Genomic DNA, 72,089 nt, shown 5'->3' with positions numbered 1-72,089 from the left:
CTTAAGTGAAGCCTGAGGGGTGAGGAGGTGTGAGGAGGTGTGGACCAGACCAAAGACCAGCATCCCAGCTCCTGGAGGAAGGCCCATGTGCCTGAGAGAGGGAAGTGGAAAAGCAGAGTGGTCAGTGGGCCAGGTGAGCTCCAGGGAATGGGGAGCCCTGTGTTCTGGGTGGGGAAAGGGAAGCCATCAGGAGGTGAGCAGCTGCTTGTGTCCAGAACATTCTACCCCTGTCCACCCCAGCTGCCAGAGGGGAGTCTCCATGCTCCCTATTCATTACCTGACATAACTAATTGCCTGGTGACATTTCCCATATTATAGACAAATGTGAATTATGGGCCCAGCTGTTTCCCTGCTCGTCACCAAGAATCGGTTGATAAATATGTTTATTCGAGGTCAGCCCGGCCTCATCCATTAGAAATATTGTTTTTCTAAACATTACATTGATTTAATTTAACTCTAATCAATTTAAAATGGTTCTGACAATTAACAAAAGCTTCAGATATGACCTTAAAGTAATAGGATTCATTAGCTATGTTTAGGATTAAACTTGCCCTAATAGGGCAATTTTTCTTCCGAGGGTATTTGGTAAGCGACTAGTGGTCAGTCAAAATGAAATCAATTATTATAAATTATACAGTTAAAGTTGATTATGTATCCCCTGCTAATTTGTATAAATAAGGGTCTCTGACAATGGGAGTAATTTATTAATAACTATCTCTACCCCAGCCCGGTATCACACTTCATGTAACAGCTGCCAGGGCATCTGTAACCCATGAAGTATTATTTTCCATGGCTGCTCTCGATGTATGCTAATTAAACCCATAATTAATTGGAACAGTTATAGTTAAGACACAATGCTGGCGCCCTTTGCCCTATTATTCATTACAGTCAACTCATTCAAAAGGCAATCTGATCAAAAATTCATATGCTAGCTCGGGCGCCCCTAAAGTAAGGCGATCTTCCTACAAAGAGTGCCTGTGATGTGACAGCTGGCGTGCTGGGGGTGGAGGAGACGAAGTCAGAATCCCAGCCCCGAGAGCTTCTGTGCTTCTACCCCGCCACGGCCAGCCAAAGCCCGGTGCAGAAGGAATGCCTAGGCCAGAGCTCATGAACTGCTGGTCCATACAGCGTTTAAAAACAAACTAACTAAAGAAACTCATGTTTTGGTCAGAAGTTTACAAATTTGGGAAATCTCACATCTCCTGGAAATTCCTGACTTTGAAAAATCAGAATCCTCTGGGCCTGCTTCTCCCATTCCCTGTAACACCCCCATGCCTTTCCTTCCCTTCTTCCATTAACTGCCTGGTCCCTATAGGCGGTGAGCTTGAGAGCCAAGGTCTAGGACACCTCCCCATTTTATAGGTGAAGAAACTGAGGCCCAGAGAGACAGTCTCATGAAGGAGCATGTGGTGACCAGGCTCCAAGCAGTCTGGGTATGGCTGGTTTCACACGTATCCAGGTGGAGCTGGGGGCCCGAGGGGAGGTGGGCCTGTCCATGAGTGGATGGACCCTCTCCCTGCTGTAGACTAAATGGACCAACACCACCATGTTGGATGTTTGCAATTGGAAACCACAGACCGAGTCCCTCTAATCGCAGATTCTTTGAGTTGGGCTGGCGAAGGATGGGGGAAATTCTTCCCTACCCCCGTGTGGGCTCTCTGAGACATGTGGCTGAAGGAGGGGACCGGAAGAGAAAAGTCCTGACCACTAAAATGGCCTGGGCCAAAAAGAATATTCAGCTTGGAAATGCCCATGAAAATGACCTTCATGCGAACCGTCCAGTCCTCCAGTGGACATGCGTGCTTCCCATTGGGTCATCATGGGATGGGTGCTGAGGCCAGGGACCAGGCAGCTCTCGCCCTCTGGTCGCCCTCCTACCAGAGCCAACAGATGAATATAAAGCTTTATGGAAGTCCCAGGAGTCTTGGGAGTGCCTGGGGAGGGGTCCCCTTGAGGATAAGGGAGGCAGAAGCTCTAGAGGTGAGGCTGAGCCTTTCTCTGCACTCAGGCAAGTGAGAGTAGCATTTCTCTAGGGAAAGTCTTGAATTCTTCCTGCAGGAAGTGGCAGGTTGGTGAGGAGCGAGAGGTAAGGATGATGGAGCAGGAAACTGGGAAGCTTCAGACGACTGTGAGAGCCTTACAGAGCCGTGAACTAGAACCACGGATATACACAAATGAGTGCAAATCACAGACACCGCACTGAGTGTACGGGAGCCTGTCCCCCTTTACATGGAGTCACAAACCTGGCAAAATGAATCATGGGGACAGGAGTCAGAATAGTGGTTATTGCTGGGGGGAGCAAAGGGAGAAGGACCAGGTGCTGGAAAAGCCCCGGAGGTTGACCTGAAGGCTGTACGGACACGTGAAATTCATGGAACCCTGCACAGAAAACAAGCGTGCTTAAACAAGGTACATCTCAATAAGAAAGGCCACAGCCCCACACGGGCACGCCCACGGTGGGCGGGGCATCCCCCAGGCTCCGGGCACCTTGTGGGCCTAGGCTCCTTCCCAAGGATCCCTGAATAGATCCCAGTTCGGCGCCCCTAAGCTCCTCCCTGGCCGGGGTGATGGCTTGCTCTCTGCAGGCGGGCCAGAGCACGACTCCAAACGCAGGGCCACACCACAGAGCATCAGATTGAGCCCTTACCTAGTTGGCACGGAAACCCTGCCAAGGGCCCTCCATCAGAGGGGGAAACTGGCTCGGACAGGGTCCTGCAGACGTGTCCAGAAAGATAGCAGAAACAAGTGGCACCAGAGGGAACCGTCTCGAGCAGAACTCCCCCAACCCTACCTCCTTTTAGAGTCCATGCTAGGCCTCTGGAGCCAGGCAGCCCTGAACTTAAGTCCCACTGGCTCTGCCTGGGCCTCAGTTTCCTCATCTGGGAATTGGGGTGAGGTTCTTGTAAGAATGGGAGAGTACATATTCGAAGCACCTAACCCAGGGCCAGATGTTCAACAGATGGGGAAACTGAGACCCAGGGAACAGACAGACATGCTTCCCTCGATGCGTCAGGACCCTGTGGCTGCAGAGCTCCATACTGGCTCCTCCTGCAGCCCCAATTCCCCCCAGGTTGTTCTGCCACCAGCAGGAACACGTTCAATCCTGCGGTTCCTCCCTGGTCCCCTCCTCTGGGTGTCAGGACACCCAGTCCTGCCCACCACTGCCCTTTGCGTTGGCCCCAACTACCCCATCTCTTGGCTTCCTCCATCCTCGCGTGTCCCTGATGCCCAGCACATCTCCCCAGCCCTGCTTGTCCAGACCCCTGGCATGCAAGGCCGGAGGGGAGTGACATTTGGAGGCAGCGGGGCTCCCCCTGGCCTCCCCTCCCGCTTTTCCGCAGTGAGCTCTGTGCCCATGGCCTCTGGGGGGGGCACTCAGCCTGCTGGCCCTGGCCCTGCCCGCCCGGGAGAGGCCAGCTCATATGTTCGGGAGCACCACAGTAGAAGTCTGCTTAACCCGTAACCCCTGCCAAATCCCCAGCTCCTTCGGCCTCAGTTTCTCCAAAGTGCACCTCTCCATTCTGTGAGGTCAGAGGGTGAGGGTGAAGTCTGTGAGCTCTGGCAGTCCCACGAAGGCTTGAACAGTGAGCAGAGAATGGAACGGAAAGGGCCGGGTGCAGCCGAGTCTGTTTCCACCAAACCACCCAGAACACAGTTCTCTCCCTTGGCCACCTCATGCCTGATGGGCTGCCTCAGTCTCCCCAATGTGATCCTGGCGGTTCCTGCTGTCCCTTCAAGACCCCCTCACCCAGAACGGTCGTCGTGGCCTGGGAATAGCTTCTGTCTTGATCGGGTCGTTGGCAGCACCCCCGAGCCCTCGCTGACTCACCCTTCATGCCAGCTGCAATCCCCTCCCTCCTTGGGGTCCTAAATGCCCTCTGACCTCCGAGGCCCCTCCAAGCTCCCTTCCCTTTCCCCAGGAGCCGTCTTGTCTCCCCAGGACTGCCAGGAGAGAACTTGAAACCTGGTGGACGTGCACCTGTTTTCATCGTGCCAAATGACCTCCAAGATCACTGCCCAAACTCCCAAACATCCTAGCAGTATTTGATTTACAGCTCACAGACTTTCCCACATCCATGATCTCCTTCTGATACATGGCCCCTGCCCAGCCACCTCCCTGCATATCCTGTCATTCAGTCAAACACGGGTTTTGATTTGGATAATACTGACAAAGGGAAAAAACGAGGACATCAAAATCATTTGCTGTCACTGTAATCTATGCAGTCGGTGTATTCACTGCAAACTTTTCAGTACACTCATACGAAACTTTGTATAAACAAAATTAGACAGACCTATTATGAAACGTGTTTTATAATCTGCTTTTTTTCACCTAATATATTGTGGAACCTGGCCCGTGTCATTAAAAAAAAAAAAAAAGATGTTCTAGAAGCATCTTCAACGGCTGCTGAGTACACCGTAGTCTAGCAACACCAGAAATTGATCAAGGTCCTGCACCCTTAAGCTTCTCAAGTGTAGCCACATTGTGAACAATGTTGCCTGTGGTCTTACAGCTAATCTTGTGATCATGTCCTTAGAAAAATGTCCCAGCAATAGAATTGCCAGGTAGAAGAAAAACATCAAGGCTTTTGAAAAATAAGCACATGTGGCTTGAACCCCACATGTGGATTGACTCACAACCTATGTGTGATTGTTTAGGGTCAGGGGGCTGAGGAAGAACCAAAGCAAGAGAAGTCAGCGGTCTGAGGAGGAGTCTGAACACATACCAGACCAAAGCACCCTCAGATGTGAACATGGGGAAGGGGGCTTAGAAAGCAGTGGGGCCCCTGAGTGTCAGAGGATAGCGGAGAGGCTAGCCCAATCCCCCTACATTAAGGGGTGGAGAAACAGGCCAGAGAGACACCACCCAGAAAGGTGGCGACCTCCAGTTCTGGAGTCTTTCCAACAGAGCCCTGTGCTTTCTGTAAAGCGAGCCCTGCTGGGGAAGAGCAGGCTGCACCTCGGTGTGGGAGTGTGGACTGGTCGTATCCAACCTGCCAAGCAGAGCCAGCGAGAGATGGTGGGTATGAGCCGGGGTCACGGACGTACAGTGGTTATAATCAGCAAGAGCACCGGTGATGTGCCAGGCGCTGGTCCAGGCATTTGGGTCTGTGATGACAAAGTGAGTCAAGGTATAGGAGCTATGACCATGCAAGAGATTCCAGCTCTCGCTCACACAAAAAGCAGTTTATGTGAGCCTTCATCCACATGCAAATCCTTCCTGGATTTTGCTGGAAAAAAAAGTCTTTGCCACCGTGGCAGAGTCTAGGGTAGTGGTTCTCAAACACACAACAGAGTGTACAAGACTCACTGGGTGGGCGGAGGGGGAGGTGTTCAAAGTGCAGATTCCAGGGCCCCATGCTGAGAGTATGATTCTGTAGTTTTAGGTGGGGCACTTGAGCCGGCATTCTTTCTTTCTTTTTTTTTTTTTTAAGTGACTGATGTGTCAGCCCCATCACGTTTTTTTAAAGTCTTTATTGAATTTGTTATAATATTGCTTCTGTTTATGTTTTGGATTCTTGGCCGCGAGGCACGTGAGATCTTAGCTTCCCGACCAGGAATCGAACCTGCACGCCCACCTGCATTGGAAGGCGAAGTTTTGACTGCTGGACTGCCAGGAAAGTCCCTGAGCCTGCATTCTTAAGGCTCCCAGATGACACCGATGCAAGTGGGCCACAGACCACTCTTTAGGAAACACTGATGAGAGTGTGATTGATTTTCATACTGAGACCATGACAACTTTAGCTGTAGTAAAGTTAGTAGATATTAGGCTTACCCTGACAGTCTTTTCCCACACCCTGTCCCCCACCCAGAAAAAAAGCATGTTTCTAATGAAGGGAGAAATGCATACCAATTTAGGGGCTTGACATCAGCATCCCATGATTTACCTACTTTCTTCTCATAAAGCTAGGGATTAGTACTCTATTCTTCAGCAGATCCCTGAGAGAAGCGCTCACACCCGACCTTACGGCATTCACCCAGCAGATGGCACTAACTCATTTTAAATACCATTTGTAAAAGGAGACAACGCTCAAGATAGATGGAGAGCCAGAGAAAGGGCAAGACAGACAGACAGTGAGAGGACAGTCACAAGCAGAAACGTCCTGAAGTGACACAGAGGGAGCTTAAACCCTCCTGGATGTAATTTTTAATCTGGTGTGTAGCCTTGACTAATTGCCACACTTGTTTTCAAAAATCACCTGCTGCTTCCCAAACCTGGGATCTGGCTGCATAGCTCGCTGGGAGTTAAGATCTAGGACACTGACATAACCTATTATCACCACAAGATGGCGATGCTGTGCCAGGAGGACCAGAAGCACAGGAAAATCTAAATCTTAAAAGGCGATATGAAGGCTTGAGAATGTCTTGAAAATAAGATCATGGAGGGAGAAGAGAGGGGGAAAGAGACATGTTGATTAGATTTGCAGCCTGTCTCTCAGAGTTCACGATCATGCTATTACCACGACAGCTGCTGCTACCACCGGCTGCCATTACTGAGGGGTTACCACGTACCAGGCTGTGATTAGCACTCTACATACATACAGAGTTTCATTTCAAGTTCATCAAGCCTTATGAGGGAAGTTCCACGATGTCTCCACTTCTGAGAGGAAGCATTATGTGGGGCACCAGAGGCTGGGACCTCTTGTATTTTCTCAAAAGAAATGGGGACAGTGATCTAATTCTGGCCACATCAACAATAGTGAATGGGGTGACTTATATGCATAAAAGGCTTAGGGTTCCTTCTTTCACTGAGCAGATATTTGAGTGCCTACTCATGCCTGGCCCTGTTCAAAGGTGCTAAGGAAAGAGAACTGAAGGAACTAGAGAAAAATCCCTGCTTCTAGTGCAAAGAGAGTGCAGTAAACCACCAGGTCCCAGGAGGGGTGCCATGGAGAAATTGAAGAACCCCAGGGCCAGAAAGTGCCTGCAGGGGCATTTTAGAGGATGTTGGTGGTGAGCTGGAGCTGGTCCCCACCGACCCTCAGAACCAGTTGTTTAATTTTCAGGAATTTTGTGAGCCAGGTCTTAAACACATCCATTATTAATGTTAAATTATATGCACTTACAATTGTTATATTTAAAAGTTATCATTAAATAAGTCATATTTAAAATTTATTCCTTCCTAATTATTTTACATTTTACAATTATCTAATGAGAAACACACTTCTTCCGTAAAGGACCAGATAGTAAATATTTTAGGCTGTGCAGGGCATACAGTTTCTGTCGTTAACTACTCAACTCTGCCCTTGTATCTTGAAAGCAGCCATAGATATGTAATATGAATGGGCGTGACTGTCTTTCAATAAAATGTTACCTACAAAAACAGGCAAACGGGCGGTGCATAGTCAGTCAGCAGCCCCCGGTCTGTGCTCAGCTATTTCTGTCTGTCATATCTGGTTGGTGGATATGCTATATATTGAAAGTTGTGTGCTAATCCTAGCTGCATCTCTTCCCGGTGCCACCTTCAGGGATGTCACACTGGCAGCTTGCAATCAGCGCTGTGAAAGTATTTACACCTCAAAACTGGCAAACGCTACAGATCAAGGCTTTTTTTTACTCCCTGGAGAGCTGGCTGTTAAACATTTACCAGCACACCAGCTGCTAATGTGGTCTGAGAAGGCCTCTCTGGGGACGTGAACTCTGCACAGGAACCTGAAACTGCACTTAAGTCTTTCTACCCTGCAGCTGCCCATCCCACCCACCAGAGGTAACATACAGGACATAGCTTGGAAACAGATCTGAACAAAACAGTCTAAAGTTCGCAGAGATGACTAGAAAGAGTAAAACACACACTTGTTTAAAACGTAGAGATTCCAGTATCATTAACCCCACCACGACACACTCCACGGAGCAGCCTTGCTCGTCTGTCTTCAGCCACGTAGGACGCACAGCCAAGAAGCCATGCATCATGCCCCAAGGCCTGGCCTCATTTATTCCACAGGCTGGTGAGACTCTGCCTTCTGTCAAATGGGATTCAATAGGTACAACCTCAGAGGTCACATTCAACGTCTCGCAAAGTAGGGAGGGATGGCAGAGAGGGACTCAGGAGGCCTCCCTGGGGAAGTCAATTTCAATCCAACTCTTCAAACCTGAGTTGAACCTCAAACTGCTTTGGAAAAGGCAGTATTTGAAACAGACCGAGGTGTTATTTGTAAGGGTATGGTCTGACGTATAAAATTTAAGAGTTTTCATAAACTCCTAGGAAAGGGGTAAGGTCAAAGCAGAGGATGCAACTTGCAAATTTCTGTGACGCTTTTGTAATGGAGGTCACTGCTGGGTAAATTACTCTACCTTTATGATGTCCAGTTCAGTCTTCACTCACATAATTACTTCAATTAGACCTCAAACTACTCCCCCTTCCAATAAAATTCAGCATTGCCGCAACAGCCCTCCAAAAGTGGCAACTTGCACAAACCTGACCGTCCACAGTTCAGTGTAAAGGCTGCCCCGCAAAACACTGAGTCCCTTCCTAAGAGTTTTCCCACCTTACCTAATCAACCTGGTGGCTTTTCTTTTTTGTTTATGACATCTAAGTTTCTACACACCTCGGAATATTTCCTGAACAGGATAGTATCTTCATTATGCCTCTTGAAGGATATCTTCATTCAAGCCCTCTTCAGAAGTAGTGACGTTCACCATTTCCAAATCCTTTCTCTGGCCTCTGGAATACATCCCACATAGATTTCCAAGGCTATTTCTCAATAGCCTGGGCCATGAACTTTACAACAGATTTTCTACTTCCCCTTTGGAGCCTGTCCAAGTCCACAGTCCTCTTTATCAGAGCAGAAGTTCCACCAGGGAATGACAGGTGGATTATGTTTCCCTCAGAAAACTCCATTCCTCCTGACAAGTGGCCCCCGATCCCAGCTGCATGTTGGACTAATGTAAGGAGCTGTGAAAAATGCCACGTGCCTGGCCCCATTGTCACCGAGCAGGACCCTGTGGGACCTTGCTGGGACAGATGCCTACCCCATATCCTCTGCTTTCGCTCCTCTCTGAAGCACCTACATAATAGTATCTGATGCTCATTTCCTGAGTTTTTCAGATGCTAAAACCACCACCAAATGAAAGAAATGTACTACTTGATGATCATGAGCATGTAGCCCCCAGACGTTCTGGCACCTAAGGACTGATGATGTGAACCCCTGCGAGACTGCCCTGTTACCTCACCATCAACCAATCAGAGAACTGTGCACCAGCTGATCACATACCCTGTGACCCTTCCCCGTCACCTGGCCTTTAAAAGTGCTCTGCCGAAAACTCTTTGAGGAGTTGGGGGCTTTTTGGGCACAAGCCTCCAGTTCTCCTTGCATGGCCCTGCAATAAACCTTTCTCTGCTCTCAACTCTGTTTCGGTTTGTTTGGCCTCACTGTGCATCAGGCACAGGAACTTGCGTTTGGTAGCACCATCTGCAGATTCCAGTGGGCTCGGACGGACACAGGCATGAGTTCTCTCAAAAGCCTCCATCCGTGAATTCAGTGTGCGGCCAGGATTGAGAACCGCTGCTGTAGGCAGCACAGCCCTTCTCAGGAAAGTGAGGGACAAGAGGCCTCAGCAAGTCAGTAAAGGAGCAGGGGAGCCAGGACCCAGGAGAGGAGGCCTAGAGAGGCCATGGTCCTCTGCCAGCCAGGTAGCCTGCCTCCAACAAGGTCTGGTTTTGACTGTCCACATCCACAGGTGGACACAAGCATATAAACTATCACTGTCTCACTGACACACCCACAAAGAGAAAGAATGGATCTATGAAAAAGCATGAAAACCCTTGAGTCTGAACAAAGGAAAATCTGAGTGATGTTAAAATGGCAAAGTTTCATTATCACCAATGTGTCATTCAGCTATGCATTTCTGAAACAGGAAAGCTCTTGAATGTTCTATAGTCATACGAAGATTGCCAACTCAGACCATTCTGGCTTTCTTACCTTGGCATAACAAGTGACTTAAAGTCCAAGTAGTAATTCCCGTAGAAGGCTTGTTATATCAGTTACCTAAAAGAAGGTAAAAGTTTTGGTCCTTACAGCATCCTGTAATCATGCCTCTGGATTATACGGAAAAGTAAAGTGTTTAATTGCCTCCTTGGCAGCTGTGAGGGACCAGGACACGCTATTCTATAGTCAACAGCTTTGTGCCCATGTTTAGAGATGAACAACTTCTGGCTGGATTAGAGACTGGTGGATCAGAGCTTGGAGGTACCGAGTTATTTCAAGAAACTACAAGGAGTCATGATGTCAGGAGGCGACCCAGAGGCCACTGGCATATCTCCCAGAACAGGAAAAGTCTGTAAGGTTTTCTAAAACAATCGTGATGACGGCAGAGACTTGATGAAGACACAGGTGTGCCCGGTACAGCATTTTCCTAAAGCAATCTTCTTTCCCGGCACCACTGCAAAAACTTATGAAGTTGTACTCAATTCTAGTCTTCCCATAACTCAAAACCCTTCCCCAAAGAAATCAAGGAAAAGGAACCATACAAATTTAATTTTAATGATACAGAAATAGTATATAGTACATTTCTTTCCACAGCTGCACTTCAATCATCTCTAAAAAATTTAACAAAATTAAGGCTAAATCAGAGCAATCTGATAGTAAAGGGATATTTTATGTGGTTTTATTTTTAAAGAATGTCTTCATAAATATAGAATGTTCATCAGGCCAAAAAAAAAAAATGTTGAATGAGATACCAAATATGGGAAATGCAATACAAAATGTGCTCCTTTATACCAATTTCCTAATAACCACAACTTCCCTGGGAGGTTCCAAATGGGATTTTTTTTTTTTTTTTAATGAATGTTTGTGACAGGATACTATGACTTTCTGAAGTACTATAGGCCATTTTAGAAAATAAAACCATGGATAGTTGAGTCTCCAACACAATCTCTATTGAAAAACCGAAAAGCAAAAGTGGACAGGGTTTTAAAAGTGCAAGAGAATTACATCTGAGACTGCGATGCTCCCAAGGATGATCCCTCCATGCCTGGCCTCTCCCCCAGCCTGTGTTAGAGAAAGACTTTAAAATACAGTGAAAAAAACTGGCATCGCTGACAAGACACAGAGTCAGGAAAGCAAATGGAGTTCTTGAGTGACCTGCTCCAAATACTGATGTTTATTGTAAGCAGGAAGAAGGAATGTCTTTCTTTCCCCCTTTTTCATTATCCTTGGCCATATTTGCTGGTTAGCTTTTTACCACCACTGTCTGACTCAAGAAAGACCCTTCGGTTGTTCCAGGACTTAGAGTAAGATGAAGAGTCTTTTTTCCTCTCTTTTCCCTCCAATAAAGCTTCTGAAAGGAAACTAGACAATGCAATGCTGTCTCCCTGCAGGAAGCCAGGAAGCCTGGCTCTCTGCAGTCCCAGTCTCTGAGCAGTGACATAAGCCTGCGAGCAGAGAACCCACCTTCACAGGCTGGGTACCACACCTGGGGGCCTTCCCTCCTCCACCCTCTCTCTTGCACGCATTTCCATTTTAATATGCTCTCCTCCTCCACCACCCCAACTTGCCTTGGGAAATTCCAGTATTATTTTCACTGAAGGAGAATTGTGGGTGTGTTAACATCACTGACCCCTAGAAAAGGTAGTTTTATTTCTTCATTATAAGCCTTAGAGTTCCCCTACTTTAACAAGGACAGTTTATGACCAGAATCTTCTCATATAGGGTTGAAGTTTTCATTATAAAGTAGCAGCTAGTTAGTTTACATTTTTTTAACTTTGCATAAGAATTTTGTTTTTCCATTTCTTTGGCTCCCAGAGCCTCAATTTCCCCTAAAGAAATTAAATGAAATGCAAATAGCCAGGTAAATAACATCCAATATCCTCTTTAAGTCTTAAGTGTGTTCCAAAGATGGCTAAAACCTCTAGGAAACAGCGGGCTGAGGCATAGATACTAAAATGCATTTCTTATACAAATTCACGTGTAAACACAGAGAAACAATATGACAAACATACAGTTACCCACGTGAATGTACACTAATTAACACAATAACATTCTATGATCACACAATCACATAAAGAGAGGGGTCACCTGCTTGGGCCTTTGACATTTCCTAGACCCCATTCGTGAAGAGTCAGATCCAGCAGGCATAGCCAGGGACGCAGAAATTTGTCTTTTTGCCTATAAAATTCAAGAGTCCCACCCTCTTGCTATAGAGAGGAGGACACTAAGGCCCAGAGAAGTCAAGATGTTGCCCGAGACTAACAGAGCGAGCGACAGAGAAAGGGCTCACACCAGCTCTCTTGTCCCCCTTGTCCACCACTTTTTCTGTCACACCTCACTGCGTCCCAGAGCTTTCCCCCGACCTGGTACCCTTACACTTAGGCTAAGCAGCCTTTAGTAGACACTGTTGTTAGAAGTAGGTGGTAAGCTGCTTGAGGGCAGGGACCATGTCTCATGTTTCTTCTGACACAATCCTAGGTAATAAGTGTCTAAGAAATACTTGCTGGCAGGCAGTCCCTCAGCTAAGGCCTCATTCTGCATTCTCCACTCACATCTCTGCGATCATCCACACAGATGCAAAATCATCTAGCTGGATATTGAGATCCACGTGAGGAGGGCAGTAATGCCTCTGAATTTATGAAGGTGCCATGTTCACACAACAGGAATTTGAATGACAATGCAAGTTCCATAAGAATTACCATGTCTTCCCCTTGTTCCTGAATTATGTGACTTATGTAAAAAAATAATAAGTGAATCCATGGGATAGAAAGAAGTTATTTACCTATAACATTTGGCAAATATAAAAATCCTCAACTAGTCCAGGGAGATAATCCTTAGCAACTGTAACAACTATATTTTATTGAGTTTTGTTACCGTTTCTCTTGGTTTGCAATGTGCATCCCTAGTCTTATAAAACATTCTTTTGTGGATGGAATCAAACTCCTTCATAAAGCCGATAGCGAGGGACTGAACACATTATGACATGGTTGCTCTCCCTCCCCACCCCGCATATATAAATTCTCACACACAAACACACACATACTTACACGTGTGTACTTAATGGAGGTGAGGGAACATGACTTGTTTTATAAATAAGATGATTCTACTATATTGCCATCTTGATTGTAGATATGATACGGAAGAAAGGATAACAAAAACATTTGGAAAGCCAACAGGAAAATATTAAAGAAAATTTAAGGACGAAAAGTAAATAAATCAATAGGCACATGGGCCACTGGTGCCACACAGCCCAGCCCTGCCTGTGCCCACCTGACACATGGGCCTCTGCTGGACCAGGAACAAGACAGGACTGCTGGGGGGGCAGGGAGGACACCCAGGGCCGGAAAGGACCCCGCCTCCCCAGGAACCACCACAGCAGGCCCTGCCTCCCTTTACTGGGTACTCCCTCCCCAGCTAATGCTAAAAGAACTGTCAGCATTCTTCAGCTAATGCTTCAAGAGTCTGTCCTTAGAAATCATTTATGGATGAGGCCCCTCCCACTTGAAAGCACCTCCACCGGCCTCGGGACACCGCACACGCACCCTCACAAGTCCTCTTCAAGTCTTCCGCGCGAGGGGTTGGGCACGACAGAGCTTCCTCAACTTGTACTTTGTTGTAATTTTTACACGAAAGGCACTATCTTCTCTTTTTTAACTGTTAAATCCAGTCTTACCCAGATATAGAGTCCTAGTCACTCCTCCAGACAGCCTTTTAAAATCACATTGATAAGCTCCTTCATCCATTTACTCCCCAGCACGTATTGATTAAGCGGTGACTGGACTTGCGGAAGGTCAGGACTGGATGGGACCGCAGACATCCTATGTCCCATGCTCCTCACCTGCCCCGGGGTGACAGGGTGGGGTCACCCCCGACCCCGCGATCTACAAACCATCTCACCCCCACCCAGGCACTGAGCAAAACTTCACGCACAAATTGTGGACTTCTTCATTCCAAAACTGAAAAAAATCACAAGATGAAAGAACTTTTTGTACCTTATTATGATTTATAAAGCTGATAAATATTAGGAAAATGGAATGACAGAACCAAAAAGTAAACGTGACTTGAAAAAGAAGCAACTGCAGGGTTTGCAAGGATTCTTTCCCTTTTTTTGGACATTCAATGTTTTATGAAGTCATATGCTAGACACACATGACAACCTCTGCCTTTCCGCGTGGTTGGGAAGTTATTCCAGAGAGACGATGACGCCATACAACACATCCCACGGCACTTACATTTACAGCCTATGCTTCTAGTCTACCACAGACACACACTACGGATATTAGCTACAAAAAACATCCATTTTCTACTTATCTAATCAGGAGGAAGGCAAAGCTGCTGCTAACATTTCAATAAAATATCTGATTCAGAATTGTCATTATCTCAAGGGAAATCAGATGGAATTTAATGTGGGTACTGATCTAAGTTCTGGACAGTCTTATCTAAAATAGTAGAGGTTTAGATATCCAATACATCTCTTCAGGGAAATTTTAATGAGTGATTCTATATGCCAAATTTATTTTCTTATGAACCATATACATTTGTGTAGGAATATATTTATCACCCCAACGCTTTAATAAAACTTACTGTGCCCTGTTGCATAAAAGAGAGCCTTAAAAAAAAAAGCTGTTAGCTGACAGTTACTACTATGAATGTAGAGCTTCAATTGCTGTATACGCTAATCCTCCAGGAAAACTACATCAAAAATAGACATTTTATGACAAAATCACTCATTTATCTCAAAACCAGAACAAATAGAAAACACCACTAAGGGAATTTAAATACTTTTCTGACCACTACTGCAGAAACACAGAAACTCAGCAGATTTCAGACATGCAGGAATCAGCACTATACAGGGAAGAATTAACAAATCAAACTCAGTACAACTTTAATAACTGGATTGAAAGTAGACTCTTAATAAAACCAAAATACATCCTCCTCAAGGCAACCATCAGCTACAAAGGAAAGATGATTTCATATCCTTGGTCCATAAAGAAGACACATTTATTTACATTCTCAATGGACTAAAAGAGGTTTTAAACTGTCACAATTAAAATTTTATGCTTCCAAAAATATCTTATGATCAACGCACTTAACTTAAAGCTTCAGGTATTAATAACTTCATTTAGGCATCTTAAAAAACCAACACAAACATACTTTCTAGAGTGCAAAATGCTTCTTATTAAATACTTTAGTAACACAAAAGCAATTTGTTTTTAAACGCAGGAATCCTCTTCTGAAGGATCATCACCACAAAGACATCCATTGCCGGCAATGGACGTTGAACAAATCTGCCAGCTCGAGTGAAATGCAACATTAAAATTGTGCGTTGGGTTTCTGCACCTGTCCAGATGACCCCGTTTATTTGTACAAACTCATCGTTGGACTCTGGTACATGCACATGTATGCATCACAAAGAAGTCTTCGTGCACAGCCTTGGATTCTTCTGGAGTCCAAGGAATGCAGATCTTCTAGAGACATTTTCAAGTACTCTCCTACTTCTGGGCATGGGGTAACCTGAGGAATGTTGAAGCCATTCTGACCACCTATGGAAAAGAGGAAGAGCTGTATTTAGGGCAGTCAAGTTCTAAACCCTTTTGCTGTCCTGCCCCACCAAAGTAATTTTACAATTCCATAATTTAGTTAAGGCTAATTCCCAGGACCTGAAAGACCTTATTTTACTTCTGATTTCTAGAAGTTAAATCCTCTTGTTAACTCTTGACAGTCTCATTTCTTGGTTTCTGAAAGGATTCCGGGACCAACAGTGAATACTATTGATAAAAGGTCACATATCCTGAGCAAAGTCCAAAACCTACTTCCCAGGCTTCTCTGTGTATTCAATCAGGGAATAATGTTACATACACATACGCACACACATTCAACTCTTCACATTCCCAAATCCCTTCCCAGACACAAGCACCCCTCCCTGTATGCTCTACCATGAACCTGTCCAGTTTAGGGCAGATCTAGTAAAATGAATACCATTTTATTCTGCTAAATTTAAAATATGTATTTGTGTGATTCTCACAAGGTTTCGTTCTACATTTCGTTAGACTGAATGAAAATACTATGAGGCGTGGTATTAGGGATTCCAGGAAAGGCTTTTAGCCTCCCAGCGGCTTTTCTAAAAATGCCTGGAACCCTTGTGCTTTTGAGTTACACGGCTAAATGCAAATTTTAACTGGGGTAAGGACCTATTTACAGTTGGGGCTGTGCTATATCCCTCAACCGTCTGAGAGCTGAGAAAATGTTGAGAATCCTTGGGGTACAGCTTGGGCATCTGATCAAGAGGCTGCCACAAGGTGGCGTCTTAGGTCACCAGAGCGCCACACCAGAAGACTCGGGGTCTGGAGCGTGAGAGTGACTAAAGGAAAAACGGGGTATCAGAGAACTGGAGGAACATGTAAGTCATGCTTCACAACCTTGCCTAGGACCAGTCCTAATCTGTAAACTCTATACAGGCAGGGGTACAGCTGTTTGAACAACTGTTTCTCATTTTTGAAACTTACTAGAGCCCCAGGCACTTCACATGCACTCATTAGGTATTTGTTAAATAATGACTAAACATCCTAGAAAGCAGCCTAGAAGGTGCAGTATATTCCCCACTTAAGGAAGACACATTACACACAGAATAAGCTTATTTTTCCAAAGAAGACATTTACTTCTATTCTTAGCTTTGTCATCTAGAAGAAAACAGAAAAAACATAAGCACTGAGGTCAGAAAGACTGAATTAAATACAAGCTCTGAGACCTTAGGCACCTTAAATCTCAGCTTTAGTAAGAGAAAAATCGGAATCATTCCCATCTTGCAAGGATTTAGGTATAATGACGTAAAGTACCTCCCTGAGAGCTTGGCATGTAGGTATTTAGGAAATGGTGACTATGGTACAGAAAATACGAGAAGCCTGAAAGTCAAAGACGACAAAGCTGAAAATAAAACCTTTCAGCCCTAAAGAAAGAAATTTCCGGTTCCTTATTTTTTTTTTTTTTAAAGACTCTATGCATGTCAAAATATCACAACAATATTATCTCTTTGTTTAGTAGCAGGGCTGTTAATGCATTTCAAGATTTCGGACTATGTCACCAAGATATTCCTGAACAGCTTTTCCCAACACTATTTTATTACTCAGACCAGGCTAGCCCACTGTGGTTATCCCACTACAAACTCAAATGTCGCCACATGTAGAAAAGGTCTGGAAAGTACCATCCCGATCAGCCATGCTGTCAAAGAAGAGCCAGGCAGAGTCATCTTTCCCGTACTTCACAAAAGCGACATAGTGGCTTGTTTCTATGCAGAGGACAGCAAATAACTCCATCTTCTGACAGGGGATGCAGCCGTGTCTCCAGTCCCAGTCAGGTAAATCTTTGGGAAGTGACACTGGGTTATATTTATGATTCAGCCTCTTGGGATGAAGGTGGACCTGAAAGGGAACATGAAGAGAATGCCATTAAGAAGCCGAACTCAGTTTGGAAGGGAATGAATGCCACTTACTCTAATTGAATACATCCCCACAAAGAGCAACTGAGTACTTGACAGAAGTCCATCAAATAAACAGAGGAGGCATAAACAACACCATTTAACTATGGAATTTTTAAAGTTAATTATGATTCTGAAAACTTTTCAAAACCTGAAATCTGTTTAAACTACAAACGATTCACTGTTTATTAAGAGAATATCCATTACGTGAAGTCAAACTTACTTGAGTGTTGCAGGTTTTACAAAACTGCTTGATTTTTCCAGCTGAGATGTCAGGGTCATCGTAGCATTCTCTACACTCATACATTGCGAGCCCTCCACATATCCGGCACTGCCTAGGGGCTGAAAACGTTGGGGGTGGCGGGGAGTTAAGGGGTCTTTAAAAATGCATTCTTTCATTAAAAAGATTAAAAAGAAAAGTTAAGCTTTAAAAAGGATAATGCTCATGGACTCAGTAAAATCCACCCCTCCCCATTCCCATAAACTGACTGGATTTTCTTGGATTCAGGATATCTTTAAAGACATTTTCTCTGACCAAATGACAATTTTTAAAAAATAATATATCCTAGAGTGTTTCCCCTGATTATAAAATTTCTATTGATGAATATGCAAAGACACAAGAGAATATAAATAAGAAAACTGAAAGCATCTACAATTTCAGTTAGCAAGAGATAACCACTGTCAATACTACTGTGAATTTTCTCAGATAATTTTATATCTGCACACTCATACAACTCGGCGTGTGTGTGTGTGCGTGTGTGTGTGTGTGTGTGTGTGTAGCTCCTCTTATAGAAAATATCAGCATACTCTCCTTTTCACTTAACATTACATCATGACCACTTTCATATAACATTGGTCTTCAAAAACATGAATTTTAATGGCAGTAGCTTTGTCGTAGAGATACACCATAATTCACTTAACTACTCTCATTAACATATAGAGTGCTTCTAATTTCTTACTCATAAACATATTTACATATGAAATATTGATTTACATGTCTGATTATTTTTTCAGAATAAATTTTAGTGTAGTATTTCCAGGCCCTTCAGATACCAAATTGTCCCTTTAGAAAACTCGTATCCTGTTAGACTCTTATTCACAATTAATGTAAATGACCTGACAGACTATTTCTGAAAAACAAACTAAAAAATCTTATACTTACTGTCTTCAAGTAAATCTGTTATATTTAATTCCAGAGAAGGAAAAATTTTTTTAAATAGTTTAAAGTCTTTTCCAAATCGAGGCATCTGAATAATCAGACATGATGGTGCCTAAAAAAAAAGGTACATAATTTTAGAATCAAAACGCTGAAAAAAAATTTCCCTGAAATAGTCATGGTTGTCAAACCAAGCAGTGGTTCCACCATAACATGGATGGCTACTCAGTGTTCACAAAAGGGATCCACATGTGAACTGGACTGTGAAGGCAGAGCGCCAAGGAGCCACAAGCCTCAAGTAGTCCAAGATCTATGGGCACATGGACACGGAAGTCAGGCAATTCAACAACCTTGGGTCTCAAATAATATGATGACCATGCAGAGTCATCTACTTTGGGTTTATATTTTTAAAAGGCTTTGGAAAAACCTGAAGGACACTATTCCTTATATTTAGACAAATAAATAATGGTAACTGTTAAGGTTTTACCAGAACATGCCTTCAGAGATAGATACAATGAATATGAACCATAAGCATGTACTACGAAGATCATGAAGATACTCAGTAAACACTAAAAGAAAAGTAATTTAAATCACTTGTTCATTTACAGTAAGTGAATTTTGTCTTTTATTGAAGGAGGAAAAGTAAACATTTTTTTGATATATTTGGATAATATGCTTGGGTAAAATTTTTAATTGGGTAAAATGTTAAGCTGGGTGAAAGGACAACAACAAAAAAAACCCACAAATCTTCTTTGCTTTAAGCTACTTAAAAGTTTTCAAGTTATAAATTAGAATGATATTTTCTTTGGCACCAAAAATCTAAAAAGTTCAATCAATTCTAAGGTATTTTCTACATGGACAAAGTTGAAGCATGGCATATATTTTTTAAATTTGTGTTTTGTTAACAATTTGTGCTCCTAACTGTTCTCAGTGGGTTAAAAGTAATAGTTATAGAATCTGTAGTTGTCTGGAGAACCCTAATGACTTGCATAAAAAATACAGTAAGTAATTGTCACTAACCTCAGCAAATTTCAGGTTGCTGTTGATAAAAGACCATTCTAATAATTGCTGAATTGTAGGAACTCCAACTTTCTCATTTTTTTCCATAAAAATTTGATAGAAGTAACAATCTTGAACTTTTTGACCTGCTGATCTAAAAATATGCAGAAAAAAGCCAGATAATTTATTTAGGAAATGCATCAAAAAGTGAAGTGGTTCCAGAGGCATTTGAGAACAGAAAAACTGTTGAGAACAGAAACCAATGGTACAACTCTGACACTCAGAACAACAGGGGCAAAGACAATCATTTAGATAAAATAATTAAATGTACTTATGCATAAGACCTTGCAAATGATTTCTTGTTTAAGTTCTCATATTGAAAAGTTGCCTTCGTGATTAGAAGAAAAATAATGCAATAACATCCACAGTCAAGAAGCACTGTGTGAACAATAAAAACCAGAAGCTAACAACACTTGGTTCAACTTAACTGCCGAAGCTAGAAAGGAGCAAACTGCATTTAATGCTTGAAACAGGAAAGTTAATTCGTACATGCCTGAATGGGACAGACCCTAAGAGACCTTCCAGATGCAACTTTTCATTTCTAAAATGAAGGCCCTGAGATCTGGGGAAGGATAATCCTTCCCAGTAACTCAAAATCAGAGCCAGGTATAAAACCCAGGTGTCCTAACAACTGCTTACTATTCTTTGCACTAAAGCATGCTGTCTCTTTAGATGGTCACTCATTTATTCAACAGACACCAAGTTAGGGCCCACTATATGCCAATCACAGTGTTACCCTTATATTGAACATTTTCCCTTCTAAATATTTTACTTCAGAATGCATGAAAATTCAAGACTAACTCTACTAAAAGAATCAATAATCTTTCAATGTACTATTTACCCTTTTTAGCAGAATTTCTGCATATAGAATCAAACTGTTTATAATTAGATTTAAGTACAGTTCAAGATTTTTAGGGAAAAATATTAACATAGTTTTCATAATAAAATCTCAGCTATTGAGAGGCCAACCTCAGAAACCCTCAGTTTCCCAAAGCAACTTATACCCTGAATAAACACAACTTATTTGGTAACAAAGCAAAGATTCCTAAGAAGCTACAACAAAAAAAGAAAAAAATGATAACCAAAAACCCTGAAGGTTATGCTGTACCAATATTTTAATTGGTTACTGATGACAATACAAGGCCAGCATTTTTCTGGCCAAAAAGCAAAAAAGCACTACCAAAAAAAGCCATTAAAAAAAGCCATAAAGCATTTAAAAAAATTAATAGGTAACAGAGAAAATAAGACTGTAAACTAAGAAAGCAGAAAGTAGTAGAGGTCAGTAGTTGCAAAAATTAGAAATAATTATAGTGATAGAGGAGGGGGATGGTGGTTGGAGGGAGCACGGAGTGGCAAACACAAGAGACGGAAACCAGAAATGAGGATATAATACCAACAGCTTTGGGATACTGGGACAGAAAAACTGGAGGGGGTGAGGCAGGCAGCAACCACTCAAACCTCATAACTAAAGTTTTAGAAGGCTAATATCCTAGGGTAATTAGCTGGGCATTAAGACACACATATAAAAGAATCACAACAAAACTGGTGCTGTTGTACAAAACCATGAAATTTACACTGCTGTTTATCATCAAAAACATCTAAGAGCGGAAGGGTACAAATGCTGTATTAACCTTAAAAGAAAACAGACATCTACAGAGAAGATAAAAGTATCCATGGGTTTGCATAATATTGGTCTATCTACCTTTGTAACACAGACCATAATGGGTAGTCAACTAAAATTTTTTATAGATTCTGGATTATCTAGTACTATGGAATATAGCATATCCATGTAATAAGAATCGCCAGTTCTATTGTTCTATGAGAGGTACTCAGTAATACAATCTGAATATTCCCTTATATCTGCTTCCTGATGCTGATCTTATTCCGTTATTTTTCTTGTAATGCTTTACCTCCATCCACTAGCCTCTCTCATTAGTGGCTATGACTTTAGCTTCACCTTAGTACCCCATACACAGTCATTATTATTACTACTACCATCGTTGTTATTGTTTTTAAGTATGAAGGCTTGACTTATCCACATTTACCAATTTCTTGCTTGGCTTTCTTGTTTCTTGCATACCACTCCTTTATTCTAAATTCAGTTTTATGTTATTAAAGTACACCCTGTAATAAGTCTCTGACTGGTAATTTAGTCCTGGTTCTTCTAGCTCAGGAATTTTGTGTATCTTTATTCTTAGAATTTAAGTCTGTCAAAAATTCTAAAAAATCTTCAGCTATTACCTCTTGAAATATTGCTTCTTCCCTATTCTCTCTAGTGTCTCCTCCTACAACAACAATTAGAATTTGTCTTCCATGTCTCTTATCTCCTCTTTCTTGTTTTCTAACTCTTTATCACTTCAGGCTACATTCTGGGTAATTTCTTCAGATCTATCTTTCAAGTAAGCAATTCTCTCTTTAGCTGTGCATACTGCATTCAGTGAGGTACCCTCTCCCAGCCATATATACATATATGGCTATATATATATAACTACATATACAGTTTTTTATTCTATTTTGGGGAGTTTTAATTTTATTTTTCTTTGTTATCAAATCTGCATTTATCCTCCCTAGGTATCTACGTCCTTCTTTTTTCTCTTAAACTATTTAAGAATATTCATATTAAGAATATCATTTTAGAATAGTCTCTTTTAGACTACTTTACTATTTCAAGGTTTTAAGGTACTCATCCTCCTATTTGTTGCATCAGCTGATGCTCCCTCAGTCAGGAAGACAGGCTCATGGAGGGGAAGAATAACACTTGGGAAAAAACTGTTAACTTTTAAAGCATTTTTAAAATCTTTTTATAATCTTCAAACTAGTGATTCTCAATATGAAGAGGCTGCTGAATGGGGAGGACAGGCAGAGCTTACCAGGACCCTCGTCAAACTCCACAAGACCTTCAGACACTGAGACATATTCCTATATGTGACTGACCCTTCTTCACCCACTCTGAGCATCACTGCAGTAATCATCCTATGTACATCCTGTGCACTGCAGTATTCAACCTATGTAACACACCAGGAGTGTATTACAACCCAAGGTATGTTGGGCTATGAAAAAAAAGAATGAAAACTGTTTTAATCATCTGAAATTTATCTCTTCAAGATGAAAAACAGAAGTGATTTTTTTTTTCCTCCCAAATTGCCTGGCAGATTTCCTACATCATGTATTCAATATATATTTCCTTCCTCCTTTGTGTTTGAAGGTCGACTTATAAAATACTGAAATACCACATATAGTTAATTCTACATCTGGGCTTTCTATTCAATTCTATCTATCCAATTTCTAATTGTATACCAGTATCACACAGTTTTAAATGTCTGTTGTTTTGTCTTTATAGCTTATAATAAAATTCTTTAAAAAAAAACTGCAATGTTTTCACCCATTTCATCTTGTAGAGAATTCTAAAATCATTTTACTAAGTTCCAAAGGGGAAAAAAAAGTTAAGATCTTGATTATGTACAAGTTATTTTGTAAACATTAACATCTTTAAGTTATTTAATCTTCCTACCCGGAACACAATCTTTCTCACTAATTAATTAAATCACCTTTTAGCTCTGTACAAGCCTTCTTTAAAAACCTATCTCAGTAAAATTGATTTCTTAGCATTTTATACTTTCATGAAGTATGAAATTATCCCTTTTTCATATTTGCTAGTGGGGATACTGGAATATGACTGATTTATCCATGGTTTTTTCCTGCATGGTCAAATTACAAATTCTTGTGTTAATACTAGTAGTTTCTAAACAATTCTCTAGGATTTTCTGGTTATACATATAGCCATGACCTTATTTGAATAGATAATAAATATATCCTATCTTATTTCATTAGCTAGAACTTCCAAAACAATATCAAACTATAACTGCAGTACTGTCCACCCTTCCCTCCGCCCTTCTTAACTCATCAATTCGACACGGGCATCAAAGAACATCACTTAATGACACTGAGATGAGTAAGAATACTTGCCCGTGATTAGCTTTTAGGGAAGTAAATAGTATGTAAGCAAGACTTTTCAACAAAGAAACTCAGACTAAAATGTAAAAAGGCCCAGCATTCAATCTGGAAAGTTCATCGATTTAGAACATCTCTCTAAGAACTTCACTGCATTAGATTCAAGGCTGTCATTGAAGATGGGGGGGGGAAAGACCAAGTTATAAAACTGAGAACAAGAGAGCTAATTTAGGGCTAAATTAATTCTTTGACTAATGGGTAGTCAAAAAAAGTGCTCCCATGGTGTTTGATTGAGTTCGAATAATATTCTCTTAAAAGGATTCATTAATTTAAATTACAAAAATATTTATATACAGTTTTATAAGAAAATGATTTACAGTAGTGCTTATTACTGGGGTTAAAATTAAAAGCACAAATTTACACTGGATTTGTTCTTCAAGTTAAGTATGATACTATGGCAAAGATAATGATTTAAATTAATCTGCATTGCAGGAACCTAACATATTAAGATCCCTAAATAAATACAATATTAAGTAATCATTAAGGAAATCATTTCTACTGAATGATGGCAGTGGAAATGAGGATTGTCTATTTTTCCAATGCTTCTGTAACAGTTTAAAATTACCTTATTTTTAACAATGGTTCTACCCTTAAAATATGATGAAACAGGATATTCAAGAATTCTTCAGGATCTAGGAGAAAATAAAAAATCAAATAAGTCACAGACAAGATTTTTAAATCATTCTATTTTTTCTTTATAACTGTCATATTCCTATACAGAATTCAATTTCATAATCAATATTATTTCAATTAAAAGCATAGTTCTCAAGTTTTCCTAACAAAGTACAAAGGATATTTAAATGATATGATAAAGTATTACATGCCAATTTTGTTATAACTTTATTATATTTCAAAGGGTATAATAATTCACATATAGGGAAATAATTTTAATTTCTTTGGGGGGTGCTTAAGATAAGTGTAATAAAACCTGACATATGACCTTATTTTTTCCTGCTATTTAAATAATTATCAAGTCTGTAAATATTATAGCTAGTTACAATATGCTGTTAATACATTCAAAGTCAGGAGTTGAATCTCTGAGTAAATTCATTAGCTATGAATAGATTAAAACACTGTCTCTGACCATAAACTTAATCCTAATCAGCCATTTGTAACTCCCTTTATAACAAGGAAAGCTAAGTGAGAAACGTAGATGACCCAGTGCAACTCTTCACCCCTGAAAAGAAAACAACTCTGAATATCATTGCTGGATGGAAAGATCTCCTTATTTATTCATAATATACTAAAACCAGCTAGCTTCTTAAAGGGGTTCATTATTCCACATATGCACTCACTTTTAGAAGAGAGAAAGCATTTACAAAAAGAGAAGAAAATTGTACATCACATAGAAAAAAATTGTATTTTAAAATATAATCCCCCAAACTACAAAGATATAATATTTCAGCCAACAATTTAGCATTTATGCTTTCAAGTTATTTTTAATGCATATCCTATAAATTAAAACAGTCACCTTTTTCTTCAGAGGTAAATCCTGATGCAGCCTCAACTTTTTCAAGTATTTTCCTCAGTTTCATAATCTTTGTTGCACATACGTATCCGTATCTATGTTAGTAATAAACTATTAATTAATATTAGCATATATATTAAATTAATATAACACATTTTTTATTGAAGCACAGTTGGCTTACAATGAACATAACACATTTTGATAATCAAATATTTCTTATGTAACTCCAGTGTGTCATAAATTAGTAAGCTTAATAAGTATTTCAGAAAATACAATTATAAGCTTCTTCTTGAGGTTTGAAAATTTTTAAATCTATAATCAGAATTATCCCAGACACTATGATAACCTAAAAATAACTATCATATACTAATAAAAGAAAAAATATTTTAACTTATGATGACTGTTTTTTTAATACTATTTTACTTAAGGAATTAAAACATGTACTTTACAAAACACAATATACAATTTTGAGAGAGAATCCTTTTAATGTTGTACTAAAGGATGAAACAGCTACCAAGGGGGATGGAAAGTGCAGTGATAAGAAACTGAAATTCTAAAATCTGCAATCAAACCAGTCATCGTAATTATGACATTTTCTCTTATCTTTCTCTGAATACAGGATACATGCAATAAGCTTCCTGTCAATCCTTGACAAAATTCTAATTCTAAAAATGGCTTCAGAAGGCAGCTTAGAGGCCACCATGGGCTTCATAAGAGCAAGTCAGAACCACCTAATCTTATATACATTTTTCATATCGGCTATTCACTCACTCATTAGCTCCTTGCAGCCAACATATTGAGCATCTACCACTTACATAGTAATCTAACCTTTCAGTCACTGGGAATACAAAAATGAGTAAGGTGAAAAAACAGGGCCTCTGCCTGCGAGAAGCTTGAAATGGAGAAAGCACGTGTTTCAGTACCAAGTAAAACCAGTCAGCTATAATCTAGATATGACTACTGCAGACACAGGGAATCTTGATCAAAACAGGGCATCTGACAAGTTTCTTGTTGTGGACAGGGTGACAAAGTCTGACAAACTATGATTCTTAACTGGTTGGACAACAGTATTCAAAGAACATTTATTAACGGACTTATGGTGTTTTGGAAGGAAAGAAGGAAGTGGTAACATGCCTTAGAGTTTTGGATTTAATCTGTCTTGTTCTAGTATCAATCACTTGGGGGGAAAATAGACAGTATGTTTAAAATTTGCATTTATACAAATATAATACAAGATAATTGATGTAAAACTCAAGATTCATAACTATCTTAAGGGGTAAAAACTACAGTTATTTTCATCATTACAGAATTTATCTTAAGGGGGTAAAAACTACAGTTATTTTCATCATTACAGAATTCAAAGAAAATAAAAGATACAAGTGGGAAATTTATTCAACTATAATATACTTTCCTAGTCATGTTATATAGTAGGTCATTCTGAATGCTCATTATATTTCAGTGTTCTGCATTTTGGGGTCAAAATCTTATATCAAACTTTTTAAATTTAATTGTTAAATAATGAAAGTATGTCACAAAATTTAAATTTATCTTAATATGGACTTCAAATTACATAGTTTGCTCCCGATATTCCTAAAAGAACAGATTTGTTTTGTGATCTATGGCCCTGACTCTTCATAGTTTAAATTTTATACTGTGACATTATCACACATTCCTCCTACCACTTAACAAAAGTCCTTACTAGATGTCTTGTACTTATACCATTACAAATTGCTTCCTGTGGCCAAAGAAAGACATACTTATAATTCTTAAACTAGGAGATAACCAAAAACATCACCTTTTTAAGAGAGGTGGAGGGAGGCCTAAGTATCTTCCTTTAACCAAGAAATGTGTTAATAAAATACATCTCATGTATTTCTAACATAAAACTATTAAATACTTGCTACTCTATAAATAAAAATTTCCCTTGCTGCTATTCAGATAAAATTAAGTTTAAGAAGCCAGATCATACCGATTAAACTAATAAGCATGATTACATTAGGGGTAGTATTGAAGATAAGAATCCCAAATACTGTATATCAGCTTTTATAAACCTACTGTAATTGCTGAATTGTAGTACACTCTACCAAAATGGTTTAATCATTTCATGGCATACACTATGTGCTACACCTTGGCCAGATTTAAAATGTTAAAGAAGTAAAGACAGTACACGGGACTTCCCTGGTGGTGCAGTGGTTAAGAATCTGCCTGCCAATTGCAGGGGACACAGGTTCGATCCCGGGTCTGGGAAGATCCCACATGCCATGGAGCAACGAAGCCCGTGCGCCACAACTACTGAGCCTGTGCTCTACAGCCGGCGAGCCATAACTACTGAGCCCACGCACTGAAACTACTGAAGCCCATGCTCCCTAGAGCCCGTGCGCTGCAACTGCTGAGCCCACACTCCACAACTACTGAAGCCTGTGCACCTAGAGCCGGTGCTCCACAACAAGAGAAGCCACCACAATGAGAAGCCCGCTCACCGCAACAAAGAGTAGTCCCTGCTCACCACAACTAGAGAAAGCCCGTGCAGCAATGAAGACCCAACACAGCCAAAAAATAATTAAATTAATTAATTAAATAAAATTTTAAAAAATAAATAAAAGTAGCAACAAAGACTGAACAGAAATCTTCTTTAAAAAAAAAAGACAATACAAGGACCAAAAGTTTAAAAAGATGTTAATACATCATCGAGAGAACTAATTCTCTCCCATTTCTCATTAAAGGAAAGCAGGGAATAAATTAATTACTGTACCAAAAAACAGCACATAGGATACCACCTAAAGGCAAAAATAACTATCTTCTACTTACATTCTCAGAGGATTAACGATTTCTGTCCTCAGCAGCTCTTGAGTTTCACTATAATATTCTACATCATTCTTTTCTTTGGGTCTAAGTAACACAGTGTCCAGAACCGAACTAAAAGCAAACAAGCTGCAAAATAAAAAGAATATTTTTCCTCATGCTGTAAATGTACTAATTTTTGAGAAACACATACTAAAAAGAATATGAAGAGAAAAATCACAAAGTCTGGAGAATAAATAACGTACAAATTAGTGTTTTTTATTAATACAGGTAACCAAGACCCCTGTCAAGGTTCCCATGGTTCAATCATCAGGGCCTAGAGAGCCTAAGGAGAATACTAATATCAAGAAGGCAAACTATAGATTGACAGTGTTAAGGGATTAAAAATATACCTTCAGTACACTGGAAAACTTATTTGCAAAAGCTGAAAGAAGGCCTACAAATCTGAGTCAAACTACAACAGAGGAGAAAGTTTGGAAACTAATTTCCCAAAGCAAGCACATACCCAATATGTAACCCCTTCTAGATATTATACTTCTCTCTCTCCACAGCCCTTTGCAGAAATCTGAATTCCTTTAAATGTCAAAATCACTTGTCAGTGACTAACAGCAGTGACTTGCTGATATCAAAGAAAGAGAAAATTTGGCTAAACAGATTTTTATCGGAAAATCTGAAGAATATCACATCAATTCTTGCTTTTGTCAACACCTCTGGGAGACAAAGTATTCTGCCCAAAAAATGGCCCACCACTTTTATTCTTCTCCCTGTCTTTAAAATTTTAACATCCCATTAACTTTCTAATTCTTACAACATGGCTGTACAGAGCTGGCAGGTTATGCTCAGTTTAACTTGGTTCAAGCTTCAGAGTGTAAAAATTCTTGCCATGTTAAATCATTCTACTTTGGAACAAACTACATATACGAGGGCAACTGTGCTTCTACTGAAAATACTTCTTTAAAATAAAGTAGTTTTATGATTGCTTCTGCCTAGTAAAACAAACATACAAGCCAGTCAATGGCTTATGACAAGTTATTTGATTTGTGCGCAAAGATCCTGTACTTACTGTCTTCAGTCCTATGATTTCCCACATACCCTGAGAATATCTGTACCACCTGTAACACTAGCATTCACCTCTTATCCATCATTCACTGCATTATTTTTTATATTAATTTTTTGGATACAGGCACATGAGGCAACATTCAGTAGCTTCCAAGGAGTATATAGTGAAATGCAAATCTCCCTTTCTCTCCTGAACCCCAGCCCCCAGTTTCTCCACTCAGAGGCAGTTAGCAGTTTCTTTCTCTCTCTCTTTCTCTCTCTCTTCAACACAAACACACAGAAACACACACACCTACCCCCATGGCACTCTATTCCTACTGCATTTATTTTAAACTTACCAGAATAAGGTTGAGTCTAAGTAACAAGAATTGTAATGACCCTGGATACCTTTCTTCTTTCCAATCATTATCTCTAAACCTTCTTTTTCCATTTTTGGTGGAGTATTTTCTTCTACTACTTCACTTAAGTAGCCTCCAAATGCTGCAAAGATAAAAATGAAAATAATTCTTTTAAACTATTATAGTTATGTATTCCCATACATATTTCTTCACTTAAAAATATCTTTTTGTATTTTGATGCTCAATTTATTACCCAACTTAAAACTAAGTTAAAGGTAGGTTTTGGTTAATTGTTATTCAGCTTGGCTTATAAAAAATGCTAATGTTTGTTTTCAACCTTACTTCCTTCACAATTTAAAAAACACTTTAGAGTATCAAGTAATGTAAAAAAGCATCTGCCAAGTAAAATATTTTGTTCCCCAAGTATTTTATTTGTCTGAAGATGTTCCATTTTCAAGTTGGAAAAGAAAACAAAAAATTCCAAAGCACTACCTTCAACTGTAAGAAAAATTATTTTTCATAAAGATGGCTTTCCTATTTATACCTGTTGAACCCTCAAGATGCTTCACCACGATTATCCAAAACTGGAAAGGAATAGTATCAGGAAACTGCCACCTACTATAAGTGATGAGATCTGTCCTTCATCAAGCAATTAAAACTACTTCTTATAATAATGCTGGCTTATTGATGTACTTGAACAATACAGAGAGAGGAAAATCAGTGCCATAAAGAAGGCCACATTTCAATCTCTATCTCCCGGGTTGTTGAAAATTAAATGTCTGTAATCAACAGGAAGGAGAAAATAAATCCCACTATTTCTCAATTTTTAAGTCTCAAGCATGGTTTCCTGGCTAATACTTTTTTTTAAATGTCCCCTCTTAGGATAACTGTAACTTTCTCATACACCAAGTAATATTTTTTTTCTGATTTAAAAGCTTGATGAACACTGGCAGGAAAGAAAGAAACACTGTTTACTACCAACTACTGCAAAAGACATGAGGTCAGAACTAGAGTCATTCCAGATTGATGAATAAATGAAAGGCACACAAATACCTAAAGAGTTACAGCGTTCGATCTGATTGGAAACTGGCTGCAGGGACGCAAACCTAGAGTCCGGCCGGCAGCTCTTCAGTTTAACAAACAGCGCCTTCTTCAGGGCACAGGTGAAATACCGAGTACCCCTAAAGGTTCCATCTGTACAGCCTGCACACTCATCTTCCTGAAAAAGAAAAAAAAAGAAAAATGCTTAGACATGCATTATTCTCCATCTTGCAAAGATGGTATACAAAGAACTAAGACTTGTTTCAAGTTTACCCTTTCTTAGAATTCCGTTGTCACACCTGTACTGAGAACTCCATCAGGAAAACGGGGTTAACTAATCAGTGTTTCAGCCCACAGCTGATGATTTGAGAAATTAATGCCTTATTCCAGCATAAAATCCTCAATGTATTTCCCTTCAGAATACATGTTAAACCTTCCCTGGTTAACTGACTTCCCTGCACCATTTCCAAAAGCATTAAAACTAGTGCGGAGAGGGGGCCAGAAGGGGCTGTTTATTTTAACAACCCAAAGAGAAAAATAGCATTCACTGGCCTGTGAACCAACAAATAAAAAAACAAGAAATATATTTAAATAAAAGCTAAATGTACTCAAATTCTCTTTCTGATTATGAAATGTCAAGCAATATGCTTTCTAATCTCCAAAATCTTTCCCTCTACCAAAGATCTCAAAAGGTCACTAAAAATGTTGATTAATCTTAAAGTCAATGATAGAAATATTAGAACTGATTGCAGGAGGGAAGCTAAGAAAAAATAAAATAAAAACTGATAAGAGTTTGCTTTCCTTACTGCATTCTGTTTAATATAATGAGCCTAAACATGTTAGACTAAAAATCTACTTTCATTCCTTGAACATAGATCAACTAACATTAAGAATAAGTGGATCAGATGCTTAATGGGTGGCAAAGGATGTCAGGCAGCGTGGAAATAAAATTCTTCTCTAGTGATGGCTTTGAGGATAAATAAAATATTTCACCAAAAAGCAGAGTAGGGAAAGCTCTGTACAAAACCCCAGACAGAAAAGAAATGCAATTTTTAGGTCAAATTAAATTACCAGTTCCAGTCCAGCCAGTACTTCATTGAGTCCTGGCGGCTGACCAATCCAACGGATTACCCCATAGAAAGGAGGATTCTCTTTAACCTCGGCCAGCGAGCCCACTTCCAGGCCATGTGAGTTACCAGAAGATACGGCCAAGGGTGGACTCTCCTGCACAGGTGCGTTGTTTAGCTCTCCCATCACAGACTGAACTGACAGAGAGAGCGGACTGTGGCTAATACTTCCATTGGTGTTGGGCATCTTTGTCAGACTAAATGGTAAAGAATGAAATCTGTTCTCGCTGGATAGTGAGTTCATGGAAGGAGGCTGCAGTGGTGGTGAAGCGTGTCCAAAGTCTGGAGAGATCTCCGTAAGCGATTTTGCGGGGTCTTCAGCAACTATAAGAAATTATTCTTAATTAGAGAAATTTATTCAAGAATATTAAATATGCCCTACATCTCTAAAGATTAATATATACATAAGTCCAACTGCCCACCTGACCTCTTCTAGTATGATTCTCATAAGCATCACAAACTTACTACCTCCAAGTCAGTGTTCTTGATTCACATCCCCACCTCCAAATTTTTCTTCTTCAGTAAATGGCACCCAATTATTCAAACCAATAAAATATGTTATTGATTGGAATCACATAGGCTATATTCTTTGTCCAAAATACAATTAAGTTTAAAAACCAATACAAAAAAGAGAGCAAAAAATTTAAGATGCTTCTAAATAACAAATGAATCAAAGAAGAAATGATAATGTAAATTTTTAAAATAAAGAAAAAACACTTGAACACAACTAAGTAATACTTATAAAAGAAATGTATAGACTTAATAGTTCATTTTAGAAAAAAAGGAAAGGTAATATTAATAAACTCAGCATACAACTTAGGAAGTTAGAAAAACAACAGAATAACCTCCCAAAAAGTAGTCAAGAGGAAAGAATAAACACAAAAATAGAAATTAATGAAAGAGAAAACAAACATCCAATAAAAAGAACCAAAGCCAAAAGCTGTTTCATTAAAACAACTAATACAGTTGCCAGGCAGGTACTGCAAATCAGTGTGGAAAGAACAAACTTCTTAATAAACAGTGTTGAGATAATCAACTATCCATATTTTAAAAAAATTAAATTGGACTCCTCTGTCATACTCCACACAAAAACAATTTCCAGATGTCTTAAAGAAAAATGTCAAAGGCAAAACTACAAATTTTGGAAGAGAATATAGAAGAATGTTCTTTATGACTTTAGGGTAGAGAGATATATCTTAAACACGAGTATACAAACCAAAAAGGAAAAGACTGACAAATATGACCACATTAAAATTAACAGATACTTGTCTATTAAAAGACATCAGAGCAAGAGTAAAAATATGAGCCACAAACAAGGAGAAAATACTTGTAATCCTTATTTTTGACAAAGGATTAGAATTTGAAAAAGGTCTATAAATCAATTTTTTCAAAAGACCAGAAAAAAATAGAAAAAAAATGGACAAAAGACTTGAAAAGGGAGCTCACAGAAAAAGAAACCTAAGTCACCAACAAATCAATGAAAAGGTTCTTGCCCTCACTAGTAAAAACATAAAAGGAAGTCAAAATCAACATGAGATAGCATTTCAAAAGGTAAAGGTCTTAGAACATTAACTGTTGGTGAGGATGAGGAGTCAATGATACCCTTACACAAAGCTGATAGGAGTGTGAATTAGTATTAACTATTCCAGGAAACAGTCTGGCATTATTTAGTAAAGGAAAGATGTGCATATCCCATGTACGTCTAGTAATTCCACTCCTAGGTACATACCCTAGGCATGGGTAAGAATGTTAATAGCAGAGCTGTTAATAATAGCAAGAAAATAAAACCAATTCAAATGTCCATCAATGGTCGAATGGATAGTTACATTGTGGTATATTTAAATACCATATTTCACAGAAATGAAATGGAATGGAATGGAATGGAATGCTATACAGCAATGAAAACAAATAAATCATCGTCACATACTACAACTTGGATGAATCTAGAAACATAATGTTGAGGGAGGAAATTACACAATATATATACAGTCTGATTCCTTGTATATAAAGCTCAAAACCATGCAAACTAACAGTATGCTGTTTAGATGGACAAACTCATAAAGCGATAACGAAAACCAAGAGAGTGATAAACACTAAATTAAAGATGATGGTAGCTCAGAAGAGAGTGAAAAGAACAACACTAGGAAGAAGCACTGAGGGGATTTCAAAGGGAATGATAATGTTCTTTGCCTTCAAGTGAGTAGCGACTCCATCGGTGTTCACTGTACTTTATACCTTATCCATTTAAGATTCTTTACTGATGATATTTAATCTAAAATTTTTTTAAGTTATTATTTTCTTTCCCAAACCTTCAACCCCCCAAGCCCAACACTCAATTCCATACAGCAAGATCTGTTGTTTCTACCTCCAAAATATACCTCAAATTTGTCCACCCCGCTTACCCTCTACCATCATCTCCCCAGTCAAAGCCACCACCGTCTTTCACCCTGCAACCAGTCTCTTACCTGGACTCTCTGTCCCTCTTCTCGCCCCTCTCCAATCTAATTACCATACCACAACTAGTGAGATCTTTTTAAAATTTAAAGATCTTACAGGATCTTGTATCATTCCCTTGTTTAAAACCATCAATGGCTTTCCAGTACTCTTACAATAAATACTAAATTTCTTACCAACACTTACTAGGTCCTAAATGATCTGGCTCCTACCTACCCCTCCAAACTCATTTCATACACCTCTTTTCCTTGCCTACTCTGCTTCAGCCACTCTGGCCTACTTCCTGTTCCCCAAATATAATTTCTCACCTCAGGACCTCTGCCTTTACTATTTCCTCTACTTAGAATGCTCTTCTCAAGCTCTTTTTCTGGCAGTTTCAGTCACATCATCCAGATCTCAACACAAATATCATTTCCTCAAAGACTCTTTTGCAAACCACCTCTGGAGCCACCAGCTGCTATCACCTTGTTCATTTCCTTCATTGCACATGTCACAGTTACCTTGTCTGTCTATACCTTTATTGTCTATCATACAAACTAGAATATAAGCTCCCTACAATGAGGAACTTTGTTAAGTCTTTTCCATGGTTGGATCCACAACACTCGGTACAGCCACTAACACAAGAAAATACTCAATATTTGTAATTTAAAAAAATTTGAATAAATGAATCAAATGTTATAAAGAATAGCCTTTAAAATGTGTAAGTAAAACAACTACAGATATGATGTTCTTTTACAAGTAAATTGCTTCTATTTTCTAATTTAAGGATGCAGGCCTATTCCATACAAATTTCATTACTTCATATGTCTTTTTGGACCCGCTAGAAGGTCACTATATTAATCCAGACAGCAAAAAACAAAGGAAAGGATCTGAACTAAGGCAGTGGTTTCAGAAATGAAGAGAGGGGAAGGATTCTAGTGATGTTAAAGAGGAGGAAATCCCTAGGACTTGGTGACATCTGGATGTGACTAATGAGAGAGAGAGAGGAGGTCCAGGATGAAGCCGAAACTTACATTTTAGGCAACTGGACTCATGTCTCCATCTCCTCGCTCCGTAAAAACATAACTCACAAGGCCATCAGCGACTGCCACTGGCTAAATCCAACGGGTTTTGTGTGGTCTTAATCTTATTTGCCCTCTCAGAAGCATTCGACACTGGTGTCTATTAGCTCCTTGGCTTCTTGACCCAATAACCTCTTGTTTGGCCCACATCCTCTGGTTACCTTTTCTCTGTCTCCTTTGAAGACTTCTCCTCCCCCAGCCATTATGCTCCTCAAGGCTCAGACTTAAGCCACACCCTCCATCCCTACTTTCTCCATAGGTGATACTATTCACAGGATTTTAATCACCACATATGTGAAGGCAACCTACAAATTTATTTCTCCAGCTCTTAACATCTCTTTTAAGATCCAGAGCTGCATATGCAACTGCCCGCTTGACAAATCAACTCTGGAAAGTTTAAAAGGCTCCTCAAACTCAACATATTCAAAGCAAATCCATCACTTTCCTCCACAATCACCTAATCCATCACCTTCCTCCACCATCACCTAAGTATGCAGGCAGAAAACTAGGAGTCATCACTCACATCTCTTTCTTCCTTACCTCTCACTTTCAATCTATCTGTGAATCCTGTCAATTCACTTCTGATATCTCATAGCCATCCACCTCTCCCCATCCCTTCCCCAACAAGTCTAGCCCCAGCTACTATAATCTAGGGCTTGAGCCTATCAGCAGCCTTCAACGGTGTCCTTGCATTCACACAGCCCCAGATTCAGTCCACTGTCCACCCTGCAGCCACAATCATCTTTTCAAAAGGCAAACCCTGCAAACCCCTTGCTGAAAATCCTTCAGTGGCTTGCCATTTCCTTTTAATAGGATACACCAGGCTCCACATGACCTGGCCTTGTTTGCCATTCCATTCTCATCTCATAAAATGTTCTATCTCTCTGTTCTGGCTACTCTGGCTCTCTTTAGTCCTTGGCAAACACCAGCTCCATTTTACCATAAGGCCTTTACATATGCCATTCTTTCTGCCTAAAACGTTCTTCTGCCCCATTTCAATTTGTTATCTATCACTCCCCTGGTAAATCTAAGCTCATGTCACTTCCTCCTAGAAATATCCCTGAGCCCCTCAAGTAAAAGCATCCCTTAATACACTCTCACAGCATCATATGCTTTCATTATACTCATCAAGACTGCAATTCTTCATCTGTTTCTGGCACACAGTAAGCATTCAATATATACTTGTTGAACAAACAAAAGAAAAAAGAATAAACCAGAAGAAAGTGATGTCCCAGAACCAAGGGAAGGTAGAGTTTTTAAAAGTGGTATCAAAAAAAAAGGTATATCAAGATAGTAAAGTCTTTAAATGATTCAATTGATTCTAGAGATCTTCTACCTTAAACAGATCAATGAAGTGCAGAGAACAAGCTGCTAATATATTTTCTAAATATTACATTAACCTTAACAGCAGTGCAGTTCAAAGTGTGTATAATATTTTAATTCAGCAATATTAATAAAGAATAGTCTACTCATTCTGTTTCCAAAAACTATCTATATTGGTGAAAAAGCCATTTTTTCTCTAGTGAGTTAAAAGGAGAGAATCATTATAAAGAACACTAAAATTATAGATTACCTTCATCAATATACCATGAATTTTTTGATTTGGATTGTGGTTGTGAGTCAACAGAAGACCCATTTAAGGTATAAAATAATTCAGATCTGTTTCTATTTCCAGGGTCTGAGGTAGATCCTATGGAACAAGAAAAGTTCTTTTTAAAAATAAAGTCAATATGGTGTGAAAGTTTTTCCGTAAGAGAAAATAATATGTATACGGTGTTAACAATTATTTACACAACCAACAGATGTATACAAACACAATATATTTTATTAGTGCCTTCAGCTTTTAAAATTTTGGTAACCATTTCTGCAGTGTCAAAAAGATTCTTTAGCCCAAGAAACAATATAAGAGGGAACAGGAGTTAAGTTAAAAGAAAAGCCTGCTTTTTTAAAAAAAAAAAACAAACTGCTTTAAAAAATCATTTCATGTACTATGGCTTATTTCCAAATGTCAAAATCACCATTCCCCAGCGAACCTCTTGGTTCACAAACTTAACATATTATTTTAAAATGGTTGCCCTCAAAAGAAGGCAGTCTTCAAATGTATATAAATAGATGCGTAAATTACGTTTAGAAGATTTAAGGTTTAAACATTTTGTAATTGTTAGTCAACAAATCCCTTGCTAAATTTCTTCATGTCTCTGAAAAAGTGAAGCAGTATTATTTCTTATACATTAGATTTATTAAATGTAAGCAAATTTAGTGTAGCTATGCCACAGGCACATCAAGACATTCCCCTGCCTCATTACTAAGAGGACATGCCATCATTGAGAGCAGTGGGCTCTCTAGAACTTACAACAAAATCTGATTCCTTTTTCAATTTAAAGCAGGTAACTTTACACTTCATACCTATAACTAAGATCTGCTACAACATAAGTAGTACACATATCTTAAGAAAATCTTTAGGCTATTCATATTTAAGTGAGAGTAGCAAATTGGTGCTAGCCTATCTAGATACATAGGTTAACATAAAAAATACTATCTATCACTTGTATACTCATTCCACATCTCCCAGGGTCCAATGTCACATAAAATATTTCTTAAAGAACAATTTCCTTTTAAATAAGCTGAAAACGTTTTCTTCACTAGATAATTGAGGAAAAAACATTATTTTCTTAACCTACATATGAGTTCAAAATTCTTGCAGCTTTTAAAATTAGCTGTTTAGCTTGTATAACTACCACCCTATACATCTATGAATTATGTGGAAGTTAACCAAAAAATAACTAAAAACTCCACATGTATTATAAGGGAGTCTCTGGAAGAAAGACAAAAATTTTTGCTTAGTAATTTAATTTGTGCCACCTCTGTTAGCAAAATTCACATAATCTCTAGTATACTTTATCCTATAAACATTATCCATAAATGATTATTTTGTACAGTGCAACTCTAAACTATATATACAAATGTTACAAGTAGGGAATTCCAAAAACCAGTTTATATGGACCAGAAAAAGACACAGGTCCCCACAGGAAACTTTTCATCATTTAGAAAAGGTTGCGAACCCTTGGCTTAAGCAACACCATCTATACACATTTTTTAGTAAACTCCTAAAAATGTTTGCAAGAAGAAAGTCTACATATACATTAAGGAGTAATACCTTTTAACCTTTTTTCAATGCTATGGCAAATAAAAAATCATGTAAATAACTAAGAACTGTATTCTATTAATCCATACCTGTAGCCTTTGGTTTATTATGACTGGATGAACCTTTGTCCCCAACACCTCTTGACATAAAGGCTAGTTTGGGAGGCCTCCTTTCCTGTGTAATGCTATCTGAAACAGTAAACATGTTTTTTAAAGATAAAAGCAAATTCTTACAGAAGAGAAACAATTGAGCAAATAATGACAACAACAACAATCCCTTTCCAACGAAAAACAGAATTTTCAGAGTAGTTTTACAAATTCGTCAAGGCCATAAAAAGTACTGAAAAAGATCATACCAAAAAAAATCATTGCTGTATTTCAAAACATAATTTCTACAAGATAATTAATACACCCCAAGTACAATTCAGCTAAGTGCTTTAACTTCTTGAAAATTTAACCACTTTTAATCAATTTTATTTGATATGTTGAAACACCACCAAGAAAACCTTACTCAGTTTTTTGCAGGATTTCCCAAATCAGTATCTCCAGAACACCCCTGTGTGTTATGAAGTGTCCCACTCTCAAATATCTCTAGAAGATGCTGAGATAAACAGACTTCTTTTCTGCATAACCCCAGAACCTTTAATATGCTAATATGCATTGTGAATCTCTCAAAAAAGGATATAATAAACTTATTTGATACTGCTTTTGTGCCACTCCACTTAGCATCTCAGATTAATATATTTCATGGGACACACATTAGAAAAAGTCTGGTTAGGTATATGCATCAGTTTTTAAAAATATATATATATGTTAAGAATAACACAAACACATATACATATAAGAGAAAAAACAGAGAAATACACAAATGAATAATGCAGAAAGACAGAGATAAATAGCAACAATATTTCTGAAGAAAACACTTAAAACTTTTTTGAAAAATTGGTGCAATAATTTTGTTTTTGATACAAAAACTACCTTAAACCTTAAAGGCCAGTGATTTTCGTAAGATATTCACAAAAACTGATCAAGCAAATGTAGAAAAGTCAGTCTGGAAAGTTTTCCCCTGGAAAGTTCAACATATCCGTGGAGTCCAACATGACACTTAAGTCCTACCTGATAAAGCTGTGTATCAGCAAAAACAACATCACTCACAGTGGATTTTTGAGAACAGAAAGAGAAAAAGAGGGAAAGTTTTACATTTTAAACACAAGGGCTATTTTTTTTAAGAAAAAGGAAATAATACTGAATTAATTATATATAAATGATGCTTGGTAACTGTTTTCCACAGTTGGAGGGGGAGAAGAATGCATTATTAAACTATATCTTAACCGTCTCATAATGTGATCAAATGGAATATTATTTTAGTTCAAAAATTATACTGAATAACCATGTGTTTAACCAAGTGATATAGTAAATGAAAGGCTATTTACCAATATTTTTATGATGTTACCATTCAAATATCTCTAAATACCACATGTGAGAGCTACTGTGAAAGGTAAAACTTCTTAGTCACTGGCAAAAGTTTCCAAATTACAGCATATAAATTGACTAAAGAAAACTAACTCCCACTATTAACTGTAATTAATTGCACGTAAGTACATTTTGAAAAGATATTCACATGTATACCATAATCTATATACATTATACAGTTAGTGGTGATTATAATAAAGGCAGAAAATGGTCTTAACTAAGGCCTCCTGGCAGTACCAAAAGGCCAAATGGATGAGCCGGTGGTGGCAACTCTGCTGGGATGCTAGGGGAGAGCTCCAAGGATTAGGAATACGCAGGCACTGGAGTTGGAAATGGTGGTTATCTTCTGCCAAAGCCTTTATCATGGGGGAGGTAGGGGCTCAAATATCAACTTTGAGGAATAGGACAGTCCTGCAGAATTCTATGCAGATAAAGGGTCACATGCCATATCTAACTTGCCCTCCTGCAGTTACATACCAACTAATTCTTCTTTCTTTATCACAACTATATTTATGATCCAAAATCAAAGCCTTCTATCTTAAATGAATTTTAAGAGATTACCATCTCAGGAAAAGGCAAGTATGAGAAAATAAACAAAGTAAGGAATAAATTTGGCAGGCAATTTTGTGAGATTAAAACAATCCTGATTAAAAGATATTAAAAGAGATAACAAGACACGTCCACCAAACGGCATGTAAGAAATGTTCATAGCAGCCTTATTTGTAATAACCAAAAGCTGGAACAGTGCATTCTACAAGAGAGTGGATAAACAAACTGTGATCTGTTCATGCAATGGAATATTACATAGCAATTAAAAAAAGAATAAACAACTGATATACACAACAACATGGACACTGTGTTGAGAAAAGAAATGAAGCCAAAGGTACCCATTATATATACACAGCAGGAGTGCATTCAAAATGATAATATTAGCAGCCTGCCCATCACTCTTATTGATTTAATCAGAAAAAGAAAAATCCCTGGAAGAAACTTGGGTTGGAAATCGTAACCATAACCCAGTGAACAATAACAAACCACAAGAAATGTCTGTGAATTTGAATGACCCACTAAATTAAGAAAATTGCTTAACTGATGTACTGCTTAACATCATCAGCCACAAGAGCATAATTCAAACCCAAATGAGAATTTAATATCCATGGAGAAATCTACTGTAGAAAATGTAAGTTTACTTGGGTAGAATGAAGAATTATAAAACCTAATACCAAATACACTATACAAACAACAAATCAAAAACCTCCTTACAGTGAGACCACTGATCAGAGTAAATATTTTCCTTATATTTTAGACAATTTTATATTAAAAACTGTTCAAGAAATCCTGGAAGGTCCATAGAGATAACATCAGGGTTGCATACTGTGATCTAGTGCTTCAAAATAACCTTTTGGGCTCTAATTGTCTCATATGAGAGGAGTCCTGCCTATACAGACAACATTCAGGGTGATTCAGACTGACAATCTCTACAGAAGGCCACTTGGCATTATCTATCAAAATGTAAAGTACACATACCCTTTGACCCAGCAAGTCTACTTCCAGGAAGTTATCTTTTTTTAAAGATCTTATAAATATTTTAAGGTAAATGAGCATAATATATCCCATTTAAATACTCAGAAAAGTATATTGACGGCACACAAGAAAAATCTACAGATGACATGATATTGAGAGAGACAAAACACGAAAGGACAGAATTAGTATCCAAAATGATCTGAAAATGGAAGACTGGATAGCTCTAACGACATGAAGTTAAACAGGGACAAATGTAAAGTCCTGCCATATGTCCCCCAAATCAACCATACAAATATAGATCAGAAGCAGAAGTACATGTGAACAAAAATGGGGATTTAAGTCAAGCGTAAGTTCAGGAATCATTAATTCATTAGTTTATAAGTGTATTCATTTAGTCAAGAAATACTACCAACTCCATGCAAGGAAGGCATTATTGTGTCTCTGGGAATATAATTCAAACTGTGACAGGGCTGCCCCAAAATCTTTTCTGCCAAAGTCCTGTTCTATTGCAATAATTAGTCTACATACAGACTACGGTATTCTGTTCCTCTCTAGATGTCCAAGTGTGAAGGTGTCTTTAACAAACCAGGTCTTATTCAGAATATCTGGAAGGCATGCCATATGAGAAATGGCTAAAACGACTCAAACTATTTAGGCTGGAGAACAGAAGATGTAGGTGTCAAGGACATTCATCTTTGAATATCTGAGGGTTGCTACAAGGAAGAGGGGCTGGGATTTGTCCTAACTTCATCCCCAGTTAGAACTAGAATCAATGAGGGAAGTTATAGGAAGGTAGAGGTAAGCACGTATCATACAAGGAGAGACTTTTTCACAATTAGATCTGTCTAAAATGAACTACTCTAATTTTCTTCAGGACAAAGTGACTCGTCTATCAAATGAACACATAAGTAATCTTTTAGCTATACTGGATACATGCAAACTGAAACATACATATGACATTACTCACTGAAGCATTGTTTATAATAGCAAAAGACTGAAAACAGCCTTAATGCCCATCAGTAGGGGACTGGTTTCAAAAAACTGATACATTTATAAAATGAAATACAATGCAATAATTTAAGCAAAAGATTAAGTATGCAATTTATGTACTAATATAAAATGATCCCTATGATCAATCTACTGTTAGCTTTTTTAAAAAAGGTGCAACTTACTCTTCTGGAAAGATAAGTTGGTGTACTTTTTCCTATTCCTCCTGATAAGTACAGCTAAAAACTCTGGATGTAAAACATATAAAACAAAACTGAGAAGCCTCTGAAAGGCAAAGAGGAGAAGGCAGATCAGCTAGGGAGCACGGGAACTAAGGAGTGACAGGAGATTTCCCTGGGTTTTCTTATTGCCTCATATATCCCAGACTTAGAGCTGAAGAAGGCAGCAACCTGGAAATGCCAATGGAGAGAGACAAAAGAAACTCCCAACAAAGGTATCCTCTCATTAGTCAAAGAATGAGAAAAGACAAACCCTAGTTAGACAGAAACTTTTAGACAATAATCACTCTATTGCATCCAAACACAGCGGCCACACCCACTCCAACAAAGGCCAAGCAGGGAATCTGGAATTCTGCCTCCACCTAACAATAATGAGGTGACACACACCCCTTGAAGTGGCAAAAACAAAGTTTAAAAGAATTTTAAAAGACAGTCAATAAATGCCATCACTGAGATGACTGAGATGTTAGAATCATCTGACAAAGATCTGTAAAGCAATCATGTCAAAATGATTCAATAAGCAATTACAAACACACTTAGGAAAAAACGAAAAATAGAAAACTTTTTACATAAAAGATAAAGAGAAAGGAATATTAGCATACCACTAAACAAAGTCACCAAACCACAAAGGAAGAGAGCAAGAGAAGAAGGGAACAGAGAAGAAATACAAAAACAGCCAGAAACACTGGACTCCATAAAAATCAAAATCTTTTGCTTTGTGAAAGACTCTGTTAAGAGGATGAAGAGATAAGCTACAGACTGGGAAAAAATATATTTGCAAAGGACTAGTGTCTAGGATATAAAAATAATTCTCAAAATTCAACAGTAAAAAGCAAATAATCCAATGAAAACAGGAGCAAAAGAGATGAAAACAAAATTCACTAAAGAAGATACATAAATGGCAATCAGTACATGAAAATAGATATTCACCATCATGAGCTATCAGGGAAATTCAATTAAAACCACAGTGAGATATGACTACACACATCTCAGAACGGCTCAAATAAAAAATAGTGACAATACTAAATGGTGGTGATGATGTGGAAAAACTGGATCACTCATACATTGTTGATGGTAATGTAAAATGGTACAGCCACTCTGGAAAAGTGTGGCAGTTTCTTAAAAAGCATGCAAACACCATATGACCAGAAGTTGCACACCTGGACATTTATACCAGAGAAATGAAGACTTATGTTCACTTGTGTTCACTCTATACAAATGTTTATAAGCATTATTTATAACAGCTAAAAACTGGAAACAAATCAGATGTGCTTCAATGGGTAAACAGTTATGGTATAGCCATAACATGGACTATAACTCTGCAATTAAAAAGGAATAAACCAGTGATACACACAACATGGATGAATCTCTAGAGAATTATGCTGCATGAAAAAAGCCAATCTCAAAAGGACTCTTGAAATGACAGAACTGTAGAAATGAAGAACAAATTAGTGGATGCCAGGGTTAAGGAGAGGTTGGGGACAAGACGGGCAGTGTGACAATAAAAAGGCAACATGAAGTATCCTTGTGGTAATGGGAATGTTCTGTATATTGACCATATCAATGTTAACACCCTGGTTGTGATCTTACACTGTAGCTGTAATAAGATGTTCCTTTGGGGAAAACTGTGTAAGGGGTACACAAGATCTCTCTGTATTATTTCTTACAACTGCATGCAAATACATAATAATCTCAAATATTGTTAAATCATATATCTGACAAAGGGCTTATATTCAGATTTATAAGAATTCTCAAAACTCAATAATAAAAATAAATTAACAAGAAATTGGCCAAAGACTTGCACAGATACTCCACCAACGAAGATATACAGATGACAAATAAGCACATAAAAAGATGTTCAACATCACTGGCCATCAGGAAAACAAAAATTAAAGCTACAACTAGATGCCACTATATAGCTATTAGAATAGTTAAAATTTATAAGACTGACCATACCAAGCGCTGGCAAGGACATGCAAAAACTGGGGTTCTCACACACTACTGCTGGGAATGTAAAAACAGTATAACCACTTTGCAAAGACCATTTGGCAGGTTGCTGTTGTTTCGTTTTGTTTTGTTTTTAAAGTTCAACAATAACCTATAAGAGTACCAGCCATTCCACATCTGGGCATTTACCCAAGAGAAATGAATACCTATGTCCATACGAAGACTTATACATGAATTTTCATAGCATCATTATTCATAATAGCCACAAACTAAATAGAAACAAGCCAGATATCCACCAACAAATGAATGAAAAAACAAACTGGTATATCCTTATGCTTATAGGGAAAACACACTGTCTTTTCCTTTGCTCTCATGCTCACAACAATTTTGACACTTCTGGCCACCAAATGTGTTAGGAGTTTTCCCACACTAAGCTGTGACACCAGCTGGGTGTCCTACAATTCAATTTGGTTCTGACACTATCTACCTGGGGTTAGCGGCAAATCCCACAAGTTAAGCGCTCAGTCCCAAAAGACCGTAAGCTTTGCAGTAACCTGCAAGCTCTCAAAACCCCATACTTTGGGAATGTTTATGGACACTTCATCAGATAGGCATGCTTGATTATTAACTCAATTTCCAGCTCCTCTCCCCTCTCCAGGGGATGAGACTGTGGCTCAAAGTTCTAATCATGGCTTGGTCTCTGTAGTGACCAGCCCTCCATCCAGGAGCCCACTAAGAATCACCTCATAAGAACAAAAGACACTTCCATCACCCAGAAAATTCCAAAGGATTTTAGGAGCTCTGTGTCAGGAACTTGGGTCAAACACCAAACATTAGCAAGACTCAGGGGCAGAGACATATATATATTATACATTTATATATAATATATATATAATACACATATATAATATATAATGCATATATATAATATTATATGTAATATATTATTCATATATAATATATATATTATTTCTCACTATAGAATGGAATACTTCTCAGCAACAAAAGGGACGCGGGATGAGTCAACAAATAATTACGTTGAATGAAATAAGTCAGACCAATAAAAAAAGAATACATCCTGAGTTACTCCATTTATATAAAATTCTAGGAAAATGTGAACAAATGTATATATACTGACAGAAAAAAGATCAATGGTTGCCTAGATTTTGGAGGATGGGACACGCAGAGTGGAAGGAAGCAAACACAAGGGGCATACCTTGGGGTGATGGACATGCTCACTATCTTGACTGCAGTAAAGGTCTCACTGGTCTACACATTTGTTAAAACATAACAAACTACATACTTAAAATATGTGCAGTTTACTGTATGTCAATTAAAACTCACTAAAATTGTTAGGATTATAAACAGAAGGTACAAAAAAGTGTATAAAACATGCAAACACTGAACAACAAAGAAACGGATTAATCAAGAAGGATACAGAAGATAATTAGGTAGTTGGGCGGCAATGCTAGGAGGAAAAGGTCTCATACACCCTTTGAAAATTCTGTGCAAACATGAATGTACTACATAATCTAAAAAATAAAATTAGTATTACATTCCTAACCCCCAAAACTAAAAAAGACAACACAGACTGGACCAAAAAAAGCAGAAATTTAGGGGAGGCACTAATTGATATGCTTCATCACAACAGGTTTAAGAACCTGTATATAATGTCAAATTAGATATGTTAGAGGTTTTTAACATTTAAAACAGTAACAAACAGGACTTCCCTGGTGGCGCAGTGCTTAAGAATCTGCCTGCCAATGCAGGGGACACGGGTTCCATCCCTGGTCCAGGAAGATCCCACATGCCGCAAAGCAACTATGCCAGTGTGCCACAACTACTGAGCCTGCACTCTAGAGCCCACGAGCCACAACTACTGAACCCATGCACCACAACTACTGAAAGCCGGAGCACCCTAGAGCCCGTGCACCACAACTACTGAGCCCAAATGCCACAACTACTGAAGCCCGCACTCTCTAGGGCCCGTGTGCTGCAACTACTGAAGCCAGCATGCCTGGAGTCCATGCTCCACCACAAGAGAAGCCACTGCAATGAGAAGTCCATGCACCGCAATGAACAGTAGCTCCGGCTTGCCACAACTAGAGAAAGGCCATGCATAGCAACAAAGACTCAATGCAGCCAAAAACAAATTAATTAAAAAAATTAAAAAAATAAAACAGTAATGAAGAGAGGAAAAACTCTTAATAGGTTGAAGACTCCTGCATTTTTAGTCAATGGTATTCTTCAGAAGCCTACTGTAACAAGCAATTGAATAGGATGAATTCTTTCCTAATATCATCAACTGTTCAACTGCTTCCAAAAAAATTTTTTTAATGCTGTAAATAATTTTGTCCTATGAGTGAAGGTAATAGGGCAAGAAAAAAACTAAGAAACTAAATGAGATTATGACTATTTTCTTCTTTCTCAAGAAATGGGTGTTAATGATGACATGAAATATAGATGAAGACCTATTTAAATAAATGAAATTAATTTTCGTTTAGACAACTTTGCTTTTTAAAGTCTATTTGCAGGCTTTATTTTGTTGGCAAAAAAGTATAATTGGTGTATTATGTAATAAAAGCTGGTATCATTCCTAATTATCTTCTATTCATGGTTTATGAAAGTCAAGATTTAAAAGAAGAAAAAAAAGCATTCTTTGCCTTGCCTGTCACACTGCTCTGAGAGCCAGTAACAATGACAACGATAGCCACTGATCTATAAGATCAAAGTTTGCCTGACAAGTGATTCCTGAGAGATTCATGTAACTAATTTTGATTATTTTAATCCTACATCACTATTTAAATAAAATGTAATTGTAAATGTTTTTGAAGATAAATACTGCTAAAGATGAATTCTTTGTGAGGTTATACATAATTCCATCACATGAAAAATAGAAATGGTAGCTTTTTCTTTTCTTTTCTTCTCAAGTGCTACTGTAGAACCCAAGATCATTTACATTTCAAACCAAATCGAGACAGGGAAAAAGTATACAGAAAGAAATACAGCTCTGGAGTTTGAAAAAAAAAGGGGTGGGGGCATTTCAAATCTTTATTCTACGGCAAACTGAGAAAAACACAATCAATTATACATAAGCCAACCTCATGTTTCAGGTACCTTTTCCTTTCTTAAATTATAATACTGAACTAATGATTTCCCCAGCCTCCCAACTTACTTGACATAATGAATTATATTTAGTTGTAAAATGGAAAATTCAAAGAAATTCAATTAAGGTAGGTTAAAAAGGATGGTTATACTAATAAGGTTTTGAGCTTTCAAAAGTACCCTTTGGACATTTTAAAAAAAAAAGGTAAGAAAGAAAGAAAAAGAAATACCCACAGAGATATTTGATTTGGTAAGACAAGTTAAATTACATTTATCCATGTGGTTCTGGTGAGATGATATTAGCATAGAGTTGATTATCCCTGTAAGAATAAATAATGAAAGAAAATTGATTTTACAAGGGATTCCCCTTAGCTATCCAGCAAGTTAACATTATAAAATTAGCATAACTCACAGAATTTGCTTATTAGGACAGGGCTTCTCAGCCTCGGCAAGGCTAACATTTTGGACCAGATCTTTTTTTGTGGAGGGCTGCTTGCTGCATTGTAGGATGTCTAGCAGCATCTCTGTCTCTATCCCCTAGATTCAAACAGTACTCCTACCCAAGATGCGATGATCAAAAATGTCTCCAGACATTGCAAAATGTCATCTGGGGGCAAAATCACCACAGGTGGAGTACTACTGGCTTACAACTAAAATGACCTTCTTATGAAGGTTTTGTACTAATGCTAAAAGTAAAAGTAAAACAAAACAAAAAACTTTAAATATTACTTAACCTACCAAACACAAACAAAAAAAACAGTAAACTGTGACAGTCTCAAAAGAAAAGACTGCAATGGATACCAATGCATGGATGATTCTGATGTTGTAATTGGCAGAAAAGAATTGTAAAGAGGCTATTATAACTATGTTTAATGAAGTACAGAAAGGGCTTCCCTGGTGGCACAGTGGTTGAGAGTCCGCCTGCTGATTCAGGGGACACGGGTTTATGCCCCGGTCCGGGAGGATTCCACATACCGCGGAGCGGACAGGCCCATGAGCCATGGCCGCTGAGCCTGTACGTCCAGAGCCTGTGCTCCGCAAAGGGAGAGGCCACAACAGTGAGAGGCCCGCGTATCACAAAAAAAATAAATAAATAAAAATAAAAATATGCTTACAGTGAAGGAGAAGATAGGAATATCTCATCAGAGAAATAAAAACTAGAGAAACAAAAAAAGGAACTGGATGGAAAGTCTTAAAATATTTTTAAAAACTTAAAAATGCAATATCTCAAAAAATAATGTACTGGATGTGTTAAAAACACAATGCGTATAAAAGAGGGGGAAGTGAATAAAATTGAAGGTAGAACAATAGAATTATCTAAAGGACTAAAATTTGAAAATAAATTAACAGAACCTTAAGGATAAGAGACAATACCAAAAATTTTGACATATATCAAATTGAAGGTACAGAAAGAGAGAACACTGAAAGGAACAGAAAAAACATTTGAAGGAAAAATGGCTAGACATTTCCTACTTTGTTAAAAAATATAAATTTACAAATCCAATAAGTTTAGCAAATGCCAACCAGGATAAAGATGAAGAAAATCATGCTAGGCACATCATAGTTAAATGCTGTAAGCCAAATATACAGTCTTCAAAGCACCCAGAGAAAAACAACATATTACATTACATACAGGGTCACAATGATTCAAGCTACTGATGACTTTTCATCAGAAACTATGAAGCCCAGAAAATCACAGAAAACCAACTTTAAAGCAGAGTTCTATATATACCCAAAATATCCTTCAAATATGAAGGCAAGATAAAGACATTCTCAGACAAAGAAAATTAAGAGAAATTCATTCCTAGAAAACTTCACTTCAACAAACACCACAAGAAGTTCTTCAGAATGAAGGAAAATGATAAATAGATGCACAGGTCTTTTAATTCTTTAAAATATAAATGATTATTTCAACAAAAATTATAACATTTTCTTGTGCATTTTTAAAGTACATAGATGTAATGTACATGACAACAGCATAAATAATGAGGAAGAGGTAACTAGATTTACATGGTTACAAGGTTTCTACACCTTATACTGATGTATATAATTGGCACAATATTAACCCGAACTAAACTAAAACATTAAGGATATATACTGTAATCCCTGGAGAAACCATTAAAAGCAATATTACAATGAAATATAGCTTAAAAACCAATAGATTAATTAACATATAATCCTTTAAATTTTTCAAATAATCTACCAAAAAGGTAGAAAATGACTATAAGAAGAATGAAAAACAGGGGGACAAATAGAAAACATAAAAAACAAAAATTACTTTAAGTGTTAATATATTAAACACAACAACAAAAAGAGATCATCAGAATGGATTGTTTTTAAAAAAAACAAGTGAGATAGAGTGGGAAAATGGAGTGAAGAAGGTGGGGCAGGGGGAAACATCTCAATCCAAAAAAACACATTGGGGATAGGACAGATAAAGTAGGAGAAATAGAAAACACACAAGATGGTAGAAATAAATCCAACTGTCAGCAACGATAACTATTAATAGATTAAAATCTTCAGTTAAAATATAAAAATTGTCAAACTATATTAAGAAACCAACTATATGTGATTATAAGAGACATAACTAAAACATAAATGATGAAGAAGAGATATACCTGGAAAATACTAACCAAAAGAAAACCTATCTATATCATACAAAACAGAATTTAAGGCAAAAAAATAATAATAATAATTACTGGAGATGGAGGCAGTCACCACATAATGAGAAATCACTTAGAAGATACAACAATTCTAAATTCTAGGTACCTAAAAATTCTAAACTTGTATGCAGCAAATAACAATTTCAAAATTAAAGCAAACACTTACAGAATTAAGAAGAAATTAACAAATCCATCATCATATGGAGATGTTTTAATATACCTTGTTCAGTAACTGTTAGACCTCACAATTAAAAACTCAATAATGATACCTAAAATTTGAATAGCATAATAAATTAGCTTGACCTAAGGGGCATATAAAATATGCATAAACTACATGCAACTACAATCAAAGAAAACACATTCTTTTCAAGTACACACAGAACATTTCTGAAAATTGATCACGTACTAGGCCATAAAGCCAGCCTCAACAAATGTCAAAGGATTAGTATCATATTCTCTCACCATATCAATCAAATTGAAAATTAATAACAATAAAAACAGACACCTGAAAATTTTTAAAGTACATTTTAAAATAGTTGATGAATTACATTAAAAAATCATGAAGGAAATTACAAAACACTTCAAATTTAATGGTAACAAGATAACTATATATCAAATTTTATGGAATGTAGGTAGTTGGGTACAGAGAGAGAATCTACAGCCTTAGATGCTCTGCACTAGAAAAAAAGACTAAAAATTAACAAGCTAAGCATTCAAACTAAACAGTTTAGAAAAAAAATAAATCCACAAAAAGTCAAAGAAAAAATAATTTTAAAAATTATTGAAACAGAAAATCAATATATCTAGAAAGGATTAAGAAATTCAAAAGATGGTTTTTTGAATAAATGGAAGTGAGAATCCTCTGGCAAGATTGTTTTTCTCTGTCTGCCTTATTTCACTTAGCATAATGCCCTCACAGTCCAACCACATTGTCATAAATGGCAGGATTTCCTTCTTTCTCATGGCCAAATAATATTCCACAACATCTTCTTTATCCATTTATCTGTTGATGGACATTTTGGTTGTTTCCATATCTTGGCTACTATAAATAATGTTGTAATGCGTATAGGAGTGCAGACATCTGTTTGAGATCCTGTTTTCATTTCCTTTGGATATACATCCAGAAGTGGGCTTGTTGGATTGTAGGGTAATTCTATTTTTAATTTTTTGAAGTAAAAGGCAAATACTGTATGATCTCATTTATATGTGGAATCTGAAAAGGACAAACTCAGAAAAACAGAGAGTAGAGTGGTGGTTACCATGGAGTGGCAGGGTGGAGTGGCTAATCATTAAAAAAGAAACAGTGTACGATTCCACTTAAATGAAGTACTTAGAGTAATCCAAATCATAGAGACAGGAAATAGAACAGCAGTTGCCAGAGGCTGAGGGTAGGGGAGAGATAGGCGTGTACTGCTTAATGGGTACAGAGTTTTACAAGATGAAAAGCATTAAGGAGGCAGATGGTGATGACTATTATACAAAATTATGAATGTGTTTAATACCACTGAACTGTACATGTAAAAATGGTTAAGATGGTAAGTTTATGCCATATGTACTTTACCAAACAAAAATGTTTTTTAATTTAAACACATGTATTTTTTAATTTTTTTTTTTAATTTTACCCCAACACTTTCCAAGGAACAGGCCCTTCCTGAGGCAAGACCATTCCAGGGCACTATGTAAAAAAATTTTTAAACATGCAATGCAAATTTGTTCTTTAATTTTGAAACATGCAAAAATTAGCAAACTGGACCTAGCAATGCATGACTCATGATAAAACTGGACTTATATCAGGAATGTAAGGCTAATTTAATATTAGAAAATTAGCAGATTAAAAGAAAAGAAACATAGGACTATCTCAATATATAAAGAAAAAAGTTTGATAAAATTCAGGGACTTCCCTGGTGGCGCAGTGATTAAGAATCCACCTGCCAATGCAGGGGATATGGGTTCAAGCCCTGGTCTGGGAAGATCCCACATGCCGCGGACCAGCTAAACCCATGCACCACAGCTACTGAGCCTGCGCTCTAGAGCCCGTGAGCCACAACTACTGAGCCCATGCGTCTAGAGACTATGCTCCGCAACGAGAAGCCACCGCAATGAGAAGCCCATGCATCGCAACAAACAGTAGCCCCCGCTCGCTGCAACTAGAGAAAGCCTGCATGCAGCAACAAAGACCCGACCCAACACAGCGAAAAAAAAAAAAAAAATTCAATATCCACTCATGATAAAACTCTTTGAAAATAGGGAATAGTGGGTAACTTCTATAACCTGATAAATGACAGCAACAACAATAAAATCCTATGATGAACATTATACTTCATAGTGCAATGCTGAAAGCATTCACTTTAAGATCAGGAGCAAGGCCAAGATGCTTCCTATCACCACTTCCATCCAATATTATATTTACAGGGATACTAGGATAACAAAACCATATTTTAAAAATGAAAGATATAAGGATTAGAAGGAAGAGGAAAACAGTATTTGCAGATGATAATGACTTGCTACTAAAAAAGTAATCTACAGATAAACTGTGAATAAAAGATTTTAATAAGATTGTTTATAACAAAACTCAGAATACAAAAGTCAACTGAGCTACTACTTCACACCCACTAGGATGGCTAGAATCAGAAAGTCAAATAACAACAAAAAAAATGAAGAAATCAGAATTTTCATACATCACTGTAAAATGTGAAATGGTGCAGCCACTTTGGAAAACAGTCTGGCAGTTCCATAAATGATTAAACATGAGCTACCATATGACCCACCAATTCGATTCCTAGATATATACCCAGGAGAAATGAAAGCATACATCCACACAAAAACCTGTACACAAATGTTTGTAGCAGCATTATACATTATAGCCAAAAGATGGAGGGAACCCAAAGTGTCATCAACAGATGAATGGATAAACAAAATGTGGTATATTACTAGAATGGAATATTAATCAGGCATAAAAAAGAATGAAGTACTGATATTTGCTATAACATGGATGAACCTTGAAAACATTATGCTAAGTGAAAGAAGTCAGTCACAAAGAGCACAGATTATATTATTCTATTTATATGAAATGTCTACAATAGGCAAACATACAGAGACAGAAAGCAGACTGATGGTTACCTAGGACTGAGGAGGATGAAGGGATAATGGAGTTATAGCTAAAAGGTACAGGGTTCCTTTCTGAGTTGATGAAAATGTTCTCCTGTTGACTGTTGTGATAACTACACATATCTGTAAATACACTACAATACATTGAATTGTATGGCTTAAACTAGTGAATTATATGGTATGTGAATTAGATCTCAATACAACTGTTTTTATAAGTAGATTATATTTCTACTTATCACCAAAAAACTATTAGAAAATATGTTTTACTTTATAATGTATCAGAATACATGCAAGAAATGGAGAAAATTATAAAATTTTACTAAAAAGAGATTAAACAAATGAAAGGCTATACATTGTTCATGTATTAGAAGTTTCAATATAATAGAAATGTCAATTTTCCTCAAATTATTCCACAGCTTAACTGCAATTCCAATCAAAATCCCAATGGAACTCTCATAGTATTTGAGAAGCTGAGTGTTAAATTTACAGTGAAGAGACAAAGGCCAATCACAGCCAAGACACTCATTAAGAAAAAGAACAAACTCAGGGTTTATTGTTTTGCTCTTCTGAGCAAATTAATGATGTCAATTAAAACACTTGGTTATTAATTTTAATAAATCTTTTTAGTTATTAAAAAAAAGAAAAAGAACAAGAAGGGAAATGTACTCTTACAGCTGTAAGACTTCTTCTAAAGCTATCATGATAAAGGCCTAGAGGTCTTAATGTAGAAAAAGAGTCGAGCACAGAAAGAGATCCATATATACATATGTTAAAACTTGATTTACACCCAGCAAGCATGGTAGAGAAAATTGGGTATATGTACCTCATATCCTATACAAAATAAAATCTAGGTGTATTATACACTTAAATGTGAAAAGCAAAACTATTAAACTTTTAGAAGACAATATAGAATAAAGAAAAACTCAGAAGAGCAATGAGACAGGACTAGGGCTCTTATTAAAACATATTATAAAAAATCATTAAAAACAATGTGGTGCTGAAGCATGAACAGACAGAATAGAAAGTCCAGAAATAACTGAAGTATATGTGGGAGTTTAGTATGATGAAAGTGGCATCTCAAAGGAGGAAGAAAAAGATGGACTTTTTAATAAATGGTGTTGGGACAAGTGGGTAACTATCTGGGCAGGGGGGTGGAAACTAAATTAGATCCATATTTCACATCATACACCGTATAAAATAAAAATAGATCAAAGATATAAATGTAAAAAATAAAACCACAAGAGTACTAGAAGAAAACATGGAGAAATTCCTTTATAACCTTGGAATGACAAAATCCAGATGCCTCTAACAAATTTGATAAATTCAGCTATGTAAAAATTTTAAATCCTGTGTGACAAAAATCACCTAAAGCAAAGTCAAAAGACATTAAACTAAGTGAAATAGCTATATACAAAGGACAAATATTGTATGGATTCCACTTACATGAGGTATCTAAAATAGGCAAAGACAGAAAGTAGAGAACAGAAGTTAACAGGGGCTGAGGGAAGAGAGAAATGGGGAGCTATTTCTAAATAGGTATAGAGTTTCTGTTTGAGATTATGAAAAAGGTCTGGAAACGGCAGTGATGGTTGCACATCATTGTAAATATACTTAATGCCACTGACTGTACACTTAAAAATGGTTAAAACAGTAAATCTTATTACATATATTTTATCACAGTGTTTAAAAATGAGGACAATCAGATAAGCAAACAATAAAAAACACTAATGACAAATGAGGGTTGGGGACAAATGAGACAGGAACATTTGCACCTCATATCACAAAAGAGTTTACAACCCTAACACATAAAGAAGAAATTGGTAAGAAAAAACCAATAATCCAATTTTTTAAATAGACAATAAATATGTATAAACAGTCCACAGAAAGAGAAATACAAATTTCTCTTAATCAAACAAAAGGATGCTCAACCACATTCATCACAGACACGCAAATTAAAACTATACTGAAATATATCCTTCACCTATCAGATTGGAAAAAAAATTTATGACAAGGCTATAAAAAATCCCCCTCATGAAACCCTCCTATGCTGTTGGTGAGAATGTAAAATGTTGCAGTCACTATGGAAAACAGTGTGGAGGTTCCTTAAAAAACTAAAAACAGAGGGACTTCCCTGGCAGTGAAGTGGATAAGTCTCCATGCTCCCAATGCAGGGGGCCCGGGTTCGATCCCTAGTCAGGGAACTAGATCCCACATGCATGCCGCAACTAAGAGTTCGCATGCCACAACTAAGGAGCCCGCATACCGAAACTAAGGAGCCCTCGTGCTGCCTCCCACAACTAAGACCCGGTGCAACTAAATAAATAAATAAATAAATATTTTTTTAAAAAATTAAAAATAGCGCTACCATATGATCCAGCAATCCCACTTCTAAGCATATATCTGAAGAAAACTCTAATTCAAAAAGATACATGCACCCCAATATTCACAGCAGCACTATTTACAATAGCCAAGACATGAAAGCAACCTAAATGTCCACTGACAGATGAAAGGATAAAGAAGATACAGTATATGTATACAATGGAATATTACTCAGCCATAAAAAAGAATGAAATAATGCCATTTGCAGCAACACGGATGGACCTAGAGATTATCATACTAAGTGAAGTAAGTCAGACAAAGACAAATATCATATGATATCACTTATTTGTGGAATCTAAAATATTATACAAATGAATTTATTTGCAAAACAGAAACAGACTCACAGACATAGAAAACAAACTTATGGTTACCAAAGGGGAAAGGGAGTGGGGAAGGGGTAAATTAGGAGTTTGGGATTAGCAGAAACAAACTACTATATAAAATAGATAAACAACAAGGTCCTACTGTATAGCACAGGGAACTATATTCAGTATCCTGTAATAAACCATAATGGAAAAGAATTTGAGTGTGTGTACACACACACAAACACACACACACGTGTATATATATATATATATATGTAAAACTGAATCACCTTGCTGTACACCAGAAATACAACACTGTAAATCAACTACATTTCAATAAAAAAATAAAAAATAAAATCACCCTCACACTATGCTGGTAGGAATATAAACTGTTATATCCACTACTGAAAGCAGTTTAGCAGTATCTAGAACAATACAAATGTATGCAGCTTTTCACCAAACAATCCCACTTCTGGGAATTTATCCTATAGATAAGCTAAGCACATGTGGAAAATATATATGTACAAGGCTATGCATCATTGTTTGTAATAGTAAAAATTAGAAACAATCCAAATATCCATCAATAAGAATCAATAAATTATGTAACCACAATACAATGGAAAAATAAACACTGTAAATAATGAGAAGAACCTCTCTATTCAGATATACAAAGAGCTCCAAGATATAGAGTGAAGAGAATAAAGCATGTTCAGAACAGCATAAATACTATGCTTCATGCCTAAAAAGGGAAGAAAGACTATGTATTTATATTGTGTAAAGAAACTCTGGAAAGATATACAAGAAACTAAAAAATAGTTACTAGTGGGAGGCAAGGAGTGGAGTGAGGGGGCAACTGGAGCAGAGTGGATAAGAATGGAAACGAGATACCCTCCTATACTGTTTCATTATTTTGATTTGAGCTATGTGAATGCATTTCTTATTAAAAATTATTTTAGTAACTTGATAGTTACTAAACTCAAGGGTATTGGTATTGGTCAAAACTCAAATGATACAATGTATATTTCATTACATGTATGTCTTTTATCTCAAAAGGAAAAAAAACCCTAAATACTTATCTCTAGTTAATTATATGCACGCTGAAGTATTTAGGAGGAAGTGTACTGATGGCTGTAACTTATTTTGAAATGCATTTAAAAAAAGGTGGATCAGTGCATGGATAGAGGGATGGATAAATAGATGATAAAGCAAGTACAAAAATATTAATTGTAGACTCTAGGTCGTAGGAATAGGGATGTTCAGAATAAAATTCTTTCAACTTTTCCATATGTTTGAAAATTCATAATAAAATGTTGAAAAAACATTTTATTAAAAGTTTAAAATAGAGAACTCATAAATCAATAAATAGACAAACAAATCAACAGAAAACTGAGCAAAGACACAAACAGGTATTTAATAGAAGACAAAAATGTTCCATAAACATATGAGAAGTTATTCAACCCTACTTGTAATCAGGGAACTACAAATTAAAACCACCTTGAGATACCATTTCCCAAAGGCATCAGATTGGCAAAAATATTAATCAGTATCAAGTGTTGAAGAGGATACAGAAATATGCAAAGCCCAAACATCCATTACCATTAGAATGGGTTATTAAATCATGAAGTATTCACACAATGAAATATACTATGAAGCAGTGAGGGTGAACAGACTACTAATATCATCATCTACAGGAAAGACTCTCAGAATACACTTTAAGTAAATGATGCAAGCATTAAAGAATACAATCACTGTGACTCTGTTTACACGAAGTTTAAAAACAGGCTAAACTAAACAATATATTATATACCACCCCAATATACCACCTCAATCCAAGCCACCATCCTCTATCTCTCATATGGATAATTGCAACAGTCCTCCTCCTGATTTCCCGGTTTTTGCCTTCTAACACGCAGCCAAAGCGATCGTTTTAAAATGTAAGTTAGGGTTAAGTTGTCTTTCACTCAAAACCCACCTGAGCTCCCCATCTCCCTCAAAGTAAAGCAAAGAATCCATACACCAGCCCACTTGGCCCTGCCTGGTCCAGCTCCATTACCTCTCGTATCACTCTCCTTCATTCAAGCCACAATGAACCCCTTGCTATTCCTCAAGCTGGCCAAGCCCTCAAATCTCCTTCATGTCAAGAGCTCAAATGTCACCACATTAGAGAGGCTCACTGGGACTACCCTATATAAAGTAGAAAAATCCCACCCCTCACAACCCAGCACTTCCCTTCCACCTTGCCTTGTCATTCTCCATGCAATCACCATCTAACTGACCATATGTCTTATTTATCGTCTGTCTTCACTCACTAGAATAAAACCTCCATGTGGGAAGACCTTTTACCTGTTTTGCTTCCTACTATATCCTCAACACCTAAAAGAAGCCTAAGTAAGGCTTTAATAATATTTGATGAAGGAACAACCTTTTACAAAACTGCTCTTTAAACAATAAGCATTTATTGTAACATTAAAAAGTATTTTGATTTATAAGATCACGAACTGTGTTTTTCCATAAGCAGTCATGAAAAGGTAAATTAAATATTACTAGATAAAATGTAAAGCACATGTATGCTTTCCACTGAATGTAAACCATTTGTTTCCAAAGGGAAGCAAAGAAATAGCTAAGAATCCAATGTGTAAGAAATTAAAAACTGATTTTAAAGAAGTCAGGGAAAGCAAAGTATGTCAGAGTTTTACAAAGCAAAATCGAAATAAAGCTATCATTTGAATCCCATACCTCCAACTAAATTAATGTATTCTTGCTGTAAGGCTAAAAGCTAACATAGAAAGCATTTCCTAACTCAGCAAAACAAGCATTTATTACTTGCCAAGCCAACAGGGAAACAGGAAGGACAAAGAGGGCAGGCTAGAGGGAATCTCAAGGATCACCTAGTATTAGCCCCTTCATTTTTACAAAAAAAGAAACTGAGGATCTGAAATGACCTTCTGAGTTTTGGGGAACTCAAAAGTGTTATGTGTCAAAATCAACAATAATGAAATAACACTGGAAGCAAAAAAAACCCATTTTGTTCAGTTGTGATCCTTGCTATAGTAAAATTCAGCTTTTAAAGAATTAAAGACAAAATACATCTCCATGGAAACATTATTCCCAAGTATACATGTGAGGCTGAGAATCATGTTCTTCTATGCAGGGCTTCATATCCTAAGTATACACACAGGATTTGGGGTGAGGAGGTACTGAAAAGGTCCGAGCTTTATAATCAGACAAGTCTGGATTTGAATTCTGGCTCTACCAGAATCAACTAGGATGTTACTTGATCCTAGTCAGTCTTATCTCTATCTAAGCTCCAGTATTTTATCAGCAAAATGGGGATAATTAAGACCTACCTTATAAGTTTGTCAAGAATGTAGAAACTAATTAAGAATTAATGTCCAATCTAATTAAGAGATTCATAATTTGTGGCTATTGAATGCAGACTTTCAATGCTCAATAAGAATCACCACCTCTGACTGCCTCTGTTAGTTCCATGACTACCAATAGACTAGCTTATAATTGGAATTCTACTAAGAGCAGGGAGAAGGTGATGTTGATGCTGCTACCAATAGGAATTTATCAATTAGTTGACAGCAGCCATTAGGTGCTACTTGTTTAGGGTAAAATAAAAGGTTGCTTAAGATTATTTTTAAGATGTAAAAGTTGAGTGATCTGTTTCTGACTACAGTCATGAAGCCTGATCAATTACGCCATTCTCAAAACTGGAAGGGATATCGTAGGGCATCCAGCAAGAATCCTCTCCACAGTATATTAGATTATATTAAATGACCAACTTCTGCTTAAAGGCTTCTAGTTTAAACCAGGCTCTCACTCAAACAGGTAGCAGTTTATTACATTTTCTGACCCTTGCAATTATCAGAAAGGGTTTTTTATTCACCCACTTAGCAGGGACATGTAATGAAAAAGTGAACAATAATGAATAAATGCTACCCCACACTCACATACTTTTAGAAATGCAAATCTTTAAATATTGTTTTTATTTGGGGGTAAGGAAGGATATTCTATGTAATAACAATTCCATAATATAAAAGTCAAGTTCCAAAAATGCATCTTGAAGCTTATATTTACATCCTCATAACTAAATATGTCTTAGAAGCTCTGCCTTCATAATATTTAAAACACAAAGAAAACATACCTGGGATGATATCATTGATATGCAAGAGAATTGTACTTTCAACACTTGCAAAACTACAAAGTTGTACTCCATCAAATCTTCCATCCCAGTTGCCAATAGGATTATCCTAGAAATTAAATAATACAATAAACTTTAAAACCCTCAACAAAACATAAATATGAAAGTCTGTATTTTCCATAAAAAGATCCTCCAACAAATGAGATCCAAGAACAATCAAGCCATAGTAAACCCATGGATGAGCAAGGAATCAAAAGCATTTGTCATATTTCACTGGACAATACTTATCTATATAATAATCCATCTACATAGGTAGATGTATTAATCATACACTGTTTCAGCCAGAAATCTGTCCCTAATTAACCCTAGCTTACTCTAGTCACTTCACATTCCCTGAGCACTTAAATACTCGATTTGAATTCCTGTGTGCCTTTCTGTAGACAGAAAGTCTATTTTTTTAACTATTCTTTTGACATTTTATGGGTATGCAAGAATTTCCTCCAAAATGGAGATTTTTATATTAATTATAAAAATGTACTCCACAAACAGCACTGTACAACTGCTGTTCATGGAGCTAGAGTAAGAGATGGCCCAAGTCAGACAACTGTCTTGAGCACCAATATGGACAGCATGCGAAATGTCATCAGAAATACGATATGAACACTATTGCATTTGCCAGAACTTTCCTTTCAAGGAGTGCACTCGAGGGGTTTGGAATGAATGCTTGCACAAGCCAACTGGAAGACAGACAGAGGCCGGGGGAGAAGCTGGCGCTACAATCACTAGGCAGCCTGCCCCAAGTAAACAAGATGCTCCCTACACTGCCATCTAAGGAGTGACAGGCCTAAATGGTTTTTGCCAAGTTTAAGGCCCAAATGACCTAAAGCAAGAGGAAACTAACCCCAATGACCAGTGGCCCTCTTTCTCCAACCTTCCCTCCACTCAGCCCACAACCTCTTCTCTAAACAAGTTCTGAATATTTAAAGAATAATGGTTTAAAGATGTGCTATATTTCTAGCTATCCAGAGGGACCCACATGTTTTACGCCGGCTCTAACTTCTCACATGGTAAGTGTTCAGTGTTTGTCCAAACAACATAGTAACGTTTGTCTAACTAATGGGTATCAAGTAGAATTTCCTAGAATTTCCAAACACAGCGTAAGAGAAACTTACACTAGAACATTCACATCCTACTGAAAAGTGCACCTGAATTGATAAAAATAATCAAGAAAAACACCGTGAGTACAAGTCTATTACTCACATCCTCTTCCAACTCTTTCTAGTATTTAATAATTCCATATGAATTTCCTTCATTATACCTAACAAATTCTTGTCCGTATTTTCAATCTATGAGAAAAATGTTCTCGAGACTTTTTCTTCTCCTTCTCTTAATCCCTCAGGTATCGTCCAATTTGCCATACTGGGATGTAACCATAATTAACAAATATGATTGTAAGGTAACATTAAAAATAAGTGACACAAACAAAAGGACAAATATTGTATGATTCCACTTAATGAAGCACCTAGAATAAGCAAATTCACAGAGACAGAAAGAATTCTGGTTACCAGTAGAATACTGGCTGAAAGGAGTGAGTTATTGTTTAATAGATACAGAGTTTCAGTTTGGGCTGGAGATGAATAGGGGTGATGGGTGCACAAAAATGTGAATGTACTCAATGTCACTTTAAGGTGGTTAAATTGGTAAATTTTATGTTACATATATTTTAGCACAGTAAAAAAAAAACAAAAAAAAACCTCTTTTGAGTGAATTATATCCTAAGAAGACACTAATTGTCTTTTCCTCTAAAGCAATGTGCTTTTCCTCTATTCAGGTATTGATATTTTCCAGGAATGACTTTTACACACTACTCACTAAAATCAGATCAGCCAATTAAATTCAGCAAAATATTACAAAAAGAGAAACACAGATTACAGAAAAAAAAAAACCTTTTCAAAATAAAGAAAGATAAGACATCATGCAATATATTTCAGTGGGGTTTTTTTCTGTTTATTGGTCAGCTATTATAGAGCAAATTTAAAGACTGAAAACATTATTCCAGTTTATTCAAACTGGAAAAACGAGTAAGTGTAAATCTACAGCTAGACTCCTGTCCCCTATCAATGTTCCTCTACCAAAGACAAATTATAAAGTGTTCTTTAAATTACTACAAATTAGTCCATTTTAGATATTCAAAGTGTTTAATTTGTACCTAAATTGGTCATAAAACTAATACATATATTCATAAAGATAACATAATTCAAAAGTTTCTTACCATGTCCACACCTACAAAATATCCTAAGCTTTCTTTGCCTGGCAAAACATCACAGAATATAACTGTTCCAGATTCTATAGTTTCTCCAAGCTTCAAAGAAACTCTGGAGTTTATTTGCAGAGGGGGAAGTTCAACTTGCATTGTGTCCACTGGACCTGCATAATCACTTTCCAATCCAGTGTCATCATCTTCTATGAGTTCTAGCTTGTCCAATGCAACAAATACTCCACAATCTTCATCACACTGAAAAAGCTGTTTCCCTTGATATATCCCATCAGTGAAACCTTGGCCACGACCTTCTTCCTAGTTTTTAAATGAGAGAAAAAAGAAATCATTGACTGATAGAGAAAGAGGATCCCTAAGGAAAAAGATCCACTCTGGGGACTTCAGAGAAATCACTGAACAAATTCTAAATGACACATAAAAGAAATATAATTATTAGAAGTTGATATTGAATTTAGGGTGTTTAAAAAATAAGGAAGAAACTGTATCTGATGCTGAAATAAAATTACTTGATAATTTCAAATCATTACTGTGAGAGAGCTTGGGCTAGATTCTACATTGTGATTTTAACAAAAATTTTGTCATAAAAAGAAAAATTTACTTTAATATGACAGTAATGCTAGCTCCATTTATTGAGTGCTTACTGTGTGCCAGCCACTGTGCTAAATCCTGAATCAATATATCACAAAAACACTGCAAGTTGTGTATTAATATTACTATTTTACAGATGAGGAAGCAGATTTGGAGAAGTGGCTTGCTTAAATAACCTGGTAACCCAGCTAGCAAATGGCATAGCTAGGATTCAAATCTCCAATTGTTTGACAATTGCTGCTTTAAAAAATTAAATCAAAAAGCAAACAAGGCATGAAAGTCTACTTGCAAGAATGTCAAAATATAACTGACATTTAAGTTCTTGAGAATTAATATTAATTTTGGAAACACTGTCACAGAGTTCTTGGTTCTCTTTTCAATAGAAACAAATTCCAAGATGATTTTCACATATGTTATCAGGTACAACTATAAGCAAGTCGAAACTGCTGCAACTTATATAACCAAAATTCACTACTTAATAGTACATTTTAAGAAAAACTGAGAAACCTACAGATGATAATATCCTAGGATAATTAACAATTTTAAGTAATGAATTTGTTTACAATTGATAGAGTTCATTTTTAACATTCAATGTTAAAATTTCTAAGATATGAAAGTCCTCAATAATTACATCATCTACTTGCATTTCCTACTATAGTAGGTAGTTTTTAAAAGTTTTCAATGCAGCATCTTTGCATCATCTCAATATACCATTAGAAAGTAAATCCTAAGGATTATGAATATTAAAAATTACAGAAGATTTCTGGGAAAACTTATTTTGTATTTAAAAAGGGAAAAAACACGTGTGCACACGCAGACACAGACACACATACACACAGCCCACTAAAATGGCTTATCAAACTTACCAGTAATTCTACTCCAAAGAATATTCCCGATACTGTCCTCTCTGCTAATAAGGGTCCTCTGAAGCGTACAACTCCAGGAAATTTTTCTTCCCCAGATCTCAGCTGGACTTTCACAGGGCAGCCCACATCTATTTGGAGGCCTTTACTTAGTCTGTTTCTGTTTTTAAACAGGCTGAACCTCTCTTCACAATTGGTAATTGCCAAAAGTAACTCTGTGAATTTTTCATTTATTTCTACAACATCCTTTTCATCAACAAACAGAACTGCATGTGGTTGCTCTAAAATTTTTAATCCAATCTGATTTTTCTTGCCTTTTGTAGAAGGAATCCTTGAATGCCCCACAGAACGGTCTTGGATATACTGTCCTATACTCCCCTTTGGTACTTTAAGGAGTTTTTGTGTTTGTTTGTCTGTAACACTGCATTCTTGAAGAAGCAAATAAAAAATCCGCTCTTCCCAGTAGGGTGAAGTAACTTTTTCTTGGCTCCATAAGCCCGAACTCATTGTGATATTAACTCCAAAACATTAACTCAAAAAAAAGGGAACTACTAAGTGTGTAGTAAAACCGCAAAAGATAAATTCACTGGCAGTCCCAAAGCATGGTTTTAACAATTTGGTGTCCATGCTGTAAAAAGACAGCAAATCAAAACGCCTGGAGGACAAGCAAAAAGAAACTTTACACTTCACTCTACGTGAGCTAAAATTAAGTCAAAGACTTTTAAAATTCTTCATTGGACTAGTAAAAACACACATCAATGACATACTTCCAAAAATATCTTAAAAGGTTAAAAGATATACTATATTACTTGTTTCTACTGTAATCTCGCATATTTAATTAAGGAGCTTCAATTGTAAGTTATCTACAAAGACAATACAATAATGTTTGTTTCCAAGGCACTGAAATTTATGAATTCAAATTCTAGTAAAAGATAACCTTATATACATATTGACATTTTCAAGCTTTCAAAAGTAGAAGTTTTTATAGATCCCTGCCTAACTTAAATGGATAAGCTGCTATATTTGGGCAACACACACAAATCAAAAAGGCTATTTATATATATATATCTGTACAGGTAGTTTAAGTAAAAAGTTACCCATCACAATTATTATATTGAACGTTTTTATCAATAAAAATACCATAAAATCACATTCTGAAACTTCAACCACAATTCATTTATCTGTATACCATAGTTTGATAATGGAACATTTTATCTAACTCAGTTTCATTTCCTTAATCTTGTACATTTTGTCCTTAAGCAAATGTTAATAGTATTAATCATAGCTATCATTTAATTTCTCTCAATCATAAATATCAGATATTATAAATCTGCTTAGTATTAAAGATATCTTAAAAATCAATTTTGTAGCCATCAAAACTTGGACTACATAAGGAAGAAATATAACTGCAGTACAGCATCAAATATAAAATGTTTTTATACCACAAGTTTAACTATGTATACTAGAAAGGAATACTTGAAAGATTCTTTTTCAGTTTCAATTTTTCATTAAAAATTTTTACAAGAATACTAATCTTTTGCAATTAAAATAGCCTTCTCAACCCTACTTGAATCACTGGTTTAAAACTACACAATTTCATCAATCATTTTGTTGATTAATTATCTTACTGAAAACAATAGTTCTTAGGTATTCTCTGTCACATGCATGTGGCTATTTGGTTTCTGAATACGGTATTTATCCCATCCTTCTCTGAGGTAGCCATATCCATTTCCATTATTCTGGGTAATAGCAGCAGATGATAGCACTATCATATTTATCTATTTTATTCTTGGAATTAAAAAATAAACACTCCTAAAACTTAAGAGCCAAATTTTAAGTTTAACCATTTAACTTAATGATTAAAATATGTAATCTGGCAAATCTACACACAGAATAACATTTCTTTTAGAACACACTGGTAGATAGTGAGGTTCTCTATAATGGTTAAGTTTTTAAAAGTCTGTCCCTCTACAAGCCAGAATGAGACATGAAGATTACCCAAGACAGGGTAAAGGGCTTGGCACCTCCTCAAGCCAACATTATCGAAATATATGTACAACAAATATATGCACAATATTTAGTGAGGGCAGGCAGCATAAAGTGGTTCTCTCTCTTTTTTTTTCTTTGCTTTTTTTAATAATATGTTTGTCTTAATTCCACTTGAGGGCACTGTCTCTTCAGCAGGAATAGGATCAATTTATGTTTGCTACTTATATAAGACACCTGTGGAAACCCCATATAGACAAAACCCCTTAGGAAGGCAACCCAAACCGTAATTTGGCTCTATTCCTTAATAGTCTTCAAATGAAGTATTTGTTATTGCTGACTAAAATTCTTTTAAAATGTCAGCATTTTTCAACAAGGAAATAGCCTCATTTTTATCTTGATCACTAAATTATCCACATGAATATAAATTATCATGCGTGACCCTCTATATGCAAGGGTGTTCCTTACTTTGTTATGAGGCTTTACATCATGCTTTCTGAGTTCTTCGGCTGCCTTCTGTAGATTTACAGTCTATGGTTTTCCCCTGCCATCAGCCATTTTCTGTGGTTTCCTGCAACATGCATTTGACTTCTTTTACAGCCTTAATGCTTTCCAACTTATTGCTTCTAATCAGTTCTGAGAAGCTAGGTGATGAAATATGGTTGTGTGTTTAAAAAAAACAAACAAAACAATAACAAAAAGAGGAATGCATAAATTCTGAACAGGTCTTTTAGGAGTAAAGTGCATAGGCTTTATTGCATAGACATTATTTTGGTTGCCCCCGGAAGGATGAGACGGTCAAAAAGCAACTCCTAAAAAAGTGAAGTTGTTTTGTTCTCTTTAGAATATATTTAAATATTTTTGGCCAAAAATTGTTTTTAAAGTATGGCAATTCTATTTTAAAAAGAAATCTTTTAAGTTCCTACAAATTATATCTTCAAATATTAAAATTAAGAAATTCCTTGAATCTTATTAATTAGTATATGCCAACAACTTCTGCTCCATTGATGCTCTAGCATAACAATCCATGTCATGAATTAAAATAAAAACCACCAGTGCTAATAGAATATTACCAAGACAAAACTAAATCATTGTATGGAAGGCATTAGGACACCCTATTTTAAATGAATTTGATTACAAGATTGGTTTTTTACAAAGCATTTAAGAGACAGTCCACAGTAAAATATAACTACTTTGGTTTATAAAAAGATTGAGGGAGATTTAATAATAGTTATTAAGAACTGTATTTTAAAGTTAACTACACAAGGAGTAGTAACTTTTTTCTGACTTGCATTAGTACAAGTCAGAGTGAGCTTAACTCATTAAGAGGATGGGTCATGTTAGACAACTACAACAGCCGAAGCAAAAGTTATAAAATATTTAAAAAGCACTATCCAAAAAGTAAAAAGGATGTGGTTTTTCCTCTTTGAAAAAGAATACATGAAGAGAGAATAGGTTTGGAATTATCATATTAAAAATTGATTCTCCTCATTGCAACTGATAGAGAAAGCTGAACAGGGAACTTTATGGCTCTATTAGAGGTATATAAGACAAATTTAATGATCATTAATATCTCAACTTACTGGCATTACAGCAGAATATGCTAATACAGACTTTCTTCCCTGTAGAAATGAATATGATGCCCACATTCTTCTTTCACTGGGATATGCACAACACTAAAATTAAGTCTTAAAGAACCCCAAGCAGTAAAAACTGACTCAAGACCACATGGGAAAGATTTAAATCACATTGTCAGTGAGTTCTTTATCAATCAAGGTTTGTTAGTTTAGTATTTTTATGGACTCAGCACAGTGTTAGACACTGAAAAATACAGAAGATTTAAGATTGATGGCTGCCATCATTTGTGTTCTTTTATTACTTTCCAGGTCTAATTGTTTAAAAATTGCCTCTAACAGTATACTGTACTTCACTTTGAGTGTAAATGTATCACAAACAATTCATCTAAAATACCATCATACTTATTTCAGGCCGAAAAACTGAGTAATTATGAATATCCTGATAAATACCATAAGTACTGAATGAAGATTATCAAAGAGTTGGAATACAATAATATTTTTAACCCTAAAACCATACTGAACAGGACTTTCTTTTGACAACATTTCGGATGAGATTCAGGGTCAGATGGATTTGAAAATATACCTGGTTATCTAAGCTTAGAAGAAACAATGTCATTTTGTTTTCAAGTTATCAGGTTATTGTTCAAAGAACTTCACTAAAGAAAACAAAAACAGATGCAATTCAGTAACATTTTGCATCTCCTGAGATATCGTGACTTGTTCTAAAAACCACAGGGGGCTATGTATATCAGAATAAACATTACAACACTAAAAAATTGCCCATAATTATAAATGGCAAACAGGTAGGGAGGTCAGTGTGCATACCCCAAAAAAAGAAGATACACAGGACTTTTTCCAAATGCTTCTAGATGGCTAGAATAATTACCATTTGAAGAAAGAATATTTCCCATTAAAAGAACAAGGTTGTATATTCCCAAACTGCAGAGATTCCAGAAAAGAGACCAGACCAGAAAACAGTTCGTTTTCCTCATAGATTAATTTGTGACCCAAGTACAAACATATTCAGTTCCCTACACAAGTGGTTTTTAATGAGGTTTAGAAGTCTGGCTCCCACATCCGCATATTCACGTCCTCCGAAGAACCTGAAACACTCCTGTCTCACTGGAGTTAAACCTGGCCACTGCACTTCCAAACTATGAACTCCCTAAGTCTTTCATCTTTATATTGCCACCGCCCAAACAAGAGCCTGACAGTATGTTAGACAATCAGTACGTAAGAAATGAATCAATGACTTGGTTAACTCAGGTGATAACAGTGAAAGCCAAACTTCCATTTCCTCAGCCTAATCGTTTAAGTGATTAAAAGCTTCTTTTAGGTTAAAAGAAGAAAAAGAGAAAAGACTCAGGAGTTGAGAGTATTTAATGGTTTTTACCTAATTCCTTAAATAAACGCTAATTCTAATTCTCTGGCTCAATGAAGGAATGGTCAGTCTTTATACCACTTCATTGTTACACACATAAGAGGAAACAAATAAGGAGTATTTCACAATTACGAAAAGTTGTGTTGAGGTTCATTTGAAACTGGGTTCCTAGATCCTCACACCATGTCTGATGCCTATAAATTCTGTGCAACCAATGAAAATACCTTGACAAATTTAAGATCACAGTGTGAAAATCGGGAACAAGATACTAAAAGTTTGATGAATAGGATAATTTACTCCTGTCTTTCTTCTGTGTTAAAGACTTCCTTGAACAAAATCACAGTTTAGGCATGCCAGATCACAAGAAATCATTCCTGCTGCACGTCTGTTGTATTATATAAGAAGTGCCCTGGTCTTATCAGCTCTTCACTAAAGTTACCTACCCAAGGAAGGCTTCTTCGAAAGAGTACTGTAAAATTTTGTAGCAGAACATTAGAGAATGTTCTAGGTGTTATCAACATTCACAGTACATGAACTTCAACAAGAATTTCCAGCAAATCATTTTTCACCTAATATTGTGCTAGTTCAAATCCACCCACTACTCAGTAGGGAATTAGCAAGCTGAATTCTTAGACCATTCAATCTACTTGGGGCGTGAGGGGGTGCGCAGAAAACCAACGCTTGAATGAACACCCTCTCTCAAGGCCTGGATTTTTCTCCTGGAGCCAATGACTGCAAAAGGAACAATCTTACTAAGATCCCTATTAGCCCGAAATCAAAAGCAAAGCAGGGAATGCTCCTTAGCTAAGCTAAGCTAAGCATACAACTTTCCAGGGAACCTGAGGAGAGGAAGGGAGGGGGCAGGCATGATGGGGACTGAAAAGCTTGGTGGCTGGAAGGTGACAACCATCCTAAAACATGCAAATGCTATAGGGTGGAATAGAAAAGATGCCAAGTAAATGAATAACTGGGCAGTTGAGCCGGCTGAAAACCAAACTCAGGAACACCATCTTCCGTCAAGACTTCACGATTTCCCCAGAGATCGTTAATATGACAGTAAAGAAGAAGAAAAAAAAAAAAAAAAATGAATGAATACCTTGCTTCAACAGAGCGCACCTTTCAACTAAAGAACTCCGGGTTGTTTTGTAAAACCATCCTCACCCTGGAAAGGGAGAAACTGAAAGAAAAACACAACACGCCATTAACGAGGCCAGAACCCCGACTGCTCTTCCTGGACGGGAGCCACAAACACTCCAAAACCCAAGGCACCGATGTGAGATATTACAGCCCGGGGCTCTCGATGCCAACCCGGGCTGTCGGGAGCCAGCCAGCGGCCCGTGCCTCAGTTTCCCCATCTGTAAATGGGGGGTCCAAGGGGCAGACGGTTTCCTGCGCTGCTCCCACCCCCAAGTCCTCTCTTCTCCCGGGGTCCTGGCGGTGGTGACCACGCTCCCACGACTTGGGAGCCCTCTCAAGAAGGCCGGGGGGGCGGGGGTGTCGGTGGGGAAGCCCCGGGGAGTGGGGAAGTCCAGGCTGACGTCAGCGGGCTCAGCACCCCGCGGTCCCGGCCCGCTAAGGGCTGAGGCAAGTAACGGGCCGGCGCCGAGGCCCGACGGCCGCCGCGGCAGCTTGAGGCGCCCAGAGGCCGGGGAGGGGCGCCCGAGGGACCGGGCCGCCAGTCGCTTGCCCGCTCGGCCGCCAGCTCATTCACTCACCTCGGGCGGCGGGACGTTGCCCCTTCCCCAGTCTCGCTAGCCCGCCTACCGGGCCGGCCCGAGCGCCCCACACCCGCCGCGCTAGTATTTACCTCCAACGCGCGAGCCTCAGTGCAGCCGAACCTGCTACCTGGGCCCGCCCCCACTTGCCCCGCCTCCGAACCGCCCAGGGACAGAGGGAGGGAGAGGGGTAGGCGGGGGCAACCCTGACGCTAGCCAATCGAAGCCCGAACTGCGTTCCTAAGCACGCTCTGATTGGGCCTCCCTGTGACAGCCTTTACTCCAATGGCTGCCGGCCCGAAGCGGACTGAAGGGACTTTCCGCTCTGTCAAGCTCGGTCGAGCCAAAGGGAAAGCGGAGGGGAGGGGAGGAGAACTGGAGATATGGGGGGCGGGGGGCTCTGACTGATTGGACGAAAGATTGCGGGTGCCACGGCGCCATTGGCTAACAACAGAGCCGGGGCGAGGCGCTGTGCTTCTCCAGGCTCCACCCGGGTCTTGGCTTTTGGCTTAGCTGTCAAAACTCCTGCAGGCTGAGAGTTCGGAGCTGGGGTGGGGAGTAGCCCAGACGCAAGCTAGGAATAGGATTTTAGGATTCCACGAAAAAGCAAAGCTTTAGAATAAGACCTAAGTTTGAATCCTTTGCGCTTTCAATTAGTATCCGCGTGACATGGGGAACTCAATTGCTCTGAGCCTCAATTTCCCCATCTGTAAAATGGAGATAATCGGATCGCCTGTGTTACAGGATTGTTGTGAAAAATCGTATGTAAAGTTCTGACACACAGCAAGAGCTCAGTAATGTTAAGTCTTTTCCTCTTCCTCAGATTCTGTGTGGGACCCCTGCTGTTTCTGAACCTCCGTTGCCACCTATCCCAGTTTGGAGGGACGTCTCCCTAGGGTGATGGAGAAGGGATTTCCACACAAGGCCTCCCACAGCTCTGCACCCCTGGCCACCAGCCAGGGCTTGGGGTGTAGTTAAGGATCTTTCAATTAGAAGGGAGATTTCTGATTCCCAAAAGTGCTCACAATATTTAAGGAAGTGCTTTTTATAATCAGTCCCAGAGCCTTGCAGCATGCCTTGCTACAGCAGATACTCCTGTTAATTAATTCCTTCTCCTTTGACATTTTAAGTACCAATTATAGGAGAAGGTGATTAATACTGAGGAAGGAAGACGTGGGGTGTGTGTGTGTGTGTGTGTGTGTGTGTGTGTGTGTGTGTTTAACCATGAGAGGGAAAATTTCCTCAGTGGAAAGTGACATTTCTGAAAATCTGGAGAATTTAAACCAGTGAGTCCATAAAATAAGTCACAGGAGTGATTATTAACATTAGTGGTAAACAGGCCACCCATCTCCTTTGCCGTAAGAGCCCAGAATGAAATGGACATCTTTTGAAAACCTCAATCCATTCTTGTCCCTCCTTAGTCCATGCTTAGCCATCTTCATGATCACAATGCAAGAGAAAGCAATAAAATGAGACTCAACAGGCCTAACTCTAAGTATGGCCTTAGGCAACACTGTTCCCTTCTAGATCTAGATTCTCCAAAAAAAGTCAATAGGACTCCGAAATCACAGTTTGGCTGTCGGGAAGAAAAATTCAGCCTGACGACTGTCTTTGCTTGACCCATACAGTGAGGAGGAGGAAGTGGGGTGAGGGAGAAAGATTTTGAATCCTTTTAGACAGGGTAAGCCCACTCCCTTTCTCCAGTTT

General features: G+C 37.7%; 1 protein-coding gene across 33 annotated transcripts; it reads right to left on the bottom strand.

The window, feature by feature from the left end:
- Positions 1-14,292: 14,292 nt before the first annotated feature.
- On the bottom strand, positions 14,293-70,727 carry CYLD (CYLD lysine 63 deubiquitinase). Of its 33 annotated transcripts, none has more exons than XM_067019609.1 (20): positions 70,475-70,555; positions 69,764-69,844; positions 66,178-66,353; positions 63,727-64,378; positions 62,267-62,569; positions 59,998-60,103; positions 38,208-38,306; positions 36,547-36,663; positions 31,403-31,782; positions 30,344-30,509; positions 29,291-29,432; positions 27,900-28,022; positions 25,095-25,186; positions 24,189-24,255; positions 19,574-19,706; positions 18,560-18,668; positions 17,621-17,739; positions 17,125-17,341; positions 16,583-16,603; positions 14,792-15,466 (listed from the first exon to the last, which is right to left on the bottom strand). In XM_067019609.1, the coding sequence occupies exons 4-20, from the start codon at positions 64,228-64,230 to the stop codon at positions 15,282-15,284; spliced, it is 2,883 nt and encodes a 960-aa protein (XP_066875710.1). In that variant the 5' UTR covers positions 64,231-64,378; positions 66,178-66,353; positions 69,764-69,844; positions 70,475-70,555; the 3' UTR covers positions 14,792-15,281. The 33 variants fall into 33 exon arrangements, with proteins under 33 accessions (XP_066875720.1, XP_066875721.1, XP_066875717.1 ...); XM_067019610.1 differs by having other exon boundaries at positions 66,178-66,280; XM_067019604.1 differs by having other exon boundaries at positions 70,383-70,484.
- Between the last annotated feature and the right edge of the window lie 1,362 nt (positions 70,728-72,089).

This window comes from Kogia breviceps, chromosome 18 (genome assembly GCF_026419965.1).
Source record: "Kogia breviceps isolate mKogBre1 chromosome 18, mKogBre1 haplotype 1, whole genome shotgun sequence".
In the NCBI taxonomy this organism is placed as follows: domain Eukaryota; kingdom Metazoa; phylum Chordata; class Mammalia; order Artiodactyla; family Physeteridae; genus Kogia; species Kogia breviceps.
This window is presented reverse-complemented; position numbering and strand designations above follow the sequence as displayed.

Bases quoted from the DNA above. Each gene is read 5' to 3' on its own strand.
- CYLD (XM_067019609.1), bottom strand. From the start codon at position 64,230: ATGAGTTCGGGCTTATGGAGCCAAGAAAAAGTTACTTCACCCTACTGG. The intron at 29,433-30,343 runs GTATTTGTGTGC...TTATCTTTGCAG, and splicing joins CGAACGCTGTAACTCTTTAG to CATTTGGAGGCTACTTAAGT. The intron at 17,740-18,559 runs GTAAGTATAAGA...CAACGTTTTCAG, and splicing joins AACAGATTTACTTGAAGACA to CCCCTAGGCAGTGCCGGATA.